We start from the raw sequence: 72089 nt of genomic DNA, 5'->3' as shown, positions 1-72089 counted from the left end.
ATCCGTCTAGGAAACCTGCTATGCTGGAAGGGCGGCGGTCAGTACAGTATGTGTAGACACCACAACCAAATCATACCACAACCACACCATCATAGGTCATCCCACCTCACAGCACACTCATGATCGCTGATTGGCCGCTTCCAGTGCCAGATTTCACCTGTAAGCCCCAATGGGGCAGGAACTGATGTGAGTGAGTTCTCTGTAGAGCGCTGCGGAATCAGTGGCACTATATAAATAAACGGTGATGGGAAATTATGCTGGGCCAGTTATAGGTGACCATCCCGGCGGAGGGTCCTATACATCCACTGCTGAAACGTTGTATAGACGTGTCCCTATTGTTTAATTCTGACTAACTGCTCAGTATAGGTATTTTTATTCTATATATTAAATTCTTACTATCTGTCTGGGATTTATACGTTAATGCAGGGTTTCCCAAACCCAGTCCTCAGGGCTCCCTAACAGTGTAGGTTTTCCGGATCACATGTGACATAATTAGGACCACCTGTGAATCTGTTACAATGTATCAGTCAGTAATGAATACACCTGTGCTCCAGCAAGGAGATATGGAAAACCTGCACTGTTGGGGAGCCCTGAGGACTGGGTTTGGGAAACCCTGCGTTAATGTTTGTTGAAAGTGAATATTTAAAGTACAGAAAGTGACATTTTCTCCTGTCTAGATCCCTTGCTGTGCAGGTGGTTGTAGAGCATGAACTCCCCCGGGGAAGTTTCTTCAGTGTTTGCAGGTTTTTATTAAACAGAACCTGAGTTGTGTTTGCTGACAGTAATAACAGATGTCCCGGTTTATATCTCCTACTGCGATTGTCGTTATATATTGCACAAATTGTCTTATCACACGAGAGGTGTTGGTCGCTGATTAGTCGCAGCCAGATGTGTTACCTGGGACTGTAGGGCGGGGCTGGCTGCTGGCAGGTGCTATGTACGCTGACATCCAGCTCCATACACTACAGGCGGCTGTGTGGACATTGGTTGTATCGGCATCATGTACCGTCTGGTCTTGTGCGTCTGTGTCCTAGGCATGGGGCGAGCAGGTAATGTGTGACTGCAGACACCCGCCGGGTGTTACACTGATAGACGCTAGTTTAGGAAGGTGCCCAAGTAGTTGGCTGAGGGGTGATATCAGTCCCCGGTGTCCTGTACTCATAATCTGTATCTGATGGGTCCTAAGTCCCCTCCACTACTTCCTGCCTATGGCTCTGCAGCTGCAGCTTTAGCCCAGCAAAGCATGCTGGGACTTGTAGTACCACCACAAGTTACTAAAGCTTGGGGTAATGACATCTTTTTTGTCTAGAAAAGGAGTAATATAATTTATTTATTTTTGTTCAGCTGGTGCTCCGCCGCCTGTCACACAGAAGACCTACCCTGTATCTCCACGTACAGCTCTATGTATGGACCTGACTCCCGGAGACCTTGATGTTAACTGTACTGTTATCAACCAAAGCAGCCGATTTTACTGTAGATTAAAGAACGGTAATCTTACAAAATTGTATGAAAAAGAGGCTGAGATCAGTGGGAACTGTGTGATCCCGAACAATGTTCTGTTATCCGGATCTTGCAAGGTGACCAGAATCAATGACGAGGGGAACAGAACTAAAATGAATTACACCATAGAAGGTCAGAGTCATCTATTCTAAGGAATTTCATAAACTGTGCGCAGTATTCTGTTATCCTGGGAAACTTTTTTGACTCTATATTTATTTATATATATAATGGATATATGTGTGTGTGCTTAAAGGATTTATTTTTATCAACAGTATTACTTATAGCGTGTACATATTGGACCTCATTTAGAGTCGGACGCAAAGTCCGTTTAAGAAGTGTAGGAGTGGGAGTGTGCCGCAGCTTGGTAGGGTATTACGAGTGGCAAGAAACCCCATTTGCGTCCCACTCTTAATACCCTATCGAGCTGCGAGCAGTTCCTGCAGCTAGCTAACTGCTTACGCCACCTAATTCCTGCCGCACAGCTTTAGCCCTGTTTTGACGTGTGTTGCGTCTGCGCCTCACTGCGACTAGGATGTATTTACATGGTCACGCCTTCGCAAATCCGTGTTGCTCCCATTCTCTGGTAGTGAGTCGTAAGCTGTCGCAAGTGTTAATTGCGTCCAAGATGCAGGCGGATTTGGGGCTTTCTGCACAAGCGTGGTAGTGGTTTTTGGTTAGATGCGCCTAAAACGGACTTTGCGTCCGACTCTAAATGAGGTCCAATATGCATATTTAATCATTCACATCCCTCCCTGCTCCACAACTACAGCACCATTCCCTACAAGTTTATTTGTGTATAAATATATATATTTATATCACCGTTTCCAAGTGGGCATTTGAGAACAAAGAAAAAATGAAATAATATTTATATATATATATATATATATATATATATATATTAGAATATTATTTACAATTTTTTCAACCAAAGGTCACAAAGTAAGTAACATCACAAAGTATATTTGAGACAAAAGAACAATACTTACAATTTCCACTTCCTAATTGCATGACAACATACAGACATGTGATCTAACTCGAAAGGGAAAGCATGGAGGGGGGGCAGGAAGACTGAGCATAAACAGGGAAGGTGGGATTGGGAACGGAGTAGGTGGGCCAGGTAAAGGATATAGGGTCAGAAAGTTGGGGGAGGGAACAGTATGAGCCTGGAGACAATATGGTAACTTGTAGCTCAGTCTGGAGAAGTTGTTTAGTGTTTCCGAGGAACTAATATCCATTCGTTATCCATCTCTAAGGGGGTCAGGAATGAGGTAGAAAGTAAGATTTATAGGTGGGAGTATCTGTGAACCAAAAGGCGGAGAATTTGGGAAATTTCTCTACCTCCGTAAGGTGACGTTATCCATGGACAGTAATAATCTATACTGCCAAACTGTTCCTTAATAGCAGGCGGTGAGGGGGATTTTCAGTGCACCCATCGGAATGAGTGCCATAGCGGTATTATTTAAATTTGAGGAGGGATTTCTTGTAATTAGAGAGGGTGAAGTAGGAAGAGAAAGAAGCCAAAATTGTGGATCTACTGCCACCTCTGTCCCTGTTATCTCCCTTGAAATACAAAAAACTTTTTGCCTATATGAAGTGAGTTTGGGACAATCTCACCACATACGGAAAACAGTCCCCGTAGCCGAATTGCATCTCCAGCGGGTGAGAATTCCTATAGTCATAGAAAAACTCCAATATACAGCACATGGCTAAATGTATTCTGAGTGCAAAACAATAACAAGTGGTGAAACTATGGCTACGTGCTCCCCTTATTTTTTTCTCATTATCCCTATAATATCCAAATTAAAAAAAAAAACATGAATCCTACCGATATGCTACCAAACAGAAAATAATATTCTGAATTTCAGTTGGCTAGGCTCAGTTAATTCTGTTGAAAGTGACTTGTAGAGAAAATATGAAAACATGTCGGAGAAACATGGTCCTGTGGGGGTTAATGAGTGTAAGTGTTTGTCTTCAAGGTAATCGAGGGGCGTCCAATTGGCCCCTCGGACTGTAGCAGCTTCATTACTTGGGACTACTTTAGCCTAGGAATACATTGTGTGTGTAATTGTATTTATTTTCCATGTACTGTGTTGGAGCATTGTCTGTATCATTGTGAGCTGAGCTGTGTGTAGGGAGTGTGGACAAACAATGTCCTGTGTCTTTTACATATTGCCCCAATACAATACATTTTAATAATGGGAAAGTTTGTTATTTTTCCTTGAAAAACCTATTTACTTTTTTGCTTCAGCTCATTAATACCAAACCCAACAAGTAGCTTCTGTGCAGCCGCTGAGTGATGTTACAGGACTGAGCTTCTGACACTGATCCCAGGACGTGTCTCTACCTTCTGACTGTTATGTGACAGATGACAGGGGGGACTATATGATTGTATGGAGGATCCTACATAGTGCAATCAGATGGTGACTTAATTCTTGTAAAATGTAATCTGTATTTTTAGTAATGTGTTTTTCTCTCCATCCTTCTGTTCTCTGTGCAGTGATAATGCCAACCCCACCTGTCATCATTACTACACCGTCTACCACAATCCCGGTATCTGCAGGAACCACAGCTCCTGCTCCTACAAGTAAGTACATTAATGGGCTACACACCTGCATTGCATGTAATTGTCAGGTACAATGGGTGTATTTGGATGTTATATTCCTGGTTCCTCTGAGCTGTATTAGGATGACATCCTCTTTATGGTTATAATTCTTAAAATATCAAAGCTTTCAGATGTCTCAAACTCTACTCCTGATGTAATGTTAATATAACAAGTACTCCAAAAAAACCAAACAAAGGTTTAGATTACTAAAAACTATCTACACACAGATCCCATCATTCAAACCTTTTAGTTGTTATCTAAATGTCTGCATCTTGTTTAGTGTGTGGGTCACACAAGAGCAATTACTATTAAATACAACTGGAAAACTTGTCTACAGTCGTCCAAATTTCTGTCAAAGTTTGGAAAAAAAAGAAATATAAAACGCCATCTGGTAAAACTTGCAGGAAGGTATAAGTAAAGAAGTGAATCCTCAGATGGTGACCAACCCCCTTATTTTACATTTTGTTGACCGTTCAGCCTAGAATAGTGGAATCAGTGCGGTACTGTGTAGATAATGAGATGTAATTGATGGTAGATTATATGAAATCTGACCGACGGTTCTCCATGGCCGGGGTACAGACCTCTGCTTATATCCCATCTCTCTGCACCGTCCCCTAAATACATCTAATACTAACGTATGACATATATGATGTGATTTATCCCACCTGCTCCCACTACATCAGATCTATACTAGTAACCTATTTTTCTGTATTAAGATCTTTGTGCTGAACTTATTGTTCTTAGGGAGCAGCAGGACGGGTATAATTGTTGCTGGTTGCTTGTTCCTGGGCCTGGTCCAGATTCTGGTCATGTTCCAGATGTACCATTCCTGTTACTTCAGAAGACTGCTCACAAAGGTGGGTATGGGTAATCACCTAGGACTAAGTAGGACTAGGTTCAGGGGGGTTATTTATGTAAATAGAGGAGATCATGTATGTAAATAGCATGTGGTGGCTGATTATGACTGGGGATAGATCCTCTAGCTGAGCATATAGATAACCACATCGCACAATAAATCTTCTAGGGCGCACATCTGCTTTACAGAACCACACAATAATAAATATATAACACATACATGAACGTATGTTCCATCTGCCTTTATAGCGGTATTGTTTCTTCTATATTCATCTTTTTACATGTCTACATGAAGCTGGGCAACTTCTGGGCAGGTATTTAATGCATGTAAACATCCCATGTAAATGGCAGGAGCACTGTGCTCAGGGCTGCCAACTCTGTAATGAAAAACAAGCCCAAACCAATACTAAAAAGCCCAAAAAAAAGCCCAACTTACAGGGGACCATCCTTTTCTATAACACTAATTTCTACACTGAATCTCCATTTACAGAATCTTTATAAACACAAGAGGACACATTTATACACTGATAGGGCAAATGAAAACGCAAATGCTGTAATTTAGGACACTGGTATGTCTATACCACATAGCCCCATGATATAACAGTATAAGCAGTCTTCTGACATGAGCAGCTTGCTGAATGGGAGGGGAGGGTGTTATATAGTGTTACCTGCTATAAGTGCAGCGATCGTGTGTCTGTCACAGCACTTATCTCAGTAGGTTGCTGTAGATCCGTCTTCCTGTGATTTATTCCTCGTCCTCTTCTGACTCAGCCCACCCACAAAGCGCCACTTCATTGGAGGAATTCGCTGCACAACCCGCCCACAAAAAAAACCCTGAATGCACCAATCACAAAATGGTAACAGAGGGAAAAAAAACCCCAAAAAACGATTATGCAGCCTGAACGTGGAGAACATGTCCAAGCCCAAAAACAAGCTACCCGAGGCAGTGAAAAAAACACTGCAACTTCACAAAAAAAGAAGCCCAATTCTGCTTGTTATAAGCGGCATGGGCAACTATGGTGCACGCTCACTGTGCTCCTGAGACCATGTGACATCGTCACACTGTAAGGCTGCTGGTTTCAGCTCAGAATGCTGATTGGCTCCAAAAGATCACATGGGATGAGTATCGTGGGGGGAATTCAAGGCATCTGTGAGACATTTCATGGTGGAGATTTGAATAAAAACACTGAGAAGAACAAGTTATAGTATAATCAGGAACGCTGCTACCTGGGATCCGGAGGGTGGAGGTTTCCCTGACGTCTGCATCACTTAAGCCACCAATCCCCTCCCACTACTAATGCCAGCTGCCCACTCCTGGTAACTGCCCATGTGACCGCACCACTGTGTGTATGTAATGGGGTTGACAGATGTCCAAATGTCCCCTCACTTTACTGATTAATTTAAACCATACATTGGGCTGTGTAAGGGATCCTTGAACAGTGGCAGGAAGTTGGACTGTGCTTCCATTATTTTTGTAGTGACTGGATGTCAGTGATTGTTGCAGTCTTGCACTGAATGTCATTGCATGATAGAAATATTTATTTTATTTACTTTTTCTGTTTTACTGCAAAACACAGACGAGCCAAGACAGAAACCGTGACCCTGGAGACCCCTCCCCATTCATCACAACATCTGTGTATTTCCGGTTTCTATTCAGTGGGGATCTGGAATACATACTTCTGTGGCCTTATCAGTGAACAATGTGAGATAAGATGTTACTGGACTGAAGTGTTGCGCTTTTTAAAAACCTAAAAAAAAGTCCCTTTTTTATTGGCATTAAGGAAAGGTTGCTTAAGCTATATTTATGTACACATAAAGAGACATTTTAAGGGATGTATGATCCCTTAAAATGATGTATGTGTAAATATTTTAATGGAGGAACATTATCTGTGAACCTGATCAGTACTGGAATACTGCAGAGGACATGCTAGCAGCAGCCCTGTATGTCTGTCATGTATCATGTATGTATGTCACATATGTATGTCATGTATCAGGTATTTATTTGTTGCTGCCAAACATAATTTGTTTCAATAAATAATGTGGATACCAGCAGAAAAATGACTTGTTGGTTTTGTAGTTGGTTTTGTACGAGTAATGATGCCCCTTCCCAGGCAGCCAATTGATACCATCGGCATAGGTGGTGTGCGCCCCCAAGTGGTACAGTCCGTTCAGGTTGGCATGGTGGCAGCTGGTATACCACCAGCCACCCTTGTACAGGAGTTTGCATAGGTGTCATTGTCTTGGTCCTTTGTAGAGAACTTCGTATTGTTCAAGTCTGACATGGAATCCCCTATAAAACAACACAAACCATAGGAGATATGGGATACTTTTCTCAAACCACCAGCAAAGGGTTAAAGGAGGCATTGCACCCTCAGATGACTTTAATTATTGACTCGCATGCACCCCCTTGCGACTTTTACTAACTTTTACTTTATTGTTCTGACTTCCTTGTGTTTATCAGCAGTGTCTTTATTTTTATGACCCTTGACATGACACCCTGGATACAGTTGCACACAGCGAGCCCACGTTACGTTCTTGCGGTCAGTGACAGAAAGAATATAGTGTCTGAATATAGGCATGATGGCACAAACGAAGGAGAAATGGTTTAGCCTCTATATTTTGTGGCTTTTTTACAGTTGGCGTATTTGCGCTCCTAACAAGCGTAGGAAAAGACGCACATAAAATGCAATTAAATTCAGACGCCTCCACATCTGTTATTTTTCCATGTCAAAGTCTGATGGGAATCGTAGTTTCTTGCAGTAGTCCTAATGGAAGTGTCAAACAATGCAAACAGATGGCCGCAACTTGATATAATATGTCTGCAACGCTAATGATTTAAATACTATCAGCTGGAGGGGTCAATACACGATCAGCCAATCAGAAACCGCTAGATATCACTGTAACGGTTGGCTTCAGGTATAGTTGTATTATTACAACTTTCTTTATGTCACATAATGCAGATATTCTCCTATAGCAGTTTATAGAAATTCGCCAAACCGTATCTCACCTGCGTCGCCCTCCTTGTATTCTCCAAGTAATAACTGGTATTTCTCGGTCTCATCCATGATTTTGAAGTGCGCGTACTTGGCAAACGTCTTTTTGTTTTCAAAGTCTTGTAGATCAATGCGCAGTTCCCACGTGCCTTTATGGGCAAGAAAAAGCTAGATTAAAAAATAGCGTGAGAGCTCCCCACGTACTTTAGAGATCCTATCAAGAATATGAAACCTTGGCTTCATTTTTAGTAGCAATCCCTACCCTGGCGGGCCATGGATGTGACTGAAAGGACCCAGATATTCTTTTAACGTTGTGAGAATTGAGACGTTGAGGTGTCAGTGAGATTGTTACATGGAGCAGAACCCATTGATAAGGAGAGTTTGTTTTAGTATGTAGACCTATCTCTTATTACCTGATGAAGTTATTTTATGGATATTATCGTTCCCCAGCCAAAATTCATTCATACGGCTTCCAAACCCTCTCTTGTAAGCGTCCCAGTCACGGAAGAAATCCACCGACCCGTCCCAGCGCCGCTGGAAGACATACAGGAAGGAGAGAAGAGATATTTATAGACCACCTGCTCAGTGTGCTAGGTATTGGTGTAGTGATCTGATTACGTGAAGGCACACTCTACAACAATTTTGTATCCCCACATAAGAAATAAGTACCGTTTAATTAATGTCTAAAGGAACATGGCCTGTTGTTTAGGTAGGCCGAGGTGCTTGTTCCCTGTCTGTATTTGCACAGTGCAAACACTAGAAGGTGCAAAAATGGTCTTGGGGCTCCGGTCTTCAGGTCCTCTCCAAAAGAGGAAGGGTTCCTTTATACCCTGATCCCAGGAGAGCAAGGCCATACCTCCCAGCATTTAGGATCACAAAATCGTGACAAAATAGACCAGCCCCCATTTTACCTAAACTACACCCACAAATGCGCATATTTGGATAAAGCTCCACCTACTTTTGGTTACGCCCCATCCCTTTTGCAGCTCACGAATCGGGATGTACCACCAATATCGGGACTGTTGGGAGGTATACGTTTACCCAGGGGTTGGCTGAAAATTTTCCCCTCCTGGAAACCTATTGGCCACACCGATCCGGCTAGACTTAGGGAGAAGAACTCATTAGGTACAGACCCGCAGCCCAATGATTTCTTGAAGAATAGCATGAAAAATAGGAAATGTACACACTTAAAGTTAATATTAAATAAACAAGTACATCCACAGAGAGTCTGCAGCTGGAATAGAGGGGGGTAAATGTATCAAGCTGCGAGTTTCCAGCGGGTTTGAAAAGTGGAGATGTTGCCTATATCAACCAATCAGATCTTGGCTGTCTTCTTGTAGAATGTACTAAATAAATGATGACTAGAATCTGATTGTTTGCAATAGGCAACATCTCCACTTAGCAAAACTCGCAGTTTGGTAAGTGTGTTAGGGAATTTAGACTGTAAGCTCCAATGGGACAGGGACTGATGTGAGTGAGTTCTCTGTACAGGGTTGCGGAATTAGTGGCGCTATATAAATAACTGATGATGATACAAAGACTTGATGAATCAAACCCTATGTTCTTGCCCTTCCAAAAGGCCAGGGCACCTGTTACTCCCGTTCTGATGATAACATTCTATGAAAAGTAAATGTCATCTGTAAATTCTGTCTGTCCAAATTCCCAGGACTTACAATCCATCCTCCATCGTCAGTGTCCATATCACACAGGACCTTCATGGACTGGCTGCCATCCGGGTATATGGTGTACCAGTCACTCAGCGCTGCCCCTTGGTTCTGCAGCTCCTTACAGCTCCTTGCAGCTGACAGATAAAGACCAATAAAATAATTTCAACTCCAAGAGAAACATCTAACACACGTGACCGCTGAGAGTTTATAATTATTTTGGTATTGATTAGTTGCATTGACTATTTTAGTGAGTTTAGACAATGATTACTGGGGAAATTGTGTCTGGAAAGGGTGTGTGGTTTACAGGACGGCATAATAGCACCATAACTCCCGCCCATCCCTAACAGTCCCAGTTTTTGGTGCCCAAATTACATTTTGCAACGTTTCACGAGGTCAGCAGTCATTCATTGTTTATGTGAATAATCTGCTGCGTATATTCAGCACAGCTGTTATGTATTTATTTGAAGATACAGTTTAAGTAAACTATAGCTCATCACCCTCTCCCAACATTTCTGATTGATATTTTAGGACATGCCCCTAACACAATGCACCCTAAATAGCAGTATCGGGGATAAATGTATCAAGCTGCGAGTTATCTGTGGGTTTGAAAAAGTGATGTAGCATCAGATTCAAATTATAGCTAGAATCTGGTTGCTATAGGCAACATCTCCACTTTTTAAACCCGCTCGCAGCTCGGTGCATTTACCCTCCGGCCGCAGACTCTCTGTGGATATACTGTATATATTATTGATAAGATTCACCTCACTCACCATATAATGACTCTGTCCTGCAACTTTCTCCTTTCTCTCCTATGGGATAGAAACACAAATCTATTAGATTGAATTCCAAATAACACAATGTCCGTGATACAATATGTAGGTACAGTATTAGTATTTGCCATTGGTTTTTACGTGGTTTAAATTTGTTGCATCTAGTATACGTATCCTTAAGTGTCATAAGGTACGTCTGCTCAATATAACTGAGAATAAGGTAAAAATAATCTACAAAACTAGTCTGACGGGGGATTTTTAAAACATTTAAATGCATAAGAAGTGGCTTAGCATAAACCTATTGTTAATGCATAAATAAATACTCTAGGGGGTATTTAGTAAATATGAACACAGGGGGTAATTGATAAACACTTCCCTGGGGTACATGTTAGTGTTTTATCTCAGTGGTGGAAATAAGTGTCAGTGGTTGCTGATTGATGTGAAGTTTAACTTTCTCACATTCACAGTGGAGGCCGCCATTTTTGTGGGCAAAATCAATGTTCAACCTATCAGTTCACTGGGAACGAGTCAGGTAGTTGAGGTCTGTGGCACAAAGTTTCCACCAGAGTATTGCTTTGCCAGCCAGCCCAGGAAGCCTCTGCACGGGCGTGACGCAGCATTGCTGGCTCACACATGCACAGTGGAACTGGAACTTGTCTTCCAGTTCAGCTTTCTTAAAAAAAAAAAAAAGTAAGTTAACTTATAAATAATTCCCTTGGACTCCAGTGGGTGGGGGATGTATTTAAATAATTAAAGCACCTTTTTCCCACAATTTCCCCTGCTGAGATGGCAATATCAATAAGAGGACGGTGGTGTTAGTTGTGCCAGTGCTGTCCATAGTAAATAGGTTTCCTAATGCTTTTGCGCCATCAGAAATTCATCAAAATTCTTTGCAGTGTGGTCTACTATTGACATTATTGGGAGAACTTTAGACTTTCCATTGATGAAGAATACAAGTCTCTTTGTGGCTGTCTGATAATTACAGCCTACACAAGCTGAAAGATCTTTGTAAAGGGCTTTAATGTTTTGTACCCAGAAGTAGGGGTTGGATGGCAGACTATAGCCTGGGGGACAAGCACAGCACTGTCCCATAAGTTTGAGGACCATCCTTAAAGGGTGGTTTTCGGTACAATATTTATTTATCAATACAAAAAGAGTGTTTTTAGTGTTGCTTAACGCAGCAATACTTTATTATTATAAATAATAAATTTTGAATAATAAAAATAAATTATGCAACAAAAAACAAACCTCACTTCATATTGCATTTTATTTTATATGTTCTTTCTCCCTACAGCACTTTTTTTTTTAACATACCTGGCTGATTATAATGGGATTTATTAAAATGCAAAAAGCCAGTTTACTTTAAAACCGAATGTTTTTGTCAGCAAAATGGCTTGTTTTTGTTTTGCCCTGTATACTATTAGAGGTATTCATTGTTTTATCGTTAACCTAGACCAAATAATATTAGGGGTGGTACTGGGAGGAGGAGCAGAGCACTAGGGGGTATCGGCAACTTTGCAGGAGAAATTTTAAGCAGCTATGGTTTGCAAAGGTAAGTTTGTCTTTACAAGTAGTCATTGCCGTTTTAAATTTCCCCTGCAAAGACGCCGATTTCCGTTGACTTGTAGAAATCGGAGCTTCATACATTTACCCCCATGTGTCAATCTGACATCCTGGCCCAGAGCTGGATTAAGGCTCTGGTGGGTCCGGAGCACTTTAGATAGGAGGTCCCTATGATGAAACATGGCTATCATTTTAGACAAATACACAAGCAATACTGTGTGCACGCAGTTCTGCCTTCATGAACAGTACACTGTGAAGCGGGACATACCTCCCAACTGTCCTTGTAGTCAAATCAAATCCTGACTAAGCGACAGTCACCCAAATCTGGGACTGTCCCACCAGATTCAGGACAGTTGGCAGATTATCCTGCTCTCTCCTACCTGTTCTTGTCACTTTCACCACTTCTGGATGCTGATTTCTTTAGCTCATTTGCTGATTTTCTGGATCCTGGAATGTTGGATGCCTTATTTGGGAAAAAAATGGGTATGCAAAATTAAGAAAATTCCAACCAGTCCTGGGGGTAAATGTATCAAGCTGAGAGTTTCTCGGCGGGTTTAAAAAACCTGTCACGGCCTCAAGCGATAGCAGGTCTTTACAAAGCGAATCCTAGGGTCTGCACAGTTTAGCGCTACACCAACAGGGCGCGGAGTCTAACGAGCAGACGGTGTTCGCCAGGAACTGCCGCAAGGCAGTATGGTCTTAGCTGCGCCTTGCTCGCAGGTCGCGGCCCCTGCTAGAGTACTGCGCGAGGCCCTCTTGGGAAGTTTGGAACCCAGCAGGTATTAGATTAGAATGTCAGCCTTGCAGACGAGTAGTAGCAGGTACGTGAGTAGAGTGTCAGCTTTGCAGACTAGTAGAATAGATGGTTGGTACCTGAATGGAGTGTCAGCTTTGCAGATGAGTAGCAGGTACGTGAGTAGAGTGTCAGCTTTGCAGACTAGTAGAATAGATGGTTGGTATCTGAACGGAGTGTCAGCTTTGCAGACGAGTATAGTAGCAGGTACGTGAGTAGAGTGTCAGCTTTGCAGACTAGTAGAATAGATGGTTGGTACCTGAACGGAGTGTCAGCTTTGCAGATGAGTAGCAGGTACGTGAATAGAGTGTCAGTTTTGCAGACTAGTAGAATAGATGGTTGGTATCTGAACGGAGTGTCAGCTTTGCAGACGAGTATAGTAGCAGGTACGTGAGTAGAGTGTCAGCTTTGCAGACTAGTAGAATAGATGGTTGGTACCTGAACGGAGTGTCAGCTTTGCAGACGAGTAGCAGGTACGTGAGTAGAGTGTCAGCTTTGCAGACTAGTGGAATAGATGGTTGGTACCTGAACGGAGTGTCAGCTTTGCAGACGAGTATAGTAGCAGGTACGTGAGTAGAGTGTCAGCTTTGCAGACTATTAGAATAGATGGTTGGTACCTGAACGGAGTGTCAGCTTTACAGACGAGTAGCAGGTACGTGAGTAGAGTGTCAGCTTTGCAGACTAGTGGAATAGATGGTTGGTACCTGAACGGAGTGTCAGCTTTGCAGACGAGTATAGTAGCCAGGTCTAAGGTACCCAAAAGCCAACTGAGGAACAGGCACTGAGGGTTTGGAGGAAGTGCCTTTTGTATTTGGTGCCAGGATTGCCTGGCCAATAGGAGGACAGGCATAGATTCCAAGATGGCGGCGCCCGGGACGGAGCGGACCGCCGGAGGCAGGTAAGTTTGCCGGGGGTCGGGTGAGCTGCCGGATACCCCAGCGGGTGACAGTACCCCCCCCTTTAAAGACGGGCACCGCACGTCTACTGCAGGGTTGAGTAGGAAACTTTTTATGAAATTTGTCCACCGAGCGAGGAGCGTGAACATCGGAGGCACGAACCCAGGAGCGTTCCTCAGGACCGAAGCCCTTCCAGTCCACCAGGTATTTTAGACCGCCTTTACAATACTTGGAGTCTAGAATTTGTTTAAGTTCGAACTCCTCCTCCTGATGTGCAGTAGGGATGATTGAAGAGGACATTGAAGAGAATCGATTGATCTTCAGTGGTTTCAACAGAGAGACATGAAAAGAATTACACAATACGGAGAGAAGTTGGAAGGCGTAATCTGAAGCAAACTGGATTAATGACTTGAGAAATGGTATATGGACCAATAAACCGCGGAGCCAGCTTCATACAAGGAACTCTGAGGCGTATATTTTTGGTGGAGAGCCACACCCGATCTCCAACTTTGAAGACAGGGAGTACCCGACGTCTCTTATCAGCAGCCAATTTGTATCGTGTAGAGGACTTTTTGAGACAAGATCTTACTTGAGTCCAAATAGAGAGAAAGTTGCGGTAAAGTAGGTCTGCAGCAGGCACCTGGGTGGGTGGGAGAGGTGTGAATTTAGGGAGAGAAGGGTGATGCCCATAAACCACCAGAAAGGGAGACTTGGAGGTGGACTCATGGAAGGCATTGTTGTGAGAGAATTCAGCCCATGGTAAGAGATCTACCCAGTTGTCCTGGTTAGCAGAGGAGAACATTCTGAGATAAGTCTCTAAATCCTGGTTCACTCGTTCAGTCTGCCCGTTAGATTATGGGTGGCAAGCTGACGATAGATTCAACTTGATTCCAAATAGTTTGCAGAGAGACCTCTAGAATCTGGAAACAAACTGAACGCCTCGGTCTGATACTATTTCGAGAGGACAGCCGTGCAGACGGAATATCTCCTTGACAAAGTGATAAGCTAGGATGGGTGAGGAGGGCAGACCAGGAAGTGGGATGAAGTGGGCCATTTTGGAGAAGCGATCGACCACGAACCAAATGACTGTACAATTCTTGCTAGATGGAAGATCGGTTATGAAGTCCTTACTGATATGGGTCCAGGGTACCTGAGGAAGTGGCAGAGGTAAAAGTTGACCGGCAGGACGTTGATGAGAAGATTTACTTCGTGTACAGGAACTACAGGAAGAGACAAAGTCCTTGATATCAGAGTTTAGACTGGGCCACCATTAATTCTTGGACACTAATTCTGTGGTCTTGCGGATGCCTGAGTGACCAGAGAAAATGGTAGAATGGAAGTGTTTCAAGAACTTATGGCGGAGTCTAGGAGGTACAAAGGTTTTCCCAGCAGGAGGAACAGAGGATTTGAGCTGCGTAGAAGACACCAGACATTTAGGGTCCAGGATAGGATAAGATGGGTCATCTTCAGAAAGTACATGCGCAGGAAACGCACGGGAGAGAGCGTCAGCCCTTTTATTCCTACTCCCAGGCTTGAAGGTAATCCGGAGCTCAAAGCGGGAAAAGAACAAGGACCAGTGTGCCTGTCTGGGGTTTAAGCATTGTGCAGTTTGGAGGTATAGAAGATTTTTATGGTCGGTGAAGATTGTAACCAGGTGTCTTGTCCCTTCAAGAAGATTCCGCCATTCCGTCAGGGCCACTTTGATTGCGAACAACTCCTTATCCCCTATGGCGTAATTCTTCTCCGCTGGAAGGAATTTTCTTGAATAGAAGACACAAGGGTGGAATTGACCTTGGGGAGATTTTTGCGAGAGTACTGCTCCAATGCCCACGTTAGATGCATCGACCTCTAGAAAAAATGGAAAAAAGGAGTTGGGTTGCCTGAGAATAGGTGCTGAAGCAAAAGCCCTTTTAAGGAAGTCGAAAGCTTCTACCGTGGTCGATGGCCAGGATTTAGGGTTGGAACCCTTCCAGGTAAGAGCCACAATGGGTGCTACAATGGTGGAATAGCCAAGGATGAAACGCCTGTAATAATTGGTGAAGTCAAGGAATCGCTGGATAGGTTTCAAGCCCAATGGAAGGGGCCACTCCAAGATTGCCTTCACCTTGTCCGGGTCCATTTGTAGTTTAGAACCGGATACGATGTAACCCAAGAATGGTATCTGGTCGAGTTCGAAGGAGCACTTCTCCAGTTTACAGAACAAATGGTTTTGACGTAGCCTGGAAAGGACTTCTGCCACGTGGAGACGATGAGATGTGAGGTTAGAAGAGAATATTAGAATATCGTCTAAGTATACAACGACACAAACATAGAGCAGATCTCTGAATATTTCATTAACAAAACTTTGGAATACAGCAGGTGCGTTGCAAAGACCAAATGGCATTACTAGATATTCGTAATGACCATCACGTGTATTAAATATTGATCCGATCGAAGAGCTCAGTGATGAGTGGGATGGGATAATGGTTCTTTAGCAGGTAAGCAGGAGGCAGGTAAGTTTGCCGGGGGTCAGGTGAGCTGCCCGATACCCCGGCGGGTGACAAAACCATTCAGATTCCAGCTATCATTCATTTAGTACATTCTACAAAATGACAGCTAGAATCTAATTGGTTGCTATAGGCAACATCTCCACTTTTAACCCGCTCGGTTTGATACATTTACCCCCGGTGTTAAATCGATTTACATGTCACACACACACATTGTATTAACATGCCACACACACACATTGTATTAACATGCCACAAACACATTGTATTAACATGTCACACACACACATTGTATTAACATGCCAGAAACACATTGTATTAACGTGTCACACACACACTCACACACATTGTATTAACATGTCACACACACTATGTTGACATACCTCTCACTCACCTAAAATAGCCTTTTTTTCTGTCTGGCCCAGTGAGCATATCTGATCTTCTTCTGCTCTTGAATTGAGCTCTGTGGACTGTGCCAGTTCTCTGATGGGAGAACTGACTGCCTGAGCTGTCTTCAGCAATGCCTGCAAGAGACACTTACCTGAGGCAGTAACTCACTAAGACTTAAGACTGTATCTTGCAGGCATTGCTGTAGTCAGCTCAGGCAGTGATGGGCAGGAGGCAGTCCTAAAGGAGGAAGCGCCTCTGACTACCAATGACAACATGTAAGTCATGTAAGCGCAAGTAAGTCATGAACTGGGGACACAAGTCCTGCAGCACAGTGACAAATTACATTGGAACGGTATTGTGGCTCCGCCCCTTGTCAGGTGGGGCGGGGCTATTAGGCATTGGGGCCCACCAGGAATTTCCTTGGTCCCCCGCTGGGCCAGTCTGACTCTGCCCGCAACTGATCAGGAGGCACATCACGGTATATCACAGAGAATTAAATCTGCCCCATACGCAGAGGTTTTAGTCAAATAAGTTTTTCATTGATTTGTTTGCTGAATACGAATATAGACATTGGAGAGGGGTCAGCATGCATAATGCCATCAGCACATACTTGAACTTGTAGTGTCATGACAAAGTGTACTACAAGTGGTGCACACATTGATAAATTAATAATGTTGCTATTTCATATTTAATTAGTTGTTGCAAGTGTACCCTGTGCATGCTGGCGCCTGACAGTGTGTCCCGATAAGCACACTGCCCCCCTGGATAGTATCAGAACAGATATTAGTCTCCATCCTGTCACATTATGTTCAATCTGAGAGAGAGAGAATTTAATATCTCTGTGCATAGAGGTTTAGGCCGCAAGAAGATGGCCGACCATCCTACATCACTCAGGACAAAGTAAACTGACAAGTGAGTTTCAGTACTTACCAGTGACTATACCTCTCTTTATTAGTTTAGACCAAAATAAAATAGCCGCTGCTCTACACCTATGTATGTATGATGCACTCCACTGTAGGATAAATAGATGGTATAATCGAAAAGGGAGAGTTAATGCCCCTGTGCTTTGATTGTCAGACCACAAGAAAATGGCCACCGCTCTCCAGCTCTGTTTGAATCCTGCACTCGACTGTATGTGTCTGTTACTGTGTCCGGGAGACTTCATGACTGTTCATAGGGATTGGAGATGCTGCTGGTCAGTACTTGTTTATTTTTATTTATAGATATGTAGTATTACTGTTGGGGTAATATGAGTGGGCAGCCTGTAATTTAGTCATGTATGTGAGGTCTGAACACATTTATATATCATACCCTTGTACCCCTATTATATTCCCCTATACTCCTAATAAATATGTCCTGTACCCCTAATGTATCCCACCCCTTGCTATATTGTCCTGTACCCCATCTAAATATATTCTGTACTCCTAATGTATCCCTTTCTACAAACCCCTATACCCCTATATATGTCTCCCGACTGTCCCGATTTTGGCGGGACAACCCGATTTGCAGACTGCAAAAGGGGTGGGGTTTAGCATGAAAGTGAGTGGAACTTTATGGAAATATGTCATTTGCTGCCGGAGATTGGGTGCACCACTTATTACATTGCATATAGGGCAGCACGGGGCCAGGGTGACATGAGCAGTCCCAACCCCATCCACTTCACCAATGAAGCGGGCAGGATTCGGGAGGTTGCCCTACTCTCCCGGGAGTCTGGGTGAGCTCTCAAAAATTGTGGAGTCTCCCGGACATCCTGGGATAATAGGCAAATATGGATTTCACTTTATTTGTGTATTTAGGGCAGCACAGTGACCTAGTGGTTAGCACTTCTGCCTCACAGCACTGGGGTCATGAGTTCGATTCCCGACCATGGCCTTATCTATGTGGAGTTTGAATTTTCTCCCTGTGATTCCTTGGGTTTCCTTCGGGTGCTTCGGTTACCTCCCACACTCCAAAAACATACTAGTAGGTTAATTGGCTGCTATCAAATTGACCCTAGTCTGTCTGTGTATGTTAGGGAATTTAGACAGTAAGCTCCAATGGGGCAGGGACTGATGTGAATAAGTAGAGCGCTGTGGAATCAGTGGCGCTATATAAATAAATGGTGATGATGATGATGATGATTGCACGCTGTGTTTACCTTCAGTGTAGTAAAATCGGGATTGCAGTTTTAACCTTGTGGTATAAAAGAATGCACTTTGATGTGCATTTTGCTCTTTAGTAAGTTGCATGGTTTTCAAACTGCATATCATAACCCCAAGAACCATGCGGTTTGCCCTTTAGTGAATCCCACCTGGGTATTAACAAATAGACAAAGTAGTATAAAGACCCTGCACATAATCTTACAATCTTTATTTTAATACTTTAATATTAATTTGTGCCAGTGATTACATGTCCAGCCAAATTGAATAGGAAAAAGTGCCTAATAGGGCTTTATGAATCAGTCACACTGCAATGGTGAATTGGGGGTCAGAAGATTGTCTAAGTATAGAAAGTGAAGTCTACAGAGGGGTAATAAATGGATGGAATAGCACATACTTGCCAACTTTATGTTGGCCACGTCCGGAAGTTCCTGGAGGGCAGGAGGGGTGTATGGGCGGAGGGGACGTGGCTTTACGAATTTCGTCAATTTGTCTTACCCCCAGTGATGTAATGCCTGTTTTGGGACTTTCTACAGTGGTATAAAGACCCAAAACAGGTATTACATCACTGGGGGCGGGGCCAAAATTATGCGAATTGCAAAGCCCTGTCCCCTCCACCAATACATGTCGGCTCTGATCTGGATGCGTGAGAATTCGGGAGTTTCCCGAACATTCCAGGAGAGTTGGCATGTATGGATTAGCGTAGGAAGCTAACAAGATAGTTCAGGAATTTGTTAAGCTTGTCTAAAGAGATGGGAGATAGGGATTTCCACAGAGTGGGTGCAGCATGAAAGCATCCTGTAATCGTGAATGGGTGAAAGCAGTGAGTGTGTATTAGAGGCACAGATCTTTGGCAAAGGGGGTCGAGTTAGGTGATATTTTGAGACAAGGGAAGAGATAGAAGCTGGTACAGTGTTGTTTATGGCATAGTATGTGAGAAGTATTTTATGTTGAATTTGGTCAGTTACAGGCAGCCAAGTATGCAGAGCGGAGCAACAGTATAAGAATGTTTTGCAAGGAAAATTAGTGTAACCACTACATTCATAATAAGAAGATAATTGTTACTGTCAATGTGGGAGATTATGAGTTCATGAATAAAGGTTTTGCAGTGTCTTGTGTGAAATAAATGAGCTATTCTGGAGATGTTTGTTACTTGTACATGAGAGGGTTAGGATGAAGCAGAGCCGTAACTAGACATTTTAGTTCCCTGGGCAAAGCAGAACACTGGCCCCACCAATGTACCTTTATGGGAGTAGATGCTGCCTCATAGCAGTTTTACATAGCCGGTATCTCCTGCCTGCTGGTGTCTTATGCTCCACTGCTGCTTGGCCAGATCCTGGAATATTGGGGTTCTGTTTGTAGAAGAGAAAGTTATTACGCACCTTCTATAAAGATGAGCAGTAAAAGAGGAATCTAGGTGTCTCTCCCCACAACCAGACAGACATTAAATCAGTAGCCTTTTCTGTTTAAAAACACCCAAACTCCTTCTACCCAATATTTTCCAGAATTTAATTAATAGCATTTACAGTTGATGTCTATTTCCCTCCATATACCTCGACATAAAATGAATAGCACCAACGTTTAATAATTAGGCCTTCTTCCCCCTAACCAGCCCGACGTTAATTTAATAACATTCCCATTTAATCAACAGACATATTCCACCTCAACCAGCCCCAACATTCATTTAGTAACATTTCCATTTAAATAATAGACCCGTTTCACCTCTCACCAACCCCTACCATTAAATTTATAGCATCCCCATTTAATAACCCATATTATTCATCACCAAACCCAAATTAAGTTAATAACCTCCATATTTAACAACCAGACCCTCACCACCCTGAAATTAAATTATTAACATTTCCTTTTAATACAAAGGCCAATTTCCCCCACCAGTCCAACAATCAAATTATGGCTTACAAATTTCCTGTCACTCACCGGACTGTGAGTGCTTCTTCCCGGACATTTAGGAACCGTGGCCGTCCTCCATCCTGAGGGACTGCGCATGCGCAGCCCTTTCTATACCTCCAGTGTATGTTCCTTTAACTTAATTGGCAGATCAGGCAACCTCCCTATATTAAGCACCTGTGGTCAACACCACGTTGCCTGATCTTGGAGTCTCATTCCCCATGAGTCTCTGAAGGTGTTCCTGTGTTTCCTGTTTATTCAGCCCTGCTGATTCTGTGGTTTCCAAACCACTTCTACCTCTGTGGTTTCCAAACCACTTCTGCTACTGTGGTTCCCATACCACTTCTACCATCTACTGTATCATCGTGACTGTGTGCTGATGCCTATCCGCTGCCTCCGTGCATTACAGGCTTCAACCACATCCACTCACCTGTTCATGATTGTGACTGCCAGCTGATTCCTATCCGCTGCCTCCGTGCACTACAGTCTTCTAATCACTTCAACTCTACCAGGTATCATTGGGACTGTTAGCTGATGCCTATCCGCTGCCTCCGTGCATTACAGGCTTCAACCACATCCACTCACCTGTTCATGATTGTGACTGCCAGCTGATTCCTATCCGCTGCCTCCGTGCACTACAGTCTTCAACCTGCAACTCGTCTGTGTTTCATCGTGACTGTTTAGCTGATTCCTATCCGCTGCCTCTGTGCGCTTCAGTCTTCAGTCCTTGTCTACTCTACCGTGTTTCCTTGAGTCTGCTGCCACTATTGCTACCCGCTACTCTCCGTGATCATCTGTTCCAGTTCAACTCTGCTCCGGTGTCCCATCGTTACTGCACCTGCTGGTTGCTATTGGTTACCTCCGTGTTCCCGCAGAGACCCGCTGCTGTTACTTCTCAGCGCTACTCATCCATCTACTGCTGATCCGCTCTCCACGCCTTCCTGTGTTCCCTGCTGGTCTACCTACCTGTGCGCTGCACCTGCTAGACCCCTGCTTCACCCATCCAGGGACTTGTATCCTGCTGGCCTCCTGCCCTTCAGGTATCTCTGCACTCCTGTCTGACTGCCTTCTCCTGAACCACGGTATGCATACTTCCCATTGACTGTGCTGTGTATTGCATACCTTGCTGGACTGTGTTGGTTCTCCTCTGGAGTGTACTATCCGCTGAGTCTATTGCCATCATTGACTGTGTTATCTTATGCCGGATTACTTCAAGAGACTTTCTATATTGGCAGTGTTGTTCAGTCATTTATACATTTATATTGTGCATATTACTGTGGATCAAAGTCAAGGTGCCCGTGTATATATTGTGTTGCAGTCTCTCCCCGTGCACCTCCTCACATATATATTCAGTAGTACAACTTGCTAGTGGCAGACCACTGACTCCTGTTTACAGTTTCACCTGTTCCAGTATCCTCTCACATAGCAGTGGTACAACTTGCTAACGCAGACCACTGACTCCCCGGATACCTCCACTTGGATTCCATTCCTTCACTCTGACAGCGGTACAACTTGCTATCCGCAGACCGCTGACTCTCATCACCTCCTCGTTTCTGTTGGACATTCCTCCTCACTATAGCAGTGGTACAACTTGCTACCGCAGACCACTGACTACCTTCACATGTCCTTTGTCCATACAGTTCCTCGTGTATTACTACCTCCATATTGCCAGTGCTGCTAGTCATAGACTTTCCTGAGCATCTCATCATCTGCTATTTCCTGTTCCGTGATCACCCTGCTACCAGAGTACCATATTACCACCTATACTGCTCTGGTAAGCCTATCACCTGGTGATCCCTGGGTAAAGACTCCTAGTGCCCGTGACAGTAAGATCAGGCATTGATTGATTCCGGAGCAGCAGGAAATTTCATTTCTAAATCACTAGTGAATCAATGGTCCCTACCAGTGATCACTTTAAAAACACCCATTACTGTGACGGCTATAGATGGATCACGTCTCATCAATGGTCTCATCACCCAGAGTACGTCTCCAGTAACCCTTCAGATTGGTGTACTACACCATGAAGAAATTTCGTTTTTAATTCTTCCTGTTACGACAAGTCCGATTGTCTTAGGCCTTCCATGGCTTCAATGTCACTCTCCCCAGATTGACTGGCGCACCCCTCAAGTTACGTCTTGGGGGCCTGAATGTCACCATCGTTGTCTCTCTCAAGTTATTCCTCTTAAAGTACAGCAATCTTCCATCTCATCTTCCTCCCCGGGACTCCCTCCTCAGTATGCTTCATTTGCCGATGTGTTTGATAAAGCTCAGTCTGAACGTCTTCCTCCTCATCGTTCTTGGGATTGTCCGATCGACCTTCTACCTGGCAAGACTCCTCCCAGGGGTCGGGTCTATCCTCTCTCGTTACCTGAAACTCAAGCCACATCTGAGTACATACAGGAGAATCTCCAGCGTGGGTTCATTCGACCTTCCACCTCTCCCGCTGGAGCTGGGTTCTTCTTCGTCAAAAAGAAGGATGGATCATTACGCCCTTGTATAGATTTTCGTGGACTCAACGCCATTACTATCAAGAATCGGTATCCCATTCCGCTGATCACTGAGCTATTTGATCGCATCAAGGGAGCTCGGATATTTACTAAGTTGGATCTTCGTGGTGCCTACAATTTAATTAGAATCCGTTCCGGTGACGAATGGAAGACCGCGTTTAACACCAGAGATGGGCATTACGAATATTTAGTAATGCCCTTCGGGCTGTGTAATGCCCCCGCGGTTTTCCAGGGTTTCATCAATGAGATCTTTCGGGACTTATTATATGTATGTGTCGTTGTCTACCTGGACGACATATTGATCTTCTCACAGGACCTGCCTTCTCATCACCAACATGTGGCAGAGGTCCTCTCCAGACTACGGAAAAACTCGTTGTTCTGTAAATTGGAAAAATGTTCATTCGAGTTACCCCAGATTCCATTCTTGGGGTATATAGTTTCCGGAGTTGGCCTGAAGATGGATCCAGACAAAGTAAATGCTGTACTACATTGGCCTCAGCCAACTACTCTTCGTGCCATCCAGCGTTTTTTAGGTTTTGCCAATTACTATAGACGCTTCATTCAAGACTTCTCATCCATTGCATCTCCCATTGTGGCCTTAACTCGGAAAGGGGCTAATACTAAGCAATGGTCATCTGAGGCTCTCCAAGCCTTTCAAATCCTCAAAGAGTCCTTCTCGTCTGCTCCCATTCTGCGACAACCTGATGTGACACTCCCCTTCTTCCTAGAAGTAGATGCCTCTAATGTGGGCTTAGGAGCTATTCTCTCCCAACGCTCGGAGCAACAAAAATTACATCCTTGTGCCTTCTACTCTCGGGGTCTTCTGCCCGCAGAGAAAAACTATACTATCGGGGACAAGGAGTTGCTGGCCATCAAAGCTGCATTAGAGGAATGGAGATACTTGTTGGAAGGAGCTCGCCATCCGGTGACGATCTTCACGGATCATAAGAACTTGTCATATTTGCAATCTGCTCAATGCTTGAACCCTCGTCAAGCAAGATGGTCTCTTTTCTTTTCCCGTTTTGAATTAATTATAACCTTCAAACCAGCTGCTAAGAACAAGAAAGCTGACGCTCTATCTCGAGCTTTTGTGACGTCCTCTGATGTAGAAGAGGTTCCCAACCATGCTATTCTAGACCCCAAATGTATTTCTCTGGCTGCTTCATCCACCAAAATGCTACCATTTGGGAAGACCCTCGTGCCTCCTACTCTGAGGAGGAAAATCCTTTCGTGGTTTCATGCCTCTCGTTTTTCTGGACACGCCGGTGAACATAAGACCTTTGAGATTCTCTCTCGTAGTTACTGGTGGCCTTCAATGAGGAGAGACGTCAAAGAGTTTATTGCTTCCTGTGATTTATGTTCTCAGTTCAAATCCTCCCGCAGAACTCCAGCAGGGTTGCTGCGACCACTACCCATTCCGTCCAAGCCTTGGACCCATATTAGTATGGATTTCGTTACTGATTTGCCACCAAGTAAGAATCACAATACTATTTGGGTAGTGGTAGACAGATTTTCGAAGATGGCTCATTTCGTCCCTCTGTCCGGTTTACCTTCCTCGTCTACTCTGGCTGAACATTTCATTAAAGAAATCTTCCGCATCCATGGATGTCCGTCTGAGATTGTGTCAGATAGAGGAGTACAATTCGTTTCCAGATTCTGGCGGGCCCTTTGTAAAACCTTGGGCATACGATTAGCACTCTCATCGTCTTACCATCCGCAATCTAACGGACAAACGGAACGAGTCAATCAAGATCTTGAGACTTTTATTAGGATGTTCTCTTCAGCCAACCAAGACAACTGGGTAGAATTGCTCCCTTGGGCTGAATTCGCCCATAACAACATGTACCATGAGTCATCATCCAAAACTCCATTCTTTGTGGTCTACGGTCACCATCCGTCTTTTCCGGAATTTCCTGCCCTCCCGCCCACCCAAGTTCCTGCTGTGGAGACTGCTTGTCAGACCTTCAAAAATATCTGGTCTCAGGTCAAAACCTGTTTAAAGAAGACATCTAACAAATATAAGTCTTTCGCAGATAAGAAGAGGCGGGCTATTCCACCACTAAAAATTGGAGATCGTGTCTGGTTATCTACCAAAAATATTCGTTTGAAGGTTCCATCTATGAAATTCGCCCCTCGTTTTATTGGTCCATATAGGATCATTCAAGTTATCAATCCAGTATGTGTTAAACTTCTTCTTCCTAAGAATCTTCGGATCTCCAATGCCTTCCATGTGTCCTTGCTCAAACCTCTCATCATCAACCGTTTCTCGACTCCTTCCTCAGCACCGCAGCCAGTTCAAGTTCATCAGGAGGAGGATTTCGAGATTACTGAGGTATTGGATGCAAAAATTTCGCGAGGAGTCCTCCGTTTCCTCGTTCATTGGAAGGGCTTTGGTCCTGAAGAGCGTTCATGGATCAAAGCTGAAGATCTTAATGCTCCTGCCCTTCTGAAGAAGTTTTATTCCAAAAATCCGGACAAGCCCGGTTCCAGGCGTTCTGTGCCCACCTTTAAAAGGGGGGGTACTGTCACTCACCGGACTGTGAGTGCTTCTTCCCGGACATTTAGGAACCGTGGCCGTCCTCCATCCTGAGGGACTGCGCATGCGCAGCCCTTTCTATACCTCCAGTGTATGTTCCTTTAACTTAATTGGCAGATCAGGCAACCTCCCTATATTAAGCACCTGTGGTCAACACCACGTTGCCTGATCTTGGAGTCTCATTCCCCATGAGTCTCTGAAGGTGTTCCTGTGTTTCCTGTTTATTCAGCCCTGCTGATTCTGTGGTTTCCAAACCACTTCTACCTCTGTGGTTTCCAAACCACTTCTGCTACTGTGGTTCCCATACCACTTCTACCATCTACTGTATCATCGTGACTGTGTGCTGATGCCTATCCGCTGCCTCCGTGCATTACAGGCTTCAACCACATCCACTCACCTGTTCATGATTGTGACTGCCAGCTGATTCCTATCCGCTGCCTCCGTGCACTACAGTCTTCTAATCACTTCAACTCTACCAGGTATCATTGGGACTGTTAGCTGATGCCTATCCGCTGCCTCCGTGCATTACAGGCTTCAACCACATCCACTCACCTGTTCATGATTGTGACTGCCAGCTGATTCCTATCCGCTGCCTCCGTGCACTACAGTCTTCAACCTGCAACTCGTCTGTGTTTCATCGTGACTGTTTAGCTGATTCCTATCCGCTGCCTCTGTGCGCTTCAGTCTTCAGTCCTTGTCTACTCTACCGTGTTTCCTTGAGTCTGCTGCCACTATTGCTACCCGCTACTCTCCGTGATCATCTGTTCCAGTTCAACTCTGCTCCGGTGTCCCATCGTTACTGCACCTGCTGGTTGCTATTGGTTACCTCCGTGTTCCCGCAGAGACCCGCTGCTGTTACTTCTCAGCGCTACTCATCCATCTACTGCTGATCCGCTCTCCACGCCTTCCTGTGTTCCCTGCTGGTCTACCTACCTGTGCGCTGCACCTGCTAGACCCCTGCTTCACCCATCCAGGGACTTGTATCCTGCTGGCCTCCTGCCCTTCAGGTATCTCTGCACTCCTGTCTGACTGCCTTCTCCTGAACCACGGTATGCATACTTCCCATTGACTGTGCTGTGTATTGCATACCTTGCTGGACTGTGTTGGTTCTCCTCTGGAGTGTACTATCCGCTGAGTCTATTGCCATCATTGACTGTGTTATCTTATGCCGGATTACTTCAAGAGACTTTCTATATTGGCAGTGTTGTTCAGTCATTTATACATTTATATTGTGCATATTACTGTGGATCAAAGTCAAGGTGCCCGTGTATATATTGTGTTGCAGTCTCTCCCCGTGCACCTCCTCACATATATATTCAGTAGTACAACTTGCTAGTGGCAGACCACTGACTCCTGTTTACAGTTTCACCTGTTCCAGTATCCTCTCACATAGCAGTGGTACAACTTGCTAACGCAGACCACTGACTCCCCGGATACCTCCACTTGGATTCCATTCCTTCACTCTGACAGCGGTACAACTTGCTATCCGCAGACCGCTGACTCTCATCACCTCCTCGTTTCTGTTGGACATTCCTCCTCACTATAGCAGTGGTACAACTTGCTACCGCAGACCACTGACTACCTTCACATGTCCTTTGTCCATACAGTTCCTCGTGTATTACTACCTCCATATTGCCAGTGCTGCTAGTCATAGACTTTCCTGAGCATCTCATCATCTGCTATTTCCTGTTCCGTGATCACCCTGCTACCAGAGTACCATATTACCACCTATACTGCTCTGGTAAGCCTATCACCTGGTGATCCCTGGGTAAAGACTCCTAGTGCCCGTGACATTTCCCCTCAATTAATAGTATATATTATTGCATCTTAATGTTTTACTGATTTTTTTTTATCTATTACTTATGTTTTCATAGTATATATCACATTTATGTACACCAAAGAAATTTCCCCCTTCCATCCAATCCCTGCTGCCTGAATCTCAGTCTATTCTCTGCAGAATCCCCACCTATTCTCTATGGACTCCCTTCTCTCAAGACAACACACCCCCTCCCCCCCCATCCCCCCCCCGTTTACTCCAGACACCCTCTTCTACAGCTGTCCATCCTGTTCTCTCCAGAGCCCTCCCTCTTTCTCTCTAGTCCACCCCCCCTCCTGTTCTCTGCAGACCTCCCTCCTGTTCTCACCAGAGCCCTCACCCCTTGTCTCCAGCCCTCTCATCTCACCAGCCCCTCTAATCATTTCTTTACCGGAGCTTCTCTTCTTCTTTCTATATGTTTTTCCTATTTCCTCTTGATCCTCTTTCTTCTTCCTTCTGTGCCGGCTCCTAGTCTCCTGTGTTCTGACACCGTCCTGGCGCTATTATTTGCATGTTAGAACGTTGCAGGAACAGGAAACTGGCACCCTCCTCTTTGCGCTGGCTCTTTTTAATCACAGTGGAGTCCCGCGTTGCTGCCACTACAGGAATATACTGCTGCTTCATTGGTGGGGATTTGGTATGTAACGGGCAGTCAGGTGTTGCGCCCCCACTTGGCCTTGCACCATAACCTGCACCGTCTGTCTCACTTCATTCAGAAAACACTCTGTTCCATTTCATATCTGTATGCTACCTGTTTCTCATTTCAACATATGGAATTTTCTTTTTGTTTGTTTCAATGTCACAATAAAAATATTTTGGTGGAAAAAAAAATATATTTTTTTTAATGTTGTTGTGTTTTGTGTAGTTGTTCTTGTTGTTATTTACAATTTATAGTTAATAGGGGAACATTGTGTATGTTTTTTTCATGAAATGCAAATGTGTAATAATGAGACATATTTGATACTGAAGAATAAGTTAAAGGGAAAAATCTTAGCATGGTCTAGTGTAGGTTAATGAGGTTAATGCAATGAAAGGGTTAATATTAGTAAATTGTCAGGAGTCTGCAGTGTTTTATGACTAATAAAGGTAATTAAAGAAATGATCACAGTTGCATTCTGATGTGAATTAATAGTAAATACGCATGTAGTAAAAAAAAGTACAATTGCAAAATAAAAATAATAAAATAAATCCCGCGTATGCACAACCGTGCTTACAGCTGAATTACAAACTATAACTTGTTTACTGCTATTTTCATATCAGAACATATCTGTGGAAATGTGGCTTTGAATAGTTACGTGCAAGTTGCTTTCCGATTTGAATCGGGCCTAAAATCTTCATATTTAGTCATTGAACATGAGCAATGTATTGAGGCCATCTTTCCATGTGTGACCAGGTGACATCCTCAGGCTTCCGCCAATGTGGACCAATGTGTGAATGCTTCATAAATAATACTAGAAACGTTCCTGTGTAATTTTGAACAAATTGAGACCAAGCTCGATGTGATTAATATGTTGGAAACATTAATTACTTTCTTTATCACATTATATTTTATATTAACTGAAATAAATATATTAAACTTATTTAATGTTGTTATTTGCCAAGATAAAGACAAAATCTTATGGGATTTTGGACAAAATCTCTTATGGTTTTTGATCGAACTTTCACATCTATAAAGGAGTATATTCAGAAATTGAGACGGCCAATTGATGATCTTATCTTTATTTGGACAGGGAACATGCTGGATTTGGAGAGGGTTTTTTGCCATTAAAAAAATAATAACTTTAATGTAATTTTTACACACTGTTAATAATACTTTTATCATCTTATAATTTCTTTTCATCAAATCCCATGAGTGTCATGTAATCTTTTACACCTTTAGCGACATGGATGCAAATACAAACCTGGATGCACAAAGTAGCCACAGGAATGGTTTATATCAATCCCAAAGTGTCAGCTTTTCAGGATTATAAAGAATTGTACGCTTGATAGGGATTATTATAAGGAATTCCTTGTCCTTATAGAGAGAGTCAGGGAAAAGAGAAGGATATGATTTATAGTGGCTCTTTATACAGATTAAGAAATGTTAGTACTCACATACATTGAGTTTCATCTCTGTTTATAATACTATTAGAACTATCTATGAATAGTTTTATGAACCCGAAAGGTACATTAAGATTATGTGATTTCCATTAATGGATGGCTTTGCTTACAAAGAGAATGTCTTTTTAATAATTACTCTAAGTGAATTTTCTGTTACATTTCTTCCTCTTTTCATTGAAAAATATGGTATTGTTTTGTAGCATATTGTAATAAATATAGTTTTATAATTTATAGAATAGTTAGAGCAAAAGGCACAGACAAAATGCAAATTGCTCATATTTTATTTTCATTCACCTAGTGCTGCCCCACAAACACAGCCCTACATCTATTCAGCAACGTCTAACATATACATTATGATAACTTAATGATAGTGAAAATTTTTACTTTATTAGGCAATTATTCCGTATCTATAAGCAAAAATAAAGATTGCAGCTAACCTGTAATTTTCTCTACGTACATTAATTAGGAATTATCTTTTATATGTGGACAAGAATAAAGTTTATAGTTTACTTGTAATGTTCTTTGTATGTCTGTGTGTTCAGCAGTTTTCTATTTTCAATAACTGTAGGGTGTAAACTATTTTTTTTTTGCTTTTCCAATATTGTAACAGTGTGGGTTCACATAGCATAAAACAGGCTTAAATGTGCTGGGCATATGGTAGAGTAAGTAAACATATGTTCTTGAACTAGAGGCACTAGGTCTATTGCTGGAAATGCCAACTGATACCTATTTTTCTTACAATAAGGTCCCAGCTACAAGTTAGGTGACATGAGTTGGGTTTCCGGGCTGATGAGCTGACAGTTAAACCATGGCTGGTGGCAGTGAGTTCCATGTTATTTGACATCACTTGTATCCTAGCAACGCTGATGTTTATTTTCACCAGTCCGTGTGGCAGTTGGAAGTCAGTCAGGCAAGTTGCATGATCTGGTGAAATGTCTTCAAAATCGGAGAAAAATATTTGTTTTGAGGAAGAGGAGTTTGAGATTTATAAGAGGAGAAAGAGAAGGAAGGTTTTAAGGAAGAGAAGGATTTCTGATAGCTCAGAAGAATATGGGTCCATCAAGAAGAAGGGTAGAAAGAGGTCTTCAGCAGAGTCACATACTAAAGGTTTCGGAAAGAGTCTACATGTTGTAGAGGAATGTATAATTATCGAAAGTTCAGACGATGGTGGTTCCATGGTTATGGCAAACCGAAAGAGAAGGATATCTGCAGGGTCCAGAGGGAAGATTCATAAGAGTCTACATGCTGAAGAAGGATGTATAATTATCGAAAGTTCAGACGATGGTGGTTCCATGGTTATGGCAAACCGAAAGAGAAGGATGTTTGCAGGGTCCGAAGAGAAGATTCATAAGAGTCTACATGCTGAAGAAGGATGTATAATTATCGAAAGTTCAGACGATGGTGGTTCCATGGTTATGGCAAACCGAAAGAGAAGGATGTTTGCAGGGTCCGAAGAGAAGATTCATAAGAAAGAAGAAGAGATGCATAAGGGGAGAAAGAAACAGATTTCTGAGGAGGAAGAAAGTGTCAGCTTAGAGGGTTACTTTTATCAAATTGATTCCATCAAGACTGGAGATAGAAAGAGACAGAAAACAGCTGGGGAGGCCATTGGTGTGGAGAGGAGATATAGTAGACAGAAAGGCGAGTGTAGTAAAGACCAGGAAATAGCAGGTATGGTAGCATTGATATATAAGACACGAAAAGCAGTAGAATTGTAATGTAAACCTATTACAACGAAAAGAAAAAGCGGTAGTTAATCTCATGCGAAACACTAGGGATTTTTATAAAATATCATTAATCTTTATTGTTATGTATTAAAAACAATTAATTGTAAGAATATTGGATGTTAAAATAATAGTAAGAAAAATGTGAAGAATAAAAAGAAGACACTAAAATACAGTATAACAAATGCAATATATAATCTGTTACTGTGTATCATTTAATCAATTAATCTCTATTATTTTCGCATTCTACTTATTATTCAATTGTCCAGAGCTTTTGAGATTGTCTATCAGATCTACAATAATGTCAGTATAGGAAAAATGTTACAGATCAACAGATTTGCAACGTGATGGTTTTCAGATTTTAATGATAAATTAACTTTAAGAAAATGCTATCCAATTATTTCACGGTTACACTAAAACATTGAGAATATCTTAGCCAGCAATGCAATAGGTTATTTCTAAACTTGGATATATTGTATAGTGTTATAGCAGTTGTGTAGAAAAGTTATTATATCTGTATAGCAAGCAGCATCTATTATATCTAGTTTGCAATTAATTAATATCAGTACAGCGTCATGTTGTAACTTATACTGGCTGCAACTTAATATGTTTATTCCCTCACTTATAGTCATTTGTCAGTCACCTGTATAGCCTTACTATAAAACTCTTAGGGGCATATTCAATTCCGATCCGATCCGCGGTAACGCGCGTTACCGTGGAAAATGCGCAGTACTGCCGGTAATACGGTACCGCAATAACGCGGATTTTCGTATCGGAATTGAATATGCCCCTTAGTGCTTATTAGCAGTATTGGTCCTTCAAATGGGGTTTTTAGATGTTAGTTCATACAGTATCCAAATTCATATGTTGCCTATATTTTACTGCAACCAGAATAAGTTACCTTATAAGGCAATAAGTAGTTCAGGAAATGCTGCCTAGTTGTACCTCAGGTTTGCTGGAGAAATGTTAATCAGCGACATAGTTTCTATTTAAGGAGTCAAGTATGTTCCATAATATTGTAACAATCATATTACAAAGTAATTGTATAGATATAATAAACAACAGAATTTTCTCAATCATGTTTTTTTTTTATGAATTAACCCCAGTTTGAATCCCAGTTTGAGTCGTATTGGTATCCCCTTTATCTGCTTGTTTCTTCATGTATGTTGAATTAGTAATCTTTTTTCCTAGCAGACCCAGAAATTTAGATATGGGTAAGTGTAATAACGATCAAATCAGTTTGTTTGTGATCTTCTTGCTGATGGATATTTAGCTAGTGTTAATTATATCGAACAAGTCGGTAAGCGGCTTACATTTTATAGCATTTTAGATTTGATAGTTTTCTGTGTCTGTATACTTAGTTTAATATTTACTATAGTGTTGACACTTTACATTATTGGTCAAATAGCACTAAGAGGTATTAGATTATATTGTTCATTAGTTCATTCATTTAGGGGCTTAATTTTTAAAACAGTAAGCAGAGATAGAAACGCAGACATGCATTTTGCCTAGGTGCTTTTTCAAGGTTTTTCAAGTTTGTTTATTATATCCATTATCCTAAAATTATTTTGTAATATGAATATTGCAATATTATACAACATACTCAAGTCTTTAAATAGTAACTATATAAATGAATAACATTCTTCCAGCAAACCTGAGTTACAACTAGCATAACCGGGAAATAATTGGATAGCATTTTCTTAAAGTTAATTTATCATTATAATCTAACTATTATCACAGTGCTAATCTGTTGATCTGTAACATTTTTCTTATACTGATATTATTATAGATTTGGGTATTTAGTTACACTTACGAGTTTAGTTAATTGAATGATACACAGAGAGCACAGAAAAGAGTGATTACTCTAATAAATTATATGCAGTAACAGATGATGTATTACAGTTGTTATACTGCAATTTAGTCCCTTATTCTACAGATTTTTCTTACTATTAACTTAATATCCAATATACTCAAAATTAATTGTTTTTAATGCATAACAATGAATGATATTGAGATTTTATAACCTTCCCTAGTGCATGGAATCAGAATAACCATCACTTTTTCTTCTCTTTGTAACAGATATTAACCTAGTGGTTATCAGCGGTAGCTGATAACCACTAGGTAAATATTTGGTATAATAATGTAATTATACCAAATAAGTGGGAAGGGTTATGTATCATATAAAAAAATAACCAGTGCGGCAGGAACCCCCTCCCCCTTTGTATAATAATCAAAACCTCACAACAGCACCAGCGAAAAATCAGGACAACTATGCAATTTTTGCCCTATGAAATTGGTAACTAGTCCCGGAACTGGTGGGAAATATGATAATAGGTAATAATGTTTTTTAACTTGTACCTTTATGAAAACATTTTTCTAACTTATCTGAATTAATCAATTGTGAGTAGTCACATACAAAATGTACATCATGTGTAACATTAGCTAATCAAGAATATAATCACAAATATGTGTTTAAATGGTCTTTTGCAGGATTTTCACCCTTCTTGGTGTTTCCCCTTCTTTTCAGGGTAATTTTATCAAACTGCTATTTTCTGGCTAGTTTGAAAAGTGGACATGTTGCCTATAGCAACCAGTCAGATTCTAGTTATCCTTTATTTAGTACATTCTACAAATGATAGCTAGAATCTGATTGGTTGCTATAGTCAACATCTCCCCTTTCCAAGCTATCCAGAAAATCACAACTGGATAAATATAAATATAAATATACCCTTTGGATTCCATCCTTTTGACCCAGAAGTCTCAATTACTGGGGGTCACTGGATGTCATTCTCCTATTATTATGACTGGGACCCACCATGTGTCTTTGGTAGGTAATTATTTATACCAAATCACTACACTATATGTTTTTTTAAAAAAAATTCAACTCTTTTTGCCTGCCATTCAATATGCTGACAATTACCCTGCTGCATTATGACAGCTAATGCTTCTGCTATAAGTGTCAGGAAAGCCTTGTAATTCAGTGTTTTCTACACATAGAAGCTTTTCACGTGTCAAGAGCCCCATAAGTGCAATGGGAAAGTTCAAAAAATATGTGTAAGTGATCACCAGGTTTTATTATGTACCGTGAGAGTTGGTTTCTGCCTAGATTGAGCCTAGACAGATATAAAGGATGGGGCCTCCATTCTGTGAACACTGTTGCAATATGAAGAAACCCTGAGTGGACAGGCAGACACAAACAGTACAAGGAGACAACTGAGAGGAAAACATACACATTGGACTGGGAGACACACTGGCTAAACAGGGAGACGCACTGAGACAGGGAGACACAATGAAAGGATAGGGAGACAGATAGACCAGGAATACTCAGCACAGGGTAAATCACTGACAGGACAGGCACACACTGACAAGACTGGGAGAGAAACTGACATGACAGGGAGTTACACTGACAAGACTGGGAGACTCTAGCAGGTAGAGGAGAGATGCTGGCAGGAGAGAGAAGACACTAATGTTACTTACAAAGACAGGGAAGCATTATTATGATACACACATCTCAGAGGTGAAATCTCCATTCCTGACCCAAAAATGGCAATCAGATAAATCACCTTGGTCAACCACCCCTGCAATGTGTTCTAGTAATTACATATTATATATATAATTACTTGTAAGAAAGGGATCAAATACATTTTTAATTCCTGTTAGTGACGTCATCATCACCGCCAGATGTGGCAAGGAATCCCGCACTTTAACCGCTCTTACAGTAAAGAAACCCTCTCTATGCTGATGGCAAAACTGTCTTTCTTCCATGTACAATTGATTGTCCCTTGTTACCTGTATGGCTGTGTTTATGTTGATCTCTCTGTTGTACAAATTACAGTATGCTGATTCCACTACTGTTACAGAAATGTTTAACACTATAGAATACATGCATTTTACGTGTACAGTTATCTCTGAATGGTAAATGTTACATTGTTCAAATCATTTTCTCCCCATAAGGAGGAAGTGGTGTTCAGAAAGCTGGTCCTGGAGGTACAGCGTCTAAATACATCAAGAGGCTTTCCTTTTACCATCAGCTCGGCCAGGGCAGCTATGGGAAGGTAAGTCTTGTGACAGAGGTTGGACAACTCAAGTCAGATGACAACTGTGTGACTCACAGCTTGTAGTAGAAGAAGAATCATGAACAATTATGTCGTTACAACTGTGCTGACTGAAAGCATATTTCTGTTATTACTTCCAAAATGTCAATTAAATTCCATCTTGTTAAAGATTTGAATGATTTCTAAAAGTCTTTTCTTCTATATTATAACATGTTACTGAAACCAGTAAGACAATATAACTTAACTCTCAATAACATTGACATACACATAGGAATGTAAATATATTGAGCTACTTGGGTGTTTCTGCAGGTAATAAAATAAATATCACTTGTGCATGTCTCTATCTCTAGGTCCTGCTTGCTAAGGACCCTCTAACTGGTCAGCAACTGGCAGTTAAGATCATCCAGAAGAGGAATCTGCTGTCGGAGGAAAGGGAGCTGATGTTGGTGGAGCGCAGGGTGCTAGAAGTTGCGTCTGGTAGCGCCTTCCTGGTCCATCCATATCTTGCCTTCCAGACAACGGTATTGGTGTATTTCTTGTTGAAACAAAATCATTAGTTAGGATTTTCTCTATATCTTTCCACATCTTTCACATATATAAGTTTCATCTTTTCTTGGTTAATGACGTTGATATAAGCAAGTATGCTCACCTAACTTAGCTAAAAAAGTGTTGCTATGTTTTCCTATGTAAATATATTCTTATCTATTGTCTGTGTCCAATCAAACAGAACCATCTATTCCTGGGGCTGGAATATGCAAGTGGCGGGGACTTCCACACGTTCCTGCAGAGGACAGGCTGCTTGGACATCACCAGCGCAGCGTAAGTACCCCAAATACAAAGGAGGGGTGCTCTGAGATGGATTATAACAGTCTGAGCCGGGGTAGGAACAGTCCACCTTTGGAAAATCCCCATTTATATGTAGTGTATATCTGAATCCAATCTTTATTTGAAGCTGGGACAAAGGATGATGCCAATGATCCAATCCTGATCAATAGACTCCATTTGAGATTGTAATACTGAGCTGTGATCTCTAGTGGTGCTGCAGTGAAAATGAGGCAAAAGTAAATTTGATTGTGCTAGTCTTCAGGTAACAGCAATGGGTACCCAGGAGGATGCCCCAAATTTGGTGGGTAGGTGGACAATTTATATTAAGATGAAGTTGTCCAAACGTTGACAACTCTTTAATAACAATAAAATAGGGATCTTGCATGATGCAGTGTAGTTACACAAGGACTGGAGCATGTTCAGGATAATCTCTTTATTAAAGTGTGTTTGTCGCACCATATTTATTTGATCTTCATCTCCAGCACATCTGTAATTTCCTCAGTTTTATAGTGGGTGGGAATCAACCAATCGGTAGCCAATCACATAATACAAATGCTCACAGCATCACAGAATATCAGTGAGTGCGCTTGTTTGCTAATTTGTTAGTGATATCAAAGGGTCATGTGAAAGGGGTAGTGCTATGATGTTAGTAGGGGAATAGGGGCAAGCAGTAAGATAAAAGACTGAGGGGTATATTTACTAAACTGCGGGTTTGGAAAAGTGGTGATGTTTCCTAGAACAACCAATCAGATTCTAGCTGTCATTTTGTATAATGCACTAAATAAATGAAAGCTAGAATCTGATTGGTTGCTGTAGACAACATCACCACTTTTTCAAACCGTTTGTTAACAGAAGGAGCAGGATCCCCCAACAACAGTGTAGTGACATCATACTTTCTTCCATTTCTATTATTCTACTATTCTTTCTATTATTAACATGTTACATTAATTTTTTCTCTTTAAGGTTCTATGCAGCGGAGATCACATGTGGGGTGCAATACCTGCACTCTAAGGGTATCATCCATCGGTAATTATATTATTATTATCAATTTCATACACAATCAGGTCGAGGTCTTTTACTTACAGTGATGTCTATTTTCTAATTATCCTTCAATTTAGTATTTAAAACACTGTCATCACTAATGGGCCTATTTATTAAACTGAGAAAACCCAATCTCCGGCGAACACTTCCTATCCCTAGCAGTGCTATCGCCCTAGTTACAGAAAAGATTCTCCAGGTCTTGAGTCTATTTACCAAGGATTGAGACAGTAACAGAAAAATTTAATGAAAACATATTTTATTACTTCAGTAAAGCATGTTTCCACAATAAAAATGTTTGTATAACTATTTTTTTTTAATATGTTTGTAATATTTTTTAAAACTTTTTTTCAACAAGTGGAGCTGAAAGCCCAAGTCTGCGCTTTCAGTTCTACAGGGCATGTGTGAATCAGATAGCTGGGCACACATGGGCATAACCCTGGCCCGACTCTTTCCACTCTGGCCAGTATCACCGGGCAGGTGAATTATATGTTATTAATAAATCATGTGATAGGAGGTTTTCTATTGCTGTGAGGAGCAGAGATAAAAAAAAAAAAAACCGTTCATATTGCCTGCATTTAATAAATAGGCCCATAAGTGGCGCTGTCCTAGCGGGGCAGTTGTCTATAACATTTGACTTCTGTAATACTACTGATAAGTAAAGTATATATTTGTCATTAGGTAAAACAGTTATTTACAATTATTTCTCTTCAGAGACCTAAAGCCTGAAAACATCTTGGTGGCAGAGTCCGGTCATCTAAGAATTGCCGACTTTGGTCTTTCAATAGACAATATGTTTGGGGAGAGGACAGCCACAGAGCGCGTTGGAACTCCTGGATTTATTGCTCCAGAGGTTAGTAGTAAGGTATATTTCTACTGTTTTGTGAGGACATAATATATCATGTAAATGTATTATTAGATCTGAGAAAAACTTTAAGGAGCTGTCAATTTTATTTAACATTTAATAGGTAGAAATATTAACACATATCTTTACTAAACTTCATGTCAAAATGTACTATATATTTATATCTAAGTGATATTTGAGTAATGTTATCAGTTTTTATCAGTTCTACCAGCTCAGCCTGTGCTGACCTTACAGCTGCCATGAAGATCTAAGTCAAAGTGAATGGCACTGTGAATATATACTGATTTATAATGTAATATGTCATTTACTAAATAGATGTGGGGAATGTGGCACATACTATGGTAAATAAGCACCCACTTCCCTAACAATAACTGTTCACTCAAGTTATTGCTAGCGGAAATTAATTATTGTAGCTGCATAAATACATGAATTAAAACTTTCTATGTAATATACATTGATGACAGTAATTTATTTAATCAGTAATATTGGATGGACTTTTCACGAGGCAGCGTTGGGTCAGAAACTCCTAATCCTATTTGCTGAATAACCAGCTGTTCTGACATTCACATTATCTTCATTTTTCTAAAACACAAAGAGTGACAAAGAGTAACCGAGTGAAAGAGAGGAGATGATAATAACAAGGAATCAGTGCCATAGAGACACAGAGACATTGGATAAAGTAGACTATCTAATGATAGATTAACGTTTGGTATAATATCTCTCTCTTATGGTAGATGCTGGCAGGAGAGGAGTATAACGCCGGGGTGGATTGGTTTTCATTTGGAGTCATCATTAAGGAAATGATTACCGGAACATCTGGCTACAATCGCAGACAGCCCAAAATACCAGGGGATGTGGCTAAAGACATCATTAACAAGGTAAATAAGATTGTCTAACCCCCATGTTACAGTGTTCTGCTCTACATTACTCAAAGCTTAATTGACTTATTACAAAATGAACAGTAGAATCTTACATTAATATATGATATTTATGTGGATATTTCACACCCCATATGTTGTTCTTTACCGTACAGTTTTGGTAGTGTAGACCTGGATCACTTACACTGGCTCCACAGGAACACTTTCTTGTCAGGGTATCACACCTATTTACCATCAGTTCTGGCCTCTGGGACAAGTAGTAACCCCATGCAGCTTCATATTTAGGATGTCTGTCATCACAAACTGTATAACCCACATACACACCTCAATGCTACAATGATGACAGAAACTCTTTCTTTTTCAGCTCCTGTGTAATAATCCATCCCAGCGTTTAGGAGTCAATGGAAACATCCGCCAGCATCAGTTTTTCATGCATATAGATTGGGTCTCGCTGGAAGCCCTTAGAGTTGCTCCTCCACATGTTCCTGGCCCAGTAAGTATATGGAAAAACCTGTTTTGCTCAAAATCAATGTGTGAAAAGACAATAAGTGGTATATTTACTAAGCTGCTGGTTTGAAAAAGTGGAGACGTTGTCTATATCAACCAATCAGATTCTAGCTATCATTTATTTAGTACATTCTACAAAATGACAGCTAGAATCTGATTGATTGCTATAGGCAACATCTCCACTTTTTCAAACCCGCAGTTTAGTAAATCTAGCCCTAAGTGTTATTTACAAATCTGGATAGATCCAGGTCTCCAAAACAAATGTCCTTTTGTCATGACAAGACCTTATACCTACCCGTGTACAGAAAAGGACATGGCTTAGCATATGAGGCAACTGTGCCTCATATTTCACTATAATGCAAAAAGAGATTTCAGGAATATTGAGAGTTTAAATGAGCTTCAAGTGATTGAGACTGTATATTTAGGGGCAATCTTAGTGCTGGTGTTTGTCGCTCAGTACCCTAATGTACTATTGTAAATCAGTTTTAATTTACTCACGTTCAAAATCGGTTGAGATCAGGCGTTGCTCTTACCTTCAAGGAGATGCCTTCTTCTCCAACTAGGTGCACTTTATATGGTATATTGCACTGATTCTGCAATGGAAATTGGGAAAAAAAAATAGAAAAGAAAAATGCCCACATTAGATAGAAGTACAAATGTGATACATTAAAAGAAGACAGGTCAGATGTTCTCTAATTGAATATACACGTGAGGCCTATTGAGCAGTTTTTCAGGAAAAAAGGGAAATGTTTAATGTTTATTTTAGAAGAGAAGAAAAGGTGACAATAGGTACGAGTTTGAAATTTATTTTATGACTTTTGTACTGCCATGTAACATTATTATGTAGTATTATTATATAAGAAATACTTTATATTCTATTGCCCGGTCCATGTGCACATGTGGAAGCTCACTTATAAAAACTATATATATAATATCTAAAGAGTATTTTAAAAGATATAATTTATTTGTTGCACCCCTCCCTCTCTCCCCCCAAAAAAACAAATTACAATTTTACTTTTATACAGTATTACTTTATTGTACTGTGATACTTGATAAGAAGGCTCTCCCATTCATGTGTGCTTGTGGTTGATTTTAGCCATCAATCGCATCTTGTTCATCTCATGGCAAATTGTACTGCAAAAGCTCAAACAATTTAATTATTAAAGTAAAGCAGAACCAAACTTTGCCTTTTCATAACTCTATTTAGCTTTCATGAAGTTCTCATCATGGTTTCAATACATAAACATTTATTTCTTTTTTCCTGTAGCCAACCATTAGAACGAGCTCCGGAGTGTTTAATATTGACCACATTGAGAGTGCAGAGGCTCGAAGAACACCAATAAGAGCAGAGGACCAGGAGCTTTTTGGAGGGTTTTCCTATATCAGCCCCAAGTGGAGGACTTTCCCATGAACACCACTTTGATGCGAGTGACATGGCCTCCCCAGCTACTGTAGCAGAGTGCCCCCGGAATAGTGATAGTAAGGTGCTGCCAATCGGAACTGCAAAACAGTGAGGAATCCCTACAAGGACAATTGGTACAAGACTTCAAGGATAATTGATACACTCCCATGTGGAGCCCTTTTGCTGATGCTCCAGTGGATACATCGCGATCAAGTAAGATCTGTCCAACACTTCACACGCGCCTGTCCAGAGGAATAAGAAGACTTTAAAGAGATTTTGGAAAAGAAGGATTGTCCGCCGGATACTGGACCCGTTACATTTTGTCGTAGTCAGCAGAATTATGATGGCCAATCTGGAGCATTGCAGTGGGAAGAAAAGTAGAAGAAGGACAGATGTGCACTGCTGCAGAAGCCAGAAGAACTGTAATGTTTAAAGTGTCAGCAGCAAGGATACTTCACACACAACTGTCGAGAGGAAGAAGAAGAAGACTTTGAAGAGAGGTCTCCCGTTGCACTGGATTTTGGAAGAAAGGATCACTAGAGACTGCTGGATACTGGATTGCAGGTGATATTCTCATCTGCACCAGATTCCTAGCATGGATACCCGTATCTGCAGGAAGCAAATTGTAAAATGTACTGGCCGATGGCAGTGGAGGAATTGGTCCCTGGAGAAGGAAGTAGACTTTAGAAGACCCTACACTGGGGATTGCTGAATCATTGGGCATGTGATGGTTACAGTAAGGTGTTGCAGATTGGCATTTTCAATTGGTGGGACTGAGTACAGCTAGAAAGTGAGGAATCCCTACAAGGACAATTGGTACAAGAATTCAAGGATAATTGATACATCCCCACGTAGAGCCCTTTTGTGGCTGACCCAGTTGCTGCATCCTGATAAGGTATGATCTGTGCATGTAGTGTTTTATTCCCCCAGACCCGTTACATTATGACGTAGTGGGCAAGTACACAATGACCAACCTAGGAAACATCCTGAAATACAAGAATGAGAACGTGTGCATTCAGAGAACATTGCAACGGCAAAAAAGGCTATGAGGACAGATGAGCCCAGCTGTAGAAGCCAGAAGAACTATAACCGAAGAACTGCATCTGCAGGTGGCAGAGACCGGGAAATAGGATACATCGCATATAGTGCAGGACTAGCCCATGCCCATGGAGGAGATGGTCTCTGAAGAAGAAGATAAACTGAGAGAACCCTTCACTAGGAATTGCTGTATGCTTGGGCATGTGAAGGTGATAGTAAGGCGTTGCAGATTGGCGTTATGGAGAGGTGGAGCTGAGCAGGTTGAAACAAGGAGGAATTCCTTCAAGGACAATAGGTTCAAGACTTCAATGATAATTGATACACCCCAACATGGAGCCCTTTTGCGGATACTCCAGAGGCTGCATCGTGATCTATGCGCATTGTTTTCTCTTCTTCCAGACCTGTGAACTATTTTGGCAGAGTTCACACAACCATGATCGACAACCTGGGTATATCCTGCGGTACAAGGGACCCAGCAAGGTGCTTACAATGCAGGAGGTGACCGTGGGCCCATAAAGAGCATTGCAGCGGCAAGTATGGGGGGAGAAGAACAGTTGTGCCTGGTTGTAGAAGCCAGAAAAGCTAAGGTGTTGTAAGTGTTAGCAACCAGGACACATCACATATGACTGGAGGAAGAAGAAGACTTTGAAGAGACGTCTCTCGTTATTGGAATATGGAGGGAAGGATCGCCAGTCCTGCTGAATACTGGATTGTAGCTGATCATCCAATCTGGACAAGATTCTTTGCAAGGTTACCCATGTCTGCAGGAACCAGAGATCAGAGATGGGAGGCAACAGATACAGTGGACAACTGGTTGGTGCCCTTGGAGGAGGGGGTCCCTAAAGAAGTAGGTAAATCTCCGAAAACCCCCCACTGGGGCATACTTTATCTGTGGGCATGTGAAAGTGACAATAAAGCATTGCTGAGCAACATTTACGGATAGGTGGAACTGAGTATGGCGAGACAGTGAGGAATCCCTACAAGGACAATTGGTACAAGACTTCAAGGATAATTGATACACCCCCAGGTGAAACCATTTTGTGGATGTCCCAGTGGCTGCACAATGATCACATAAGATCTATGCGTGTTGTTTTCTTTACCAGCAGGTTCGCTACATTTTGTCATGTTCGGAAAGTTCACCACGTCCAACCTGTGGATCATCCCGGAGTACAAGTGACCCAGCATGGTGATATCAATGGAGGAGCTGACTGCGTGTCTGCAGAGAGCATTGCTGAGACAAAAGAGAGGACAGACATGACTGGCTGCCAAAGCCAGAAGAAATGCTCTGTTATTTGTATCAGTAGCAAGTACAATTCACACATGAGGAAGAAGAAGAAGACTTTGAAGAGTGGACTCACACTGTGCTGGAATTTATCAGAAAGGATGAGAAGAGCCTGCTGGTTGCTGGATTGCAGCTGATCTACCCATCTGGACAAGATTACTGAAAAGGACACCCAAGTCTGCAGAAGGCAGAGACCAGGAGATGAGAGATACCGGATACAGTGGACGAATGGCTGATGCCTGTTGAGGAGGTGTATCCTGAAGAAGAAGGTACAACTGAGCAAATATCTGTCAGCCTATCGATGGCCAGGATGGCGATCAAATTGCGGCTCATCGTCCGCCATTTCAATTTGACGCCTTAGCGACCGTTGTCACTATCGAATTAGTTAAATTTGTCTAAAGAGATGTGAGATGGGAGAGAGTGATTTCCACAGAGTGTGTGTCTCCTTACTCAGTACTTCCAGTCGGCCGCGGCGCACATGCACAGTAAGGTTCTTATACCGTTACTAGGCAACGGGACCCATCTTTCTTCATTTTTGCCGGCCGTCAGGTGTTCCTGACCGCCTCTGCGTCCTCCTCCTATGAGGGGCTTGGCTACGGTACCTAAAGCACTTCCTCCCACACACCTGTGCCAGATTATTGGTTTCATCTCTTCAGTGTGCCTTTTACTTTTCCATGTTTCCATTATTTGTCCTTTGGTTCCTGACTCCTGGCTTCTTCCTGACCACTCTATTTGTCCTGGGATTTGGCTCCATTGACTATCTGGTTACCGATCCCTGTCGAGCTCCTGACCTTCCTTTTGGATCATCCTTGTGTACTGCGCTATCGATTGGTCCTTGACCCGGTTCGTACGACCCTTCCTGATCTCTCCCACTACACTGTTAACTAGCTGGGAGAACCGTGACCTGTGCACCTCACACAGCCAAGCCCAAACTTCTTTGCAGGGGTCCCTGTGAATACCGGGGGTGCGTTAGACTAGGTGCCTCCCTGTCTAATAGCACCAATATTAGTCAGCGGCATCCTTAAAGTCATTATCGTATTTCTTTTATCTTTGAAAGCCATCCCTTCCCCCAAGAAGAGGTAGAGGGTTTTGGGAGGGTGGAACCTCTTCTTGGGGGCAGTGGGGACCTTCAAAGTGACTTTGTGCTGGAAAGGTTGATTAGCCAATCTATTTATTAGTATGTATTCTACAGTAGCGTGGTCTTTGTGTTATATTAGGGTTAGTAGAATGCTGTTTTTGTTTATTAATTGCTTTAAAACATTGTATGTTAACATCGAAAAGGACACCCAATCTGCAGGAGGCAGAGACCGGGGGATCAGAGATACCGGATACAGTGGACGAATGGCTGATGCCTGTGGACGAGGTGTATCCTGAAGAAGAAGGTACAACTGAGCAAATATCTGCTGAAGAAAAGTTACTTTGGAGAGCACAGCTGGTGTGGTGTTATGGTACATGCCACAGAAGAGACTCTCTGAGTACTGACTCTTGGTGGTGATGGCAACTGTCTGAATTGGGTTCTGTACGGAAGGATACTACCAAAGAGATTCTGGCAGGTAGATTTCCGGATATACCAGTAAGCGAACCTTGGACGCAGCTGTTGGGAAGGATAAATTAGTTGTGGGGACCACAACAGAAAAAGGAGGGGGAAATGTACACTAGGCCCGGGGAGCAGTTAGTTGGGCACAAGGCCTGTGGCTAATAGAGTACTTAGGCCTAATTAATTTTTTTTTGTCGTCCACAGTTATTCAGGCTTTGAAGCCTGTGCAGCATTTTACTAGGCTTAGATTCAGGTGGGGACACATAGTTTATTCTTAGAGCCCATGGCCACATTTTACAGGCACTAGTGGGGACAAGTTAGGTAGTAAGCCTGCTACCCTATCATCATTAGACACCAGAGATAGTGCCTCCGACTGTTAAGTCCCATTTGGAGATACATGTCCATCAACTTAGACCCCATTGTTACTACAATATTCCCGTCAAACTGGCCACATCTAAGTAAAAGGGACATGCACCTTGTGGTCCAATTGTACTGTGTTGGACTGTTCTGTATGTATTTCCAGTTTATTGCTGTGTGCTGCTGTTTTCCCCATCCACTCCATGGTGTATTACAGCGAGTAGGGTCTGGTCAGGGATAGTGCACTACACCAAGTCTTCTACTGTGTTACACATAGACCCAATGTAGTTGAAAGAGCCTTATTGTAACTAGTTTATAGAGGGTATGATACACTAACAGCAGATTATGGGCAGAACGGAGGCTAAGTGGTTAGCACTTCGGCCTCACAGCGCTTGGGTCATGAGTTCAATTCCCGACCATGTCCTTATCTGTGTGGAGTTTGTATGTTCTCCCCGTGTTTGCGTGGGTTTCCTCCGGGTGCTCCAGTTTCCTCCCACACTCCAAAAACATACTAGTAGGTTAATTGGCTGCTATCAGAATTGACCCTAGTCTCTCTCTCTCTCTCTGTCTGTGTGTGTGTATGTTAGGGAATTTAGACTGTAAGCTCCAATGGGGCAGTGACTGATGTCAACGAGTTCTCTGTACAGCGCTGCGGAATCAGTGGCGCTATATAAATAAATGTTGATGATGATGATGATTAGGACCAGTCAGTCAAGTGGGGAGAGTTTGTTCTGTTAGCCTCCACAGCCACTGAGAAGATGAATACACAGCAGTCAAGGAAACAGGATGTTAAAGGTGAGTGGTCCTTGTCTTTACTATTTGTCCTTGTGTATTTTGTGCTCTTTTCCAGTTGGGCGATGCTGATCAGCATTTACTTATAGGAGGACCCTAGTACGGCGAGATAATGAGGAATCCCTACAAGGACAATTGGTACAAGATTTCAAGGATAATTTATACATCCCTATGTGGAGCCTCTTTGAGGAAGTCCCAGTTGCTGCATCTTAATCAGGTAAGATCTGTGTGTGTTGTTTTCTCTTTCCCCAGAACCATTATACTAACAGTTTAGGATTGAAATAGAACTGAATAGGTATGGAATGGGTGCAGAGTTTGTACATAAATAAATACAATGTATATTTCCCTATATATGTATGTTTGTGTCTTCATATATTTATGTTTTGCATTGCATTCTGTATATATGTTTATATCCTAGTGTATTTATATTTTATTTTTATACCTTTTTATACATTTATCAGATACAAGCATTAACAGGAAAAATAGCCATAATGTTTGCAATCAAACAGGATTTGAAAGTTGACAAAATAGAGTAAATTAAATTATAACAAATTAAGAATTTGGAAAGTGGGTGTTGGGGGGAGAGTTTAAGGAGTTGTCCTCTTTCTGATATCTCAACTTGCAAGGTAAGCTAGCTACACACTACAGAAAATGTCTCCCAATGTGATATCTTTACCGATTTTACCAACGACCGAAAGTCCTGATCAGGATGCCAAATCATGTGTACACACATACACAATTTTACAATATTTATCTTCAGATCTGTGCTCTTCATCTGTGATAACCATCTGCTGAAAAGATTGTACTCTGTAAACTATAAGAAGATCTGCCTACACTGCTGATGGTAAGTGCATACACACTGCAGAATTTGCTCGACATTGTTCCATGTGATTTTTAGTCCGGTTATAAAATAAAATTAAATGATACTATGTGCTTTGGTGCAATAAAACATGATTGTGGGAGCGTACACACTAATGCGATATCAGAGCTAACAGTCGTTTATCGTGGGATTTGGCACGATAATCAGGAGAACAACCTGTAGTGTGTACCTAGCTTTAGCTGTATTTACGTAGTATAATCAGAGTACAATAGTAGGAAAGCTTACTGTGTTTTGATAATAACCGGCATTATCAGGGGAGGACTGGCACATTTTAGCCCTGGGGGCAAGACTTGACTTGGCAGCCTATTAGGGACATTTTAATGGTAAAAAAAAAAGCAGATGGCCCAGTGACCCAGCCCAAGATAGCACATTATGGGACCGGGGGGCACATGTTCCCATGCACCCCAGCCCAGCCTGCCCCTGAGCCTCTTATGTGATATATAAGTTAAGGAAGGAGTCTTGGGGATAAGGTTTTAGATTATGGTCAAGAGGGTGTTTGTGAGCATTGACTTTGGTGGAACAACCACGGGACCCATACCTGGTTAAAGGTATTTCCTTTATCGTGTAGATGGCAAGTGGTATTTCTATGCTGGCTGTCAGGGATAAGCCCCCTCTAGCTACTACTTGCTTTAATATCTAATCATATATCCCATCAGTCATACAATATAACACTTCTATTTTGTCAAGTAACCGCTCCTGATCCCCTTTATCTGACACAAACCGCCCTCTGCGCACTAGTGACTTGGAAGCCTACTGTAAGGGAACGCAAAAGATTCCAGCCCAAATCTCACACTCACCTCTTTCTCTAAGGGTACAGATTTACTGGTCCTTTTCACAACACAGACATCCGCTTTCACACCTCTCCACAAACTGCCACAGCTACCTATAAGGCCCATAGCAAACCTATGACTTAATTATCCAATTGCACACACTCGGTGCTCTGGTAGCTAAACAGTTAACCCTTCACACGCTGGTTTCTAAAGAGTTAACCCAGCCAAGCAATCTCTCTCTTCTAAACAGGAAATGAATTTGTTTAGAGCAATAAGTTCATGAACTATTACATTTTTAAATGTAATATACAAATTATACAATGCTTACAGGTTACTAAATACAACTAAGATGACATGACATACATAACAAGCAAAACAGTTAAAAATAAAGGGATTAAATTCAGAGTATAACTTACAGATAAGTGGTATATTCTGGCTAAGGGAAATTGGTGTAAAGATGGACACCTTATCAATAATTATTTTTTCCCAAAATATTGACAATGTCTTGTAACTGGTCTCAGCTTTTAAAAGACACCTTTACACCTTACCCCCACTCCAAGGGGCTTGTGGTCTGTGACACTTTTTACAATCACTAGTTGCATATTGCCTGATTTACTACCCAATTCTACTATGTGACCTAACTTTTCTGTGGAGTGTTACACAGACCAAATTTTATTAATAGATCCCCTATAAATCTACCCATGTATTGATACCAAACAGGCCTAAGTACATGGTATCAGTTGAGCTTATACTCATTTCCTCAACCTCTCTGTGTGGCAGAAATCTTAATTTGACATATGAACTGCCCTTCAACATGCTATTGAGGAATATATCACTACTTTTATTGATTTTAAGTGGCATATTTGAAAACTTAATTATTTTTCTCTATATAAAATATCAGCACATGTTCTCCTTGAGCCAGACACAATGCTGAGCAGTTCCTAAAAGTCTCTTCTGGTGTCAATACTCCATCCTAGGCCAGGATATAGCTCACCACAGGGGCGTTTGGAGCTGCCACAGGTGACACTGCTATCTTCTAACACCGGGATGTGCAGAGCCACCAAATACACACACCGCAGACTCTCTGGCTTCCCATTTTACATTTTATTTAGTAGCTCAATTTATCAATCGATTCATTTGATATACTATATTTACACTGCAGTTATGATTTATGCCTTATTCCCCACAATTATGTGATAGGTTAATCCTTATAACTGTAATTCCTCTATGATCACTACACTGGTGATAAACCAAATATAAGATTTAAGAGAAGATATTTGGGTTGAATGTGGTGCCTACATGATTTGGCGATAAGACATTTAGCCACTGTCAAGATGAAGAAGGTTAATTCTGAGAGGGTGATATATGAATTTAAGCAGGTTTTGTCTATTGCTCAATAAATCAGTTGATTGATACTGATAATGACATTGTGTTTAAGCTTATTTATTATTATGCACCTGCTATTATTATTATTGTAATAAGCCCATGTTATCAGTTTTACTTTGAGTTCTTTACTGTCTGATTCTCAATGAAGCAAAAAACCCACTTGTTGCAATAGTTGTAAAAATTAAAAAGTACAGTGTATATAAATGTAATAACGTATGTTAAATATACAACATGAGGCACCATTTTGTTGAAGCCAAATTTCATTAAAACATAGGCAGATCTTTTTAATTTTTAATGCAGACAGGAGAAGGAGTTTCCTAGAAGTCAGTTCCTATTTCTATACCAAAAAATTATTGTGATTCAAGTTTAGGGGGCGTTTCTGGACATCTAGAACCCTCCACCCCATCATACCTCCCAACATTTAGAATCCCAAAAGCAGGGACAAAATAATCCCTGTCACTGTTCTGCCCAATCCCCACCCACAAATGGGAAAATTTGGATATAACACCACCCATTTTTCTATTTAGCCCTTTCCCTTTTGTGGTTTACACTTCTGGATGTCTGTCCAAAATCGGGACCATTGGGAGGTATGCCCTAGTGGTGGAACTACCATTAGTGCAGAAGGAGTGGTGCACACGGCCCATAGAAATTATGGGTCCCGCTGCACTGGGAACTAGAGAGCTGTGGGCCCAGGTTCCTTCCTCCCTGATTCCCTGCACTGGGGCCCACAGCACACTAGTTCTGCCTCTGGTATGCCCTATGTATGCCCCTGAATATGGTGTAGAAATAGGGTGCAGAGCAATATACTGTGTTACAGTGCATTTAAACATATGTTCACAATAAGGCGTTGGTTCTAGCTATAGAGGTGATGCATGTTAGTACGGGTTTGGAAAAGCAGGTTGTTATGTACCCACAGCAACAACAATCATAATAAGATGTTGTACAATGTTGCCTACTTAGGAAGCTGTTTATTTTACATTGTAAAAACATGTGAGAGCCTTAATGTTTCTTTTTTTTTGTAATTTCACAGCACTTCAAACAGCATTAAGAAGAAAAGAAGAAGATTATGTTATGTTTATGTTTTGGATTTGAATTTTCTTAACCATCTATTTTCTGTTTCTAAAATATTTATTTAAAAAAAAATGATAATAATAAAAAGGAGCGTGACTGGACGGCTGTTAAGGGGTGGTGGAGGCCGAGATTTAAATAAAACATAATATTGTAATCCAAAGTCTAAGTTTCAGTTATTTTAATCAAATTGACAGGATGTGTCTGTGTCATTAACTAATGTGCACTCACAAGTATTCTGCATTATGAAAGTCATACAGAATGGCAATCTATAAAAGGTTTGGTTTGGCATTGCCTGTTACATTATTTGGTGAGTTATTAGTCCTGGAGTTGAGAAGAAAATTATATATTCTGACTGCTGAAAATACTGCTTTCCCTTAAATCAAGTATTTTATATTAAGGCATTTTATAAGTTTTTAAGAACATACAAACGAATCAAGCATAAAGACAAAAAAAAAAAAAATAACCATTGAGACGTACAATGTGGCATAAAGAGATTTAGCACTATATTTAAAGTGCAGTTGCAACAATGACTAATTAATGGAAGATTAAAATTGAAGTTCATCCGCTAGGGAGCCCGTTATCACCTTAAAAATGCTATCATCGTAGTAAATACCATTTCTGGAGGCTCCACCATCAGGGGCGGGCTTGCTCGGGGGCCAGGGCTGCATCGGTCAGTCTGTTTTTTTTCATATTCCCTGCGGCCGTATCCCAAAGCAAGCGATGCAGCCCGTCAGCGCACAGGCGGCCGCGTCATCAATGACGCGCCTGCATTGCCTGTCATGTGATGCAACCGCCTGTGTTCTCCCGGGGCTGAACTGAGCAAGCCTGCGCCTCTCTACCATAGTATTTATCTTAACAGGAAGCAGAGAGCTTAGAGCACTTAAAATAAGTGTATTTGTCAAATTTACTGGGTTATATAAACTCAATCTTTAAAAGAGTGAATGGATTGACATAACAAATGGTAAGTGCTAGATTTGGGTTCAAGACCAGAGTGTCACTAAACACATATGTAAACCCCGTAGCTACCAGGAGCTGGCTCAGCATTGAAGGGCCTTCAAAATGGTGCCACTGGAGCTGTGAAAACTACAACTCCCAGCAGCCCTTCCTGCTGGGGAAAGGGGCAAACAAAGGAACACAGTGTCCCCAATACTATAACAGGGGGAGGAGTCTCATCATCATCATCATCAAAATTTGTGTAGTGCCAGTAAATTCTGTAGCGCTTTACAATAGGGAACAAACAGAAATAAAATAATACTGGGTAATATATACAGACAGAGAGGTAAGAGGGCCCTGCTCTTACAATCATAGCTTATAATCTATGGCTCCACTGGAGAGCGAGAGAATGGGGATAAAGAATGTTTGAGGTCTGAGAGACACACAGAATCAGTCATTATTGGCCCTGTAGAAGTGAGTCCACATGCAGGGAGAGAATGAGCTCCCACAGCACCAGAGATGCCAGAGGCAGTGAGAATCTCACAGAAAGAGATTACAATTCAGCCCTGAATGTGGGGAAAGTTTTAACTGTGACCAGCACCAGAGAACCTTCGGTTGATCAATGGGATTTCTTGCTGCAGTGAGCATTCAAAGCAAGTCTCTAGTCAGAGAGGGGGTCTCCTAACTATGGTGAAATGCAGGAGAGTGGAGAGAATTAATAGTGAGAGGAAGTCTAAATGGTGTATCTGCACTAAGATATCCACTATACTTAAAGGCTATGCGTGATTGGTTAGTGTAGTGTGAGTTGTAGAATAATATTTTCATAGTATTTCATAGACAGAGGAGGTTTCTATCCCAGAATTTACTGACTGAGCTGTGGTGCTGCCTAACAATATACGCTACCTGAGTGGGAAACTTGTGGACCTGATTCATCTTCAGATGTAAGTCCCTATTTGTGCCGTATCTTTTGTGAAATAACTCTGTGCATGCTCAGGAACGGACCTTGCACCAATGATTGCAATTACATGCAATTCATATCCGAAATAACCCCTCTGACTGCCTACGACTTGAAGGGTGGAGAGTGGGTGGGATGGGGTGGATGAACATAGGAATGTACAGAAAGGGCTTTCCAAAACAGATGTGGTCTATTCAAGTCCTGGGTTTCTCTAAAGTGCAGGTTTTTTTTAGCCGTATTATTTGCACCAGCTACAGGGCAGATGTAGGTGAAAACTGTTACTGATGACAGTCACAGCATCGTCTTGTATGCCTACAAGATAAGTGATAGCTACAAAATAATTTGTTGCTTTTTTCAAGACCTCTACTTTTACTTTTTAGAAATTTTGATAAACCTACCCCAAAGTGTTTTTATGAGGGCAGTTCCAAAATCTAGAATTATTATTATTATCATTTATTTGTTAGGCGCCACAAGGTGTCCGCAGCGTCGTACATAGTACAAACAGTAAACCATACAGGGTTAAACAGTACAGGACAGTAAACACAAAGTACCAGTGCTTCAGAAACTCCGGGACAGACAAATGGAGTAAGGAAGGAGCAGAAGAACAGGTGTGGAGACACGAGGGAAGAAGTGCCCTGCTCAAACGAGCTTACATCCTAAGGGAGGGTGGACGAAACAGACACGAGAGGGAGCGGTGATGCCAGTGGAGAGAGGGAAGAGCGAGCAGAGTAGGTGAGGGGTTAGGTGGATGACTGGTAGGCTTTAGGGAACAGGTGAGTTTTAAGTGCTCGTTTGAAGGAGCACAGCTTGGGAGCGAGACGGATGGAGAGAGGGAGGTCATTCCAGTGTAGGGGGGCAGCTCGGGAGAAGTCTTGGATTCTGGAGTGGGAAGTGGTAATGAGAGTGGAAAAGAGGCGACGGTCAGTGGCAGAGCGCAGGGATCGGGCAGGAGTGTGAATGGTGAGGAGGTCGGAGATGTAGGCGGCAGTAGACTGGGAGAGAGCTTTGTAAGTGGTGGTAAGGAGTTTGAAGAGGATTCTGTAAGGGATGGGGAGCCAGTGTAGGGCAAGGCAGAGAGGGGAAGCAGAGGAGGAGCGGCGTGAGAGAAAGATGAGTCGAGCAGCCGCATTGAGTACAGAGCGGAGGGGGGCGAGATGAGAGAGGGGGGGAGGCCAGTGAGGAAAAGGTTGCAGTAGTCGAGGCGGGAGATGATGAGTGCATGGATGATGGTTTTGGTGGCGTCTTGTGAGAGGAAGGGTCGGATGCGGGCTATGTTGCGAAGTTGGAATCTACAGGCTTGGGCAAGGGATTGGACATGGAGGCAAAAGAGAGAGAGGAGTCAAGGGTGACACCCAGGCAACGGAGCTGGGTAACAGAGGAGATGGTGGTGTTGTGAACAACGATAGAGAGTTTGTGGTGGGAGGGGAGTTTGGGGGGAGGAAAGACAATGAATTCAGTTTTGGAGATGGTAATTTTGAGAAAGCGGGAGGACATCCAGGAGGAGATGGCAGAGAGACAGTCAGATATGCGAGAGATAAGGGAGGGAGAGAGATCAGGAGAAGAGATGTAGAGTTGAATGTCGTCAGCATAAAGGTGATACTGAAGACCAAAGGAGGAGATGAGCGCACCGAGGAAGGAAGTGTATAGCGAAAAGAGTAAAGGGCCGAGGACAGAGCCCTGGGGGACACCTACTGGGAGTGGGGAGGGGGTGGAGGAAGAGCCAGACATGGAGACAGAGAAGGTGCGGTTAGCGAGGTAGGAGCAGAACCAGGCATGGACGGAATCGGAGAGGCCGAGAGAGAGAGAAGAGTTTGCAGAAGGAGGGGGTGGTCCACAGTGTCAAAGGCCGCGGAGAGGTCAAGGAGGATGAGTAAGGAGGGAGAAGTGACCCTTAGATTTGGCTGAAAGGAGGTCGTTGGTAACTTTGGCCAGGGCAGTTTCAGTGGAGTGGAGGGAACAGTATCCAGATTGGAGAGGGTCAAGGAGGGAATTGTCCGAGAGATATCTGGTGAGGCGACAGCAGACTATCCGCTCAAGAAGTTTGGAGGCGTAGGGGAGAAGTGAGATAGGGCAGTAGTTGGCGACAGAGGTGGGGTCAAGATTGGGTTTTTTGAGGATCGGAGAGATAAGAGCGTGTTTAAATGAGAAGGGTACTACACCGGAGGAGAGTGATAGGTTAAAAAGGTGTGCCAGGTAGGAGCAGGCAGTGGGAGAGAGAGAGCGAAGGAGGTTGGAGGGGATGGGGTCGAGAGGACAGGTGGAGGGTGGAGAGGAAAGAATAAGGGAGCGGACTTCTAGAATGAAGTTGTGCTCTTTGTTGTGTATGAGTCAAAATGTTAAGAACATTTGCGCAAATAGACATGTGTTGTATGCCCACATATTTGGTGGTTCATGCATGACATTTAGTATCCCTCATTTATCAGTGTACCCTTAACAGAATATGCCACATAGTTTAAAGAAATCCAGAATAAATAAAGCAAATCCAGCTAAAAGGTGCTGCTGTGAAGCAAGGGGTGCAAATGCAATTTTATTTTGCATGCAGGGAACATACTGGATGCTTTTGCATGTAGCACACAAATACTGGCCAACTTTATTTTCACACTGCAAATTAGGGTTGTGCTAAATTTATCTCCCTGAAATGCATCATGGTTTACAAAGGTGCAAAATTGCATCTTCTAGATGGATTTACCCCTCACACTAAATAAGGCCCAAAATTAGTCACGGAAAAAAGATATTTAAAACACACTTTTACATTTTTTAATTATCACTTGAGCTCAAGAAACTCTTGGGATATCCCTTTAAATAAAATTAATATACATTAGAATCAGGGCCTGATTAGCCAACAGACTGACCAGACTGCAGCCTGGGACGCTGGGTCGGGAGGGGCGCAGCGCTGGTTAAGTAAAAAAAAAACGATTCAACTCGCCAGCCCCCCCGTAAATCCTACCTTAATCCTCCAATAAGCAGGTGGCAGCTAACAGCTAATCAGAAGCTGTCAGCTGCCGTCAGTGCGGGCGCGGTGCGCTGTTTAGTGTGGTCACATGAGATGTTAACATCTCACGTGACAACACTAAGCAGACAGATCGCGCCCGCACTGCTAGAAGGAAGAAGCACCGGAGCGTCGCACAGGACAGAAAGGACCAGTCCGCCAGTCCACAAGGTAAGTTAATATAAATAAATATAAATAAATAAATTAAGATGATGATAAGTTAAAGTCAAAAGCAGGCTGCCGGGGCATCAATATTATTAATTCTACAAGGGGGGGGGGATAGGCTGTAGGGACATTGTTATTATTAATAATGTGGGGGGGATAAGGGGGGGTTAATTAGCTGACTGACAGGGGTTGGTAGATGTCAGTATATGACTATAAATCATTTTCATATATTTTATTGCCTATATGTGCCTGTACTAAGGGTAGTTTTATTTCGTCATAATGGAGTGTTGTGTTTGAATCATTCAGGGTTAGTTCAAATTTTGCATTATAATACATTTTTTGCACAATTTCAATACGGGACCCGAAGGTTCCAGAAGCCAACTGACAACAACGCTTCAAGAACAAACAAGAGAGAACATCAGGTAGTCTACGCTGCAAGACCAGGTAAGAGAGAATGACACCATTTGTCTATCTTTGAATGTGTCATTTTACTGTAGTGACATTTTAATGTGTTTGCAGAGATTCATTAAGGAAAGTAAGTAAAAAAAATTAGTAAGTTTTCTACTGGACAAAACCATGATACAATGCAAGGGATGCATATTAGTTTATTATTTTGCACATAAGTTAAATACTGGCTATTCTTTCATGTAGCACACTAATGCTTGTTAGCTTTATGTTTACACAGCAATTTAAAGTTGATCTAGGACATGCCCTACCCCAACTATAAACCTGTCCCTACATTTTAATTTACATCCCCCTCCAATACAACATGGTTCTGCCCATGTGCAACCTTACAATTTTTCATGTTTTGGGGGATTTTCGTTCCTGAATCAGGTCCTTGTGTTTCTATGTATTAATTAATATTTTACAATTTTGTGCATATATATATATATATTTATATACACACGCACACATATATATATACACACACACATGTATATATACACACACACACATATATATACACACACATGTATATACACACACACACATATATATACACACACATGTATATACACACACACACATATATATATACACACACATATATATATACACACGCACACATATATATACACACACACACATATATATATACACACACATATATATACACACACATGTATATACACACACACACAGTGGTGAAGTGGGCTGATAGGCTGTGGTATTCCCTATCTCCACTATCTCCATATCTCCACTTCTACTGCCTTAATTGTAAAACTGTTCTAAGTTTCCACTTTGAACACATAAATATAGTAATAAAGTTATTGGTTGGGGCGGGAGGCGCGCGTTCGCTGCAGGCGGGGGGGGTTGGGGGGGCGGCAATCGGTGTGTTAGCCTGGGGCGGCTGGAACCTTTAATCAGGCCCTGATTAGAATGCATTTCAAAGACAAATTACATCTCCTCACTATAAATTTTCTGTCACTAGCTAACCAAAACCTGATGCAAGAGATTTATTGTAGGAAATACTAAGCTTTAAGTAATGCAAAGTACGTACTAAAGGTAGTTATGATTTCATAGGTAGTTCTAACACTGCTGGAATTTTAGATGCTATAACAGCCTTAATTAAGAGACCAAAATCGTAATTTCTGAAAATGCAAAAATGTGGATCCACAGCACAACTGACGTGTTGTGTCATCATGCTTCTTGTGTGCAACTACATCTCCTCGTTATGGGAAGTGAGTAGATTTGCACATCCACATAGCAGGGCTTACAACGTGATCATTTCCATTTTCTCATGGAAGGAGCTGGGTGAATTGTGTAATTTTTTGCTAAATGCAGACTTGGTGCAGTCATACTCTTGCATTGCACACACATGCAATAGCCAGAATACTAGTTGTGAGACAAGATCATTAAATGAGCTTGTAGGAGTGGAGACTTGCTTTTTAACGGATGCTCTGGAGGTGCTAGTTATCGGTTCTCTACAGGGGCTGGCAAATTTACCCCAGGCAGCTAGACTCAGCTTAGCAGTCTATTAGGAACATTTTAAAGATAAAAAAAACAAGTAACCCAGTCCAAGATAGCCCATTATTGGACCAAGCTGGGGGGAGGGGGGGAGGGGGGGCAGATGTCTCCCCTGCCCCCCAGCCCAGTCAGCCCTTTGGTCGTATACCTAATATGGATCTTTCTGCACCAACCATCCATACAGTGTGTAGGAAATCAAATTGTTGATGTCCACGCTTACTGATTTTCTAATCCCATTCAAATCATCATCATCATCATTTATTTATATAGCGCCACTAATTCTGCAGCACTGTACAAAGAACTGAACTCACATTAGTCCCTGCCCCATTGGAGCTTACAGTCTAAATTCTCTAACACACACACACACACACACACACACACACACACACACACACACAGACAGAGAGGGAAAGACTACGGTCAATTTTTATAGCAGCCAATTAATCTACCAGTATGTTTTTGAAGTGTGGGAGGAAACCGGAGCACCCGGAGGAAACACACGCAAACACAGGGAGGACAAACAAACTCCACACAGATAAGGCCATGGTGGGGAATCAAACTCATAACCCCAATGCTGTGCGGCAGAAGTGCTAACCACTAGGCCACTGTGCTGCCCTAAATACACAAATTAAGTAAAATCCATAGTTGCCTATTATCCCAGGATGTCCGGGAGACTCCCCAATTTTTGAGAGCTCACCCGTACTCCCGGGAGAGCAGGGCAACCTCCTGAATCCTGCCTGCTTCGTTGGTGAAGTGGGTGGGGTTGGGGGTACCCATGTCACCCTGGCCCTGCACCCTGCTCTCATTGGCCTAAATTGATATTATATAGTAGGGACGTGGCCTAATGACGTGATAAGCTTGGCAACGTCCAACCTGTGGATCATGCCGGAATACAAGTGACCCAGCATGGTGATAACGATGGAGGAGCTGACTGAGTGTCTGCAGAGAGCATTGCTGAGGCAAAAAGGAGAGCAGGCATGCCTGGCAGCAGAAATCAGAAGAAATGCACTGTTGTGAGTACCAGCAGCAAGTACACTTCACACACGACTCTCGGGAGGAGGAAGAAGAAGGCTTTGAAGAGTAGTCTCACATTATGCTGGAATTTAGTGGGAAGGATTAGAAGAACCTGCTGGTTACTGGATTTCAGGTGATCAACGCACTTGAAAAGATTACAGACAAGGATACCCTAGTCTGCAGGAGCCAGAGATCGGGGGATGGGAGACACTGGATACAGTGGATGAATGGCTGAGGAATGTAGAGGAGATGATCCCTGAAGAAGAAGGTACAACTGAGAAGACCCTCGCCTGCAACATGCTTCAACCATGAGCATGTGAATAAGCCAGCCCGGTGGTACCTGAGAATATAGGCCCGAGTGGAAATATCTGCTGAAGAGGTACTTAAAAGAGAAAAGTTTATCTGGTGAGTGCAGCTGGTGTGTGCTGGATGTGGACACCCTCCAAAGAGGAGACAAAAGCTACAGGATAGGTGCCCGACTACTGTGAGGTTTTGGCATGTGCCACGGAAGAGACTCTCTGAGTACCTACTATTGGTGGGAAAGGTGACGGTCTGAATTGGGATCTGTATGGGACGGCACTACCAAAGAGGTTCGGGCAGGTGCCTTTTGGGATATATCTTTAAGCGAACCTTGGACTCAGCAGTTGGGAAGGATAAGTTAATTGTGGGGACCACAACGGAAAAAGGAGGTGGAAATATAATGCAGTATCCCCAGAGCAGTCACAGCGAATCTGAACAGATAATCTGTCAGCCAATCAATGGCCAGGATGATGAGCGAATTGAGGCTCATCACCAGCCCTGTGATGGTCTGAGTAGATCAGGTGGAGACACAAGAAGCAGAAAGGCGCCAGACGGCGAGAAGGTGGGATCTTCTTCAATTATGAGAAGCAGACTGATGGTGCAGACTGAAAAGGGCAGAGCCTCTTCCATCAAGTGAAGCGTTGAAGAGGAGAAGAGGCCCCGTCAGCTGGAAGCACTGGAAGAATTGGAAGTAGTAGGGTTAAGATCTGTTTCCTGCACGGAGCAGGTAAGTATGATTTCTATTTTTTTTTTTTATGACACCACTTTTGACCTCAAGGCCTGTAGAGATATTTTCGGACACTAGGCCCGGGGAGCAATTAGTTGGGCACAAGGCCTGTGGCTATTAGGGTACTTAGTCCTAATTCATACTTTTTCCTTGTACGCAGTTATTCAGGCTTTGAAGCCTGTGCAGCATATTACTAGGCTTAGATTCAGGTGGGGACAGTTATACTTAGAGCCCATGCCCACCTTTTACAGAAACTAATGGGGACAACTTAGGTAGTAAGCCTGCTACCTTATCATCACTAGACACCAGGGATTGTGCCTCCTACTGTTAAGTCCTATTTGAAGATACGTGCATATCAACTTAGACCCCATTGTTACTGCAATATTCCTGTCAAATTGGCCACATCTAAGAAAAAGGGACATGCACCCTGTAGTCCAATTGTACTGTGTTGGACTGTTCTGTATGTATTGTCAGTTTATTGCTGTGTGCTGCTGTTTTCCCCATCCACTCCATGGTATATTACAGCAAGTAGGGTCTGGTCAGGGATATTGCTCTACACCTAGTCTGCTGCCGTGTTTCACATAGAACCAGTGCAGTTGCTAGAGCCATGTTGTAACTAGACTATAGTGGGTGGGATACACTAACAGGAGATTAGGACCAGTCAGCCAAGTGGGGAGAATTTGTTCTGTTTGCCTCCACAGACACTGAGAAGATGAATACACAACAGTCAAAGAAACAGGATGTTTCAGGTTAGTGGTCCCTGTCTTTGCTGTTTGTTTGTCCTTGTGTATTTCTTCCTTGTTTCCAGTCGAGCGATGCTGATCAGTGGTTCTGTATAGGGAGACCCGAGTATGGTGGGGAATCCCTAGAAGGACAATTGATACAAGATTTCAAGGAAAATTGATACATCCTTATGTGGAGCCTCTTTGCAGAAGTCCCAGTGGCTGCATCCTAATCAGGAAGGATCTGTGCATGTTGATTTCTCTTCCCCAGACCTGTTGCCCTACCAGTGTAGGATGGAAAAATAACTGAATAGGTTTGAAATGGGTGCAGAGTTTTTTTCACACACGCCAATACAGCATTTATATAGTAGATATATATATATATATACACATACAGTATCAATAGTGAATGTGTTATTACATTCGTGGCTGGAAAATACAGATAAATATTTCTGAAAAGGATTAAAACTCCGGAGGTAACATAACTAAGACTGTGAACATAGACATCCATGGGAGATTTCCATTCCTGTCTGGAATCCGTTGCTGGAACGGTATAGTTAGATATCTAATCCTAAATCTAATCATGTGTTCAACTAATACGAATTTAGGTAAAGAAGAATATAGATTAGATGAATATGAGGAAGGCGGATGTGTTGTTAGTTTTTTGGAGGATACAGTCTCCTAGTACAGCTGCGTTAATTGATTGGCAATTTATATTAAATCATTTGATCTAACAATGATCCCAGCGCCATAGTCTTTCAGCTCATTTTCAGTTTAATATACAAATCGAAATTCTGCATTATTACCTCTAACTATGATATTAAAAATCTATCTAAATGTTAAGATTTTAGATTAAGGTGCTCATCAATTAGTTTGAATTGAAAATGATTATTCATACAGAAATATTAGTTGTACAATTTGAATAGATCGAGTCCTGCTCACAATCAGGGTGAATTAATCCGATTCCTTAAAAGTAACATAAAGTTCTGCTGTGTGAAATTATTTGCCTGTAGAGAATAATTGTTGAGGTTCACGAATAGGTTGGATCGCGGTCACTAAGCACTTGATGATATCAATTTACAAAAGGTAACTCCTTATTTAGTAACAACTTATTTTTAAATAATTTAAAACATTCTTAAAATAACAGAGTCCAGTAATATAACAAAAAGAAACAACTGGTCGGCTTCAAACGATCAATCGTTTTATTGTAAAGATACTGACGGCTAAACCCATTGCTGCATATTATAATTGGATGTGGCTTAAGTTTATTAAAGAATAGCAAAACTAAATAAAATAAATTAAGAAAAATGTTAAATAAACAACATTCTAGTTAGAATATATTAACCCGATGAGGATTAATGTCTAGGGAAGTGAAGCGCAAACCTGTTTTAATTTAAAATCGTAGTAAGATAAACACAGGAGTTGAGGGAATAATGGGTAATTGGGAAAACAGGAATAAAATATATTTTCCCCATATTTAAGTAATGGAAAGGACACAACAGCTTCAATACAATTCTAGTGACATCACGGCACTGCCACTGCACATCCTCGTGGGTGGGGCGTGGGCGGGGCATGGGCGGGGCGGTGTTTCTACACCATAATAATAGGGCATTGTGACGTAGGCGGTGACAGGAGGCCTCCCTTACCTATAAAAGACACAGCCACTGAGACTGCCACTCATTGGTCCTCTCACGGACAGGCGATAGACTTGAGCTAGAGTATTACAGCAGTCCTCCCCTAGGGACTGTGTGACCCTCCAGTTTACACCCTTATCGGGTACCAGAGACTTGCGCGTGTATACAATGTCGGACAGAGATGAAGGACTCCGGTCACTGTTTAGACATGCTCCCTTCTTCGAGACCATCGAAGTGGTCATTGAACCACTTACGGGGGGGAGCTTTTACATCTATGTCTCCCCATTTGAGACAGTGGCCGGAGTGAAAGCCAGAATCGAGACCATGGAAGGCATCCCCAGATATAATCAACATCTAATCTGGAGCGATGTGGAGCTGAGGGACCTCTGTTGCCTCAATGAATACAGGATCACCAATGGTTCCATCCTGAAGCTGGTGGTGGCCATGAGGGGTGGTCCACTGAGGCAACGGAGAGTTAACATCCAAGTGCCACGTAAGACATCCGAAGTGGCCCCCTCAGCTAAGGTGGTGGTGCCCAGAGAGAGGGAGACTTCCTCATCAGAGTCTCTGAGTGGTGGTTCCGCCCATGAGGCTTCAACATCTGACCACCGTCTCAGAGATGACTCCATCTCTCTGGATACCAACAAGAAGACACCACCACCACCCATGGTTTCACGGCCACCCTTGGCTCCACGGCCGCCCACGGTTCCACGGCCGCCCACGATCCCACGGCCGCCCACTGCAGCTCCATCATGTTACCGTGGGAGGAGTTACAGAGTGCTTCCTGACATTGTGCAGACCATCAAGCCTCCCGGTAATCTGCATGGCACAGAGCCTTCCCACAGTCCACTCCCGGTACTCCCCCCGATTAATGGCCAACAGAGAGACCAGTGTAAGACCAATCATGGTCTCGGGGAGAGAATGAGTGGCTGTGGGAAGAGCAGGGTGGGCGCTGCTCCCTTATTCCCCCCCATAACATCTGTGGGGAATGAGAAGAGACCATCTAAGCGGTGCCACTTGTGCGGCAGAAAGACCGGGTTGGCCAGCAGCTTCCAGTGCAGATGTGGGGATAATTTCTGCACCAAACATCGCCTACCAGAATCCCACAGCTGTCCATATGATTTTAAAGTGGCTGGAAGAACATCTCAGCCCAAGCTGCCAAAAATCTAATTGGACAGACTGCACTGGACAGACTGCACTGGGCATACCACCGCCCTGCAATGATCTAGGAAGCATTCTGTATCAGTGGTGGCTTCTACATCTGGCCAACATCTCAGATAATGTCATCTCTCTGAACACAAGCAAGATGACAACAAGACCAACCATGGTTTCAACTCCACCCATGGTTCCACGGCCACCCAAGGTTCCACGGCCAGCCATGGCTTCACCATCATGCTACCTTCACAGGAGTTACACAGTGCTTCTCAACATTAAACAGACCTGAAAAATTTCCAGGAATGTACAAAGCACAGAGCCGTCCTACAGTGCACTCCCGGTACTGCCCCCGATTAATGACCTGAAGAAAGACCAGTGTGACTGATCATGGTCTCGGGGAGAGAATGAGACTTAGTGGCTGTGGGGAGAACAGAGTGGGCGCTGCTCCCTTATTCTCCCCTATAACATCTAATGTGGGGACTTAGAAGAAAAGATCAAACTTCTGCCAGTTCTGCGTGAGGAAATCTGCTGACATCAAGCTTCCAGTGCAGATGTGGGGATAACTTCTGCACCCAACATCACCCCTCAGAATTCTACAACCGTGGCCATATGATTATAAAGTGGCTGAAAGGACAACTGAGCCGAAACTTCCAAAGAACTAACTGGACAGACTACATTGGGCACACCCCCGGCCTACACAGATCTATGAAGAATTCTGTATGATATATCAGTGGTGGTTCCACCCATGAGGATGACATCGGGGCTTCTACATCTGACCAACGTATCAGAGATCTCTCCATCTCTGAACACAAGATGACGCCACGACAACAAGATTCCAGTGTAAATATGTGGATAAGATTTGCATCAAAACATAATTTGTATCAATAAATAATGTGGATTTCAATAGAAAAATGACTTGTGTTTGTATTCATACTAATTTATTCTTTTTTAGTATTTGGTATTCTGACATTCTCTATATTCTGTGAAGTAATACTGCATTTGTTATTATGTATCTCGCTGACCTTCAATATATAAGCATTCTAGAAAATAAAAAAGTAATGTGGATAAAACAAAGAAGTCTAGTGACAATTATAAATCTAGGCTCATCATTGGTCAAAGCTTTGTCCTCAGGTAACATCCATTGGACTTCTCAGACCTTTCAGTCTCATCACCAGGTAAAGTGGACCCAGACATTCCAACATTTTAGTGTGTGTGCAGAAAGGGGGGCAGAGTGTGTGCAGAGGGGGGGTGGGGGCACTGTGTGTGCAGACACCGGGGGCAGAGTGTGTGCAGGCACGGGGACAGAGCGTGTGCAGACAGGGGGGGGGGCAGTGTGTGTGCAGACACGGGGGGGCAGAGTGTGTGCAGACACGGAGGCAGAGTGTGTGCAGACACGGGGGCTGAGTGTGTGCAGACATGGGGGACAGTGTGTGTGCAGAATGGAGGACAGAGTGTGTGTGCAGACATGGGGGGGCAGTTTGTGTGTTCTAGGGGGACAGTGTTCTAATAGACGGACAGAGTGTATGTTTGTTTGAAGAGGGACAGAGTGCAGAAAGGCGGACAATGTGTGTTTTGAGGGGGACAGTGTGCACGGGAGTCATGAATTGGCTGCTGCGGTGTGATGAAATGGTTGAGGGCTCATGAATTGGCCGCTAGTGGGGGGGGTATGATCCATGCATTGTGTGGTGTTCATGAGGATGCTCTCTAAAGAGCCTAATCATTAAGGGTTTGTAATCTTTGCACAATTTCAAAACAGGACCACAACTTTCCAGAAGACAGCTAAAGGACAACAAAGCTGCAATAACAGTAAGAACAGGTAAGAGAAAAAGTCTAAATTTGTTTGCTGGAAAATACTCCTGAATTTTCCTTTAATGATTTTTTTTTGGGGGGGGGGGGGGGAGGGGGGGGGCGCTACGAGTGTATTACCCTAGGGGGGCCAGAACTCTTAATCAGGCCCTGAGATTTTCATACATGTTTTTGAACATTAATTATTTATACAGAAACATAAGTTGCATCATTTGATTAGCGAAGTCCTGTTCGGAGTCAGGTTGAATTAATTCCTTTCCTTCAAATTAACATAAAGGTCTGGTGTGTGGAATTATATGTCTGTAGGATGCAATTGTGGGTTTATAAATAGATTTATTCAGCGGACTTTTGAGCATCTGGGTTTAGTGTAGAACGAAATGCCGAATCACTGTCATTAAACACATGATGACCTGAATTCACAAATGGTAACTTGTTAATTAGTCACTTATTTTAATTTAAGTTACTTAAAAATTAGGTAAACAGAGTCAAACAAAATGAAAAAACTTGTCCACCTCAAATGATCAATAGTTTTATTATAAAGACACTGACGGATAAACCCATTGGTGCATTCTATAATTGGATATGGCTAAGGTTATTAAAGAATAGTATATAAAAAAACAATGTATAAAATTATATTAAATTAAATCACAAAAATTTAAGTAGGGCGCTATGTAATAGAAATAGTCTAATATAAATTTGAAATGAGTAAGAGCATTGGCTGCCTCAACGGGCTCTGTAATCACCTAGAATAATTCCTTATACAAGGAGAAAATTTAGAGGCGCTCACTGACTGCTGATGAGTCAGTGAGATCCTCTAAATCTCCTCCTTGTATTAAATAATAGAAAAATAAAAATAAAATTAATTAAGGAGAATGTAAATGAAAAAAAAAAAAGGAAAAATAACCTAAAAAGGTGTAAAATGCATTCACAGAATGAGAATTAACGTCTAGAGAGGTGAAGAGTTCATTAAAACACTGAGTGCCAACATGTTTAATTGTATATAGTAAGAATAAGTTTACATGAATATGAGATGGTAAATAGCAGGATACTCCATTCATTCAGACAAGTGAGTGGCAATCACAGCAAGAAACATGTATATTTGAGAAACCATCATCTCATACTTCAACGTTATGTGACCTTTAGAAAATTGTTGCAATAAAAAGTCAATTATAGAAATAGATTGTATCATGTTTCAAATGTAATTAATTTCCATGTACAGTTCCAGGTTTTAAAGACATATTCCTGCTAATGAAAGAATACACACAAAGTTTACGCACTAAACTCACACAAACCGCAGCTGCAAGAACAAGGGGTGATTGCTATAATAAACACAAGGAAAATAGAGCAGCGCTGAAATGTGGTTACTGTGGAGTTTAAAAATCAATTAAACGATGGCCGGATACATGAAAAGCCAAACCAGGAGCAGCTACAATAAACAACCATTTATTTAGGTAAAATAGCAAAAAAAAACAACTTAAAACAAAATTGCCTTAATTACAATCAATAAAATGCAGATATAATAATATTATTTAGACCATCAACACCACATAATCAAATGATGTAGAATGAAACCATGATCAAGTTCTTGCAGATTTGAGATAAAACATACTCATTCCGGTCTCAATAGGGAAAAGAACAGTCCACACACTTAGGAGTAGTAGTATAATTCTCCTTAGAATGTTCAGTCAAACTTAATTAAAGTCAGATCTTCCTGATAATGTCCCTGTTGTTTCATTCTGAGCAACTGCTCAGTATAGCTATTTTTATTCTATATGTTAATTTCTTACTATCTGTCCTTATTGTCTGGGATTTGTACGTTAATGTTTGTTGAAGATGAATGTTTAAAATGTAGAAAATGGCATTTTATCCGTCTAGGAAACCTGCTATGCTGGAAGGGCGGCGGTCAGTACAGTATGTGTAGACACCACAACCAAATCATACCACAACCACACCATCATAGGTCATCCCACCTCACAGCACACTCATGATCGCTGATTGGCCGCTTCCAGTGCCAGATTTCACCTGTAAGCCCCAATGGGGCAGGAACTGATGTGAGTGAGTTCTCTGTAGAGCGCTGCGGAATCAGTGGCACTATATAAATAAACGGTGATGGGAAATTATGCTGGGCCAGTTATAGGTGACCATCCCGGCGGAGGGTCCTATACATCCACTGCTGAAACGTTGTATAGACGTGTCCCTATTGTTTAATTCTGACTAACTGCTCAGTATAGGTATTTTTATTCTATATATTAAATTCTTACTATCTGTCTGGGATTTATACGTTAATGCAGGGTTTCCCAAACCCAGTCCTCAGGGCTCCCTAACAGTGTAGGTTTTCCGGATCACATGTGACATAATTAGGACCACCTGTGAATCTGTTACAATGTATCAGTCAGTAATGAATACACCTGTGCTCCAGCAAGGAGATATGGAAAACCTGCACTGTTGGGGAGCCCTGAGGACTGGGTTTGGGAAACCCTGCGTTAATGTTTGTTGAAAGTGAATATTTAAAGTACAGAAAGTGACATTTTCTCCTGTCTAGATCCCTTGCTGTGCAGGTGGTTGTAGAGCATGAACTCCCCCGGGGAAGTTTCTTCAGTGTTTGCAGGTTTTTATTAAACAGAACCTGAGTTGTGTTTGCTGACAGTAATAACAGATGTCCCGGTTTATATCTCCTACTGCGATTGTCGTTATATATTGCACAAATTGTCTTATCACACGAGAGGTGTTGGTCGCTGATTAGTCGCAGCCAGATGTGTTACCTGGGACAGTAGGGCGGGGCTGGCTGCTGGCAGGTGCTATGTACGCTGACATCCAGCTCCATACACTACAGGCGGCTGTGTGGACATTGGTTGTATCGGCATCATGTACCGTCTGGTCTTGTGCGTCTGTGTCCTAGGCATGGGGCGAGCAGGTAATGTGTGACTGCAGACACCCGCCGGGTGTTACACTGATAGACGCTAGTTTAGGAAGGTGCCCAAGTAGTTGGCTGAGGGGTGATATCAGTCCCCGGTGTCCTGTACTCATAATCTGTATCTGATGGGTCCTAAGTCCCCTCCACTACTTCCTGCCTATGGCTCTGCAGCTGCAGCTTTAGCCCAGCAAAGCATGCTGGGACTTGTAGTACCACCACAAGTTACTAAAGCTTGGGGTAATGACATATCTTTTTTGTCTAGAAAAGGAGTAATATAATTTATTTATTTTTGTTCAGCTGGTGCTCCGCCGCCTGTCACACAGAAGACCTACCCTGTATCTCCACGTACAGCTCTATGTATGGACCTGACTCCCGGAGACCTTGATGTTAACTGTACTGTTATCAACCAAAGCAGCCGATTTTACTGTAGATTAAAGAACGGTAATCTTACAAAATTGTATGAAAAAGAGGCTGAGATCAGTGGGAACTGTGTGATCCCGAACAATGTTCTGTTATCCGGATCTTGCAAGGTGACCAGAATCAATGACGAGGGGAACAGAACTAAAATGAATTACACCATAGAAGGTCAGAGTCATCTATTCTAAGGAATTTCATAAACTGTGCGCAGTATTCTGTTATCCTGGGAAACTTTTTTGACTCTATATTTATTTATATATATAATGGATATATGTGTGTGTGCTTAAAGGATTTATTTTTATCAACAGTATTACTTATAGCGTGTACATATTGGACCTCATTTAGAGTCGGACGCAAAGTCCGTTTAAGAAGTGTAGGAGTGGGAGTGTGCCGCAGCTTGGTAGGGTATTACGAGTGGCAAGAAACCCCATTTGCGTCCCACTCTTAATACCCAATCGAGCTGCGAGCAGTTCCTGCAGCTAGCTAACTGCTTACGCCACCTAATTCCTGCCGCACAGCTTTAGCCCTGTTTTGACGTGTGTTGCGTCTGCGCCTCACTGCGACTAGGATGTATTTACATGGTCACGCCTTCGCAAATCCGTGTTGCTCCCATTCTCTGGTAGTGAGTCGTAAGCTGTCGCAAGTGTTAATTGCGTCCAAGATGCAGGCGGATTTGGGGCTTTCTGCACAAGCGTGGTAGTGGTTTTTGGTTAGATGCGCCTAAAACGGACTTTGCGTCCGACTCTAAATGAGGTCCAATATGCATATTTAATCATTCACATCCCTCCCTGCTCCACAACTACAGCACCATTCCCTACAAGTTTATTTGTGTATAAATATATATATTTATATCACCGTTTCCAAGTGGGCATTTGAGAACAAAGAAAAAATGAAATAATATTTTTAAATATATATATATATATATATATATTAGAATATTATTTACAATTTTTTCAACCAAAGGTCACAAAGTAAGTAACATCACAAAGTATATTTGAGACAAAAGAACAATACTTACAATTTCCACTTCCTAATTGCATGACAACATACAGACATGTGATCTAACTCGAAAGGGAAAGCATGGAGGGGGGGCAGGAAGACTGAGCATAAACAGGGAAGGTGGGATCGGGAACGGAGTAGGTGGGCCAGGTAAAGGATATAGGGTCAGAAAGTTGGGGGAGGGAACAGTATGAGCCTGGAGACAATATGGTAACTTGTAGCTCAGTCTGGAGAAGTTGTTTAGTGTTTCCGAGGAACTAATATCCATTCGTTATCCATCTCTAAGGGGGTCAGGAATGAGGTAGAAAGTAAGATTTATAGGTGGGAGTATCTGTGAACCAAAAGGCGGAGAATTTGGGAAATTTCTCTACCTCCGTAAGGTGACGTTATCCATGGACAGTAATAATCTATACTGCCAAACTGTTCCTTAATAGCAGGCGGTGAGGGGGATTTTCAGTGCACCCATCGGAATGAGTGCCATAGCGGTATTATTTAAATTTGAGTAGGGATTTCTTGTAATTAGAGAGGGTGAAGTAGGAAGAGAAAGAAGCCAAAATTGTGGATCTACTGCCACCTCTGTCCCTGTTATCTCCCTTGAAATACAAAAAACTTTTTGCCTATATGAAGTGAGTTTGGGACAATCTCACCACATACGGAAAACAGTCCCCGTAGCCGAATTGCATCTCCAGCGGGTGAGAATTCCTATAGTCATAGAAAAACTCCAATATACAGCACATGGCTAAATGTATTCTGAGTGCAAAACAATAACAAGTGGTGAAACTATGGCTACGTGCTCCCCTTATTTTTTTCTCATTATCCCTATAATATCCAAATTAAAAAAAAAAAAATGAATCCTACCGATATGCTACCAAACAGAAAATAATATTCTGAATTTCAGTTGGCAAGGCTCAGTTAATTCTGTTGAAAGTGACTTGTAGAGAAAATATGAAAACATGTCGGAGAAACATGGTCCTGTGGGGGTCAATGAGTGTAAGTGTTTGTCTTCAAGGTAATCGAGGGGCGTCCAATTGGCCCCTCGGACTGTAGCAGCTTCATTACTTGGGACTACTTTAGCCTAGGAATACATTGTGTGTGTAATTGTATTTATTTTCCATGTACTGTGTTGGAGCATTGTCTGTATCATTGTGAGCTGAGCTGTGTGTAGGGAGTGTGGACAAACAATGTCCTGTGTCTTTTACATATTGCCCCAATACAATACATTTTAATAATGGGAAAGTTTGTTATTTTTCCTTGAAAAACCTATTTACTTTTTAGCTTCAGCTCACTAATACCAAACCCAACAAGTAGCTTCTGTGCAGCCGCTGAGTGATGTTACAGGACTGAGCTTCTGACACTGATCCCAGGATGTGTCTCTACCTACTGACTGTTATGTGACAGATGACAGGGGGGACTATATGATTGTATGGAGGATCCTACATAGTGCAATCAGATGGTGACTTAATTCTTGTAAAATGTAATCTGTATTTTTAGTAATGTGTTTTTCTCTCCATCCTTCTGTTCTCTGTGCAGTGATAATGTCAACCCCACCTGTCATCATTACTACACCGTCTACCACAATCCTGGTATCTGCAGAAACCACAGCTCCTGCTCCTACAAGTAAGTACATTAATGGGCTACACACCTGCATTGCATGTAATTGTCAGGTACAATGGGTGTATTTGGATGTTATATTCCTGGTTCCTCTGAGCTATATTACGATGACATCCTCTTTATGGTTATAATTCTTAAAATATCAAAGCTTTCAGATGTCTCAAACTCTACTCCTGATGTAATGTTAATATAACAAGTACTCCAAAAAAACCAAACAAAGGTTTAGATTACTAAAAACTATCTACACACAGATCCCATCATTCAAACCTTTTAGTTGTTATCTAAATGTCTGCATCTTGTTTAGTGTGTGGGTCACACAAGAGCAATTACTATTAAATACAACTGGAAAACTTGTCTACAGTCGTCCAAATTTCTGTCAAAGTTTGGAAAAAAAAGAAATATAAAACGCCATCTGGTAAAACTTGCAGGAAGGTATAAGTAAAGAAGTGAATCCTCAGATGGTGACCAACCCCCTTATTTTACATTTTGTTGACCGTTCAGCCTAGAATAGTGGAATCAGTGCGGTACTGTGTAGATAATGAGATGTAATTGATGGTAGATTATATGAAATCTGACCGACGGTTCTCCATGGCCGGGGTACAGACCTCTGCTTATATCCCATCTCTCTGCACCGTCCCCTAAATACATCTAATACTAACGTATGACATATATGATGTGATTTATCCCACCTGCTCCCACTACATCAGATCTATACTAGTAACCTATTTTTCTGTATTAAGATCTTTGTGCTGAACTTATTGTTCTTAGGGAGCAGCAGGACGGGTATAATTGTTGCTGGTTGCTTGTTCCTGGGCCTGGTCCAGATTCTGGTCATGTTCCAGATGTACCATTCCTGTTACTTCAGAAGACTGCTCACAAAGGTGGGTATGGGTAATCACCTAGGACTAAGTAGGACTAGGTTCAGGGGGGTTATTTATGTAAATAGAGGAGATCATGTATGTAAATAGCATGTGGTGGCTGATTATGACTGGGGATAGATCCTCTAGCTGAGCATATAGATAACCACATCGCACAATAAATCTTCTAGGGCGCACATCTGCTTTACAGAACCACACAATAATAAATATATAACACATACATGAACGTATGTTCCATCTGCCTTTATAGCGGTATTGTTTCTTCTATATTCATCTTTTTACATGTCTACATGAAGCTGGGCAACTTCTGGGCAGGTATTTAATGCATGTAAACATCCCATGTAAATGGCAGGAGCACTGTGCTCAGGGCTGCCAACTCTGTAATGAAAAACAAGCCCAAACCAATACTAAAAAGCCCAAAAAAAAGCCCAACTTACAGGGGACCATCCTTTTCTATAACACTAATTTCTACACTGAATCTCCATTTACAGAATCTTTATAAACACAAGAGGACACATTTATACACTGATAGGGCAAATGAAAACGCAAATGCTGTAATTTAGGACACTGGTATGTCTATACCACATAGCCCCATGATATAACAGTATAAGCAGTCTTCTGACATGAGCAGCTTGCTGAATGGGAGGGGAGGGTGTTATATAGTGTTACCTGCTATAAGTGCAGCGATCGTGTGTCTGTCACAGCACTTATCTCAGTAGGTTGCTGTAGATCCGTCTTCCTGTGATTTATTCCTCGTCCTCTTCTGACTCAGCCCACCCACAAAGCGCCACTTCATTGGAGGAATTCGCTGCACAACCTGCCCACAAAAAAAACCCTGAATGCACCAATCACAAAATGGTAACAGAGGGAAAAAAAACCCCAAAAAACGATTATGCAGCCTGAACGTGGAGAACATGTCCAAGCCCAAAAACAAGCTACCCGAGGCAGTGAAAAAAACACTGCAACTTCACAAAA

The 72089-nt window shown here is 42.1% G+C and overlaps 2 protein-coding genes and 1 long non-coding RNA gene across 3 annotated transcripts in view; 2 read left to right on the top strand and 1 right to left on the bottom strand.

Annotated features, from left to right (window-relative positions):
* WDR38 (WD repeat domain 38) overlaps positions 1–10423 on the bottom strand; it is a 176913-nt gene extending 166490 nt beyond the window's left edge. The window contains exons 1-3 of the mRNA XM_075184772.1: positions 10388–10423; positions 9624–9751; positions 7965–8099 (exon numbers count right to left, since the gene is read on the bottom strand). Of these exons, the coding sequence (XP_075040873.1) occupies positions 7965–8099; positions 9624–9668 (180 nt within the window). The 5' untranslated portion in view covers positions 9669–9751; positions 10388–10423. The remainder of the gene's footprint in view (positions 1–7964; positions 8100–9623; positions 9752–10387) is intronic.
* Positions 10424–30695: 20272 nt separating this feature from the next.
* On the top strand, positions 30696–40823 carry LOC142101861 (protein kinase C delta type-like). The gene is made up of 9 exons (XM_075186294.1): positions 30696–31191; positions 35199–35299; positions 35650–35820; positions 36027–36118; positions 37088–37150; positions 37877–38015; positions 38762–38905; positions 39270–39398; positions 40680–40823. The coding sequence occupies exons 1-9, from the start codon at positions 30696–30698 to the stop codon at positions 40821–40823; spliced, it is 1479 nt and encodes a 492-aa protein (XP_075042395.1).
* A 4715-nt stretch (positions 40824–45538) lies between these two features.
* On the top strand, positions 45539–50045 carry LOC142101674 (uncharacterized). The gene is made up of 3 exons (XR_012679122.1): positions 45539–46037; positions 46581–46664; positions 49887–50045. It is a non-coding gene; the product is annotated as an uncharacterized LOC142101674 (long non-coding RNA).
* The last annotated feature ends 22044 nt before the right edge of the window (positions 50046–72089 follow it).

The sequence above is a fragment of the Mixophyes fleayi genome, chromosome 9, assembly GCF_038048845.1.
Source record: "Mixophyes fleayi isolate aMixFle1 chromosome 9, aMixFle1.hap1, whole genome shotgun sequence".
Taxonomy (NCBI): domain Eukaryota; kingdom Metazoa; phylum Chordata; class Amphibia; order Anura; family Limnodynastidae; genus Mixophyes; species Mixophyes fleayi.
The sequence above is the reverse complement of the archived record's forward strand: the minus strand, read 5'-3'. Positions and strand labels throughout refer to the sequence as shown.

What these genes read in the sequence shown, in the direction of transcription:
- LOC142101861 (XM_075186294.1), top strand. Translation starts at nt 30,696, where the DNA reads ATGGTTATGGCAAACCGAAAGAGAAGGATATCTGCAGGGTCCAGAGGG. An exon ending in TCTAAGGGTATCATCCATCG is followed by an intron (nt 37,151 to 37,876) that starts GTAATTATATTA and finishes ATTTCTCTTCAG; the next exon opens with AGACCTAAAGCCTGAAAACA. An exon ending in CTGGATTTATTGCTCCAGAG is followed by an intron (nt 38,016 to 38,761) that starts GTTAGTAGTAAG and finishes CTCTTATGGTAG; the next exon opens with ATGCTGGCAGGAGAGGAGTA.